The sequence below is a fragment of the Panthera onca genome, chromosome C2, assembly GCF_046562875.1.
Source record: "Panthera onca isolate mPanOnc1 chromosome C2, mPanOnc1 haplotype 2, whole genome shotgun sequence".
NCBI lineage: Eukaryota > Metazoa > Chordata > Mammalia > Carnivora > Felidae > Panthera > Panthera onca.
The window spans coordinates 71,747,521-71,799,692 of record NC_138347.1 but is presented as its reverse complement, the minus strand read 5'-3'; the positions used below and the strand labels follow the sequence as shown (position 1 = coordinate 71,799,692).

Sequence of the window (52,172 nt, the reverse complement as noted above, 5' to 3'; positions counted from 1 at the left end):
CTCGGAGTGACCTTTCAATATACAAGCTTCAAGAGCTAATAGTGTCACCCACAGAGGCAATGTACCCAGTTACAGAGTTTTAAACTCTATCCTGTTTATTATAAAACCTAAAATACCTTCTCCAGGCAAGATCCAAAATAATTGCATCCTAGTCCATAATTCTCCTTCATTCCTATAGTCAAATGTAATCTGCCAGCTTGTGCTGATGATGGAATCCATCCCCATTTGGTCAAGGTTGAGGGATAGTGAGGAAATCTTGTGCCCGTTTAATATGTACAGGCTCATTGTCCAAACTGTCCACCTCAGGCTTTGAAGTCAAATCCAGGTCTGGGGAAGGGAAAGGCTCATATCCAACCTTGTTATCTTTCCTTCGGTAGTACATGCGTGTCAGCACAGTCATTACAAAAGTCTCCAGTATGAGAAGGTGGCAATTCATCACTGCAGTGTAGAGTGAAATATAATGTAGGTTATGCTAAATGGTACAGGTGGTATCCCACTAGCAGCCCTGGCATATGAGTTCAGCAACACTTTCTCCAGTTTATCCTCAAACCCAGCCTAGAGATATTAAGTTGTCGTAAATAACGTACCAGATGAATGGTAGAGCCAGAACCAGAACTTGGCTCTCTACCTTCTGCAGTCTGAGGCTAACATTAAACCCTTTTTTGTGTGTGTTTTATCAGTATGACCTTCTGCTTCCAAACCACAGCCATTCCTCTCCCAGGAGCTAACAATTGAGCGCATGGCTTCCTGGGTCGGCCACCAGGGCTGGCCTCAAGCTTTGGGATTATAGCTCTCCTCTGTGTGGTCAGAGAAGTCACTCTCTCTTGAAAGCCTCACTAGGATTTCTGGGAGATCCATTTCTGAGTATTCTGCATAGAAACCAGGATGGCCCAACCTCTGTTCTAAGGTCCGCTCTTCCCTGGCCCTCCCTTCTCGCCCATCCCGGAATGGGAGAGGAATCCCTGTGTGCTCACCTTGAGACCTGACTTTAGAGGAAAAGGGAGGTGAACAAGCAATCTGCCCGCTGTTGGCCAAGACTGAGAAGATGGATGGCTGCAGGGCGGTCAGGATGAGGAGCACCTGTGGACCAGAGGAGAGACAAGGGCAGGCTGGGCCCGGCGGCGGTGGCACTGCGGCCAGCTGGCCCACCGCTGTGCTTGCTCTTCCACTGCACGCTCAGCTGACCTTTAGATCTGTGCAGTTGCAGAGGGTTGAAACTCACCCGAGTAAAATTTTGTGGCGTTTTGATCTTTAGGCAAATTACAATCTTGTCTTCTATCCAATATTTTATGAACGTTTGAGACAAGAAACAAGAACTGATTGGGGGTTCGTGTTTATTTCCCCATTTCAGCCACGGATACTAACAAGCACTGGATGGATGAAAAGGATGGATGGTTAGAGGAGACTGTTTCCATCTGGCTCAAGTATCTGAGATCCCTGCTCCTAGAATGATGGACAATTAGCCATGAAGGTGCCCTTTGAAAAATCTCTGCCATGCCTGGGGCTGGGTAGCACGGAAAATGGGGAATTAATGTTCAGTGGGTACAGAGTTTCTGTGTGGAAGATGAAAAAGTTCTGGAAATGGATGGTGCTAATAATGATTGCACCACAATGTGAACATAATTAATGCCACTGAACTGTACACTTAAAAATGGTTAAAATGCCAAATTGTATGTTATGTATATTTTAATACAATAAGAGAAAAAAGAAAAAGAAAAAGAAAAAGAAAATCTCTGTCCAGAGGCTCCAGCAACACCATTTGCCTTAGTACTTGCCCTCCATGACTGCACTTTTATGAAACATCATCCTTTTAAAGACAGACTCAGCATGTCCCACAATAATCACAGGCAGGCTCGGCAATCATAGGGCCTTGACCCTGTGGCATGACCCTAAGTGCTTCTGGGGCCCAGATCCTTTCTGCCCTTTCAGTCCCTGACTCCATTTCAGGCTCTTCTGGCCTGTCCTTCAATTCTACCTCTTATGTGCCTGGAAATTCACATTTTGGAGGCATCTGCTTAGATCAAATGAGAATTTATGTGAAATCACTCTGTTGACTACAAAGCAGTCACTATGCCTTGGGAGTAGAAGAAGGGCCTAGCAAGGAGACAGAAAGAATGGGGAGAGAAGGAAAACAAGATTGAATTAAAAGTCATTGTATTTATGGGCGCCTGGGTGGCTCAGTCAGTTAAGTGTCCGACTTTGGCTCAGGTCATGATCTCACAGTTTGTGAGTTTGAGCCCCTCGTCTGGCTCTGTCCTGACAGCTCAGAGCCTGAGCCTGCTACAGATTCTGTGTTTCCCTCTCTCTCTGCCCCCTCCCCCGCTTGTACTCTGTCTCTCTCAAAAAAAAAAAAAAAACATTAAAAAAATTTAAAGTCATTGTATTTGGTGGAAGTTATCTGGGCTTAAGAGAATGGAAAGTGTAAAAAGTGAACAAATGTGCTTTGCAGAGAATTTTCAGAAGAGGTGTGAAGGTGAAGAGACAATGTAATGAGAAGGAGGGTAGATTTGGGAGTCAGATCTAAGTTTAAATTTTAGCCCCATACATATGTGCCTTGGAGGAAGCCCAATAATATCTCTGGGTCGCAGTTTCCTCCTTCGTAAAATAGAAATAATAATGACTCCAAAGATTGTTGTGCAAATTCAAATGTAACGTATGAAAAGTGCCTAGCATGTGGTGTAGGTAGTTCATAACTATGATAATGCTGAAGCTAGTGGTGGTGGTGGGATACAGAGTTTTAGGAAGTATTGGGTAGAAAAGAAAAGAAAAAAAAAAGTAGAAGAATTCAAGGTTGGTAATACATCTGTTACAAGTTGAAATGGGTCCCCTAAAATATGTTGAAGTCCTAACCCCCAGGGCCTCAGAATATGATCTTATTTGGAAAGAGCATCATTGTTCTGGTGTAGTTAGATGTAATCAGTTAAGATGAGGACGTGCTGGAGTAGGGTGGGTCCTTATTCCAATATACTGTTGTCTTTCGAAGAAGAGGAAAAGAGACACAAGACCCTGACACATGCCATGTCATAACGGAGGCAAAATCAGTGATGCAGCTGCAAGCCGGGGATTGCTGGCAAAGCACCAGAAGTTAGGAGGCGTCAAGGAAGAATTCTCCCTTGTAGATTTCAGAGGGAACGTGGCCTGGCTGACACCTTGATTTTGGACTTCTAGCATCCAGAACTATGAGACAATACATTTCTGTTGTTTTAAGCCACTCAGTTTGTGATATTTTGTTAGGGCAGCGCTAGGAAACTATTACAGCACAGGAAAAGCAAAAACTGCGAAGGGGCAGGGATCCTTTTCCAGGTCTCACCGGAAACCTAGGCTTAACAAGATTCCCGGACCCGCTCTTTGCCTTTATTAGTCTCACCTCCTAACCCCAATTCTAGTTACCTGGAACAGAACAAATTTGCCTCCTATATTCTGCTCGCCCAAGTGCAGCTTGGCTTGACGGAAAAGGATGGCCAGGGACCAGAGGGCCAGCAGGGTGGACACACCGAGGAGAGTGTTGATCCACAGAGCTATGCTCTCCTCAGAAATCTGGTGGCAGATCAGAAAGTAGTCAGTGAGGAAGGCAAGTCCTTTTCTCCTTCTATTTCTCCTCTTCCATGGTGGGAAAGGTAATAAAAACTAAATAAAAAGCCCCAAAGCCTTGGCCTATTCCACTCTCCTCTCCCCACCAGAGTCCAAGCCTCTACCTTTTCTATGGCCACACTGTTGCCGGGACTACCCTGTCTGTGGAGCCCTGGATCGGGATGTTGGCTCCAACTATTCCTTTTAGAGCTCAGAGGAACTGAGTCTTAGAGTTTGCTGCCCCTTACTCCTGGCTTACATCTGCTGGGTCATAGATGCCATCAGGGATGAGAAACAGGCCCGCCAGGCTCAGTGTTATCTTGAAGAAGGCATACTGGAATGGGCCCAACATCAGCAGCTGAAGCTTCTTCCTAAAGGAAGAAGAGGGTTGGGAACATGAACCCATAAAGTGTCCACCTCAAGAAGACCTTCCAGCTCCCTCACTGGGATCCTGGGCTGAAGCTTGTCTGTCATAATAGACACCAAAATGGCTAAATGGACGGGGACGTAGGAAGAAGCCAGAATGTTGAGAGCATTGGGAACCTTCTTCTTGCCTCCCACTCATCTGACCAGAATGCTGCCCTTTGAGCAAGGACTATCAGAAAGTTGACCCCAACCTATTTAACCAAAATGGGCATAAGAGACAAGTAGCCCAAAGTCCAGTGTGGTAAAGTGTGTAGGCAGCAGTGAGCCTAAGTGATGGAAATTGGAGTTCTCCTTCCTCTGCTCCCCTCACCCCTGGGTAGGTGCCTAATGTGTGGGTGCTGGCTGCGGGATGCCCGCCCTTTTGCCACTGGCTCTGTCCCATACAAACCTGATTCCAAGAGGCTTGAAGCAAGGCTGAGGGAGCCACAGAGACTCTTGTGAGAGTGGAGAGAGAGGCTAACCTGTTCCTCAGTTCTGCCCTCTCCCTCCCACCTTACCTGGTGAGCATGAGTGGGGGGCAGCAGGGGCAGCAGCAGCAGCAGGGGCCAGTGTGGACCATCATCGGAGTGTCCTTCAGTGTCCTTATTACTGCCTCCTTCCCACCAAAGCCTTCCACCATGACCAGCATCAGCAGGTAAAAGCATACTGAGTAAAACCTGGAGTGGGAGTAGAGGTGAGCTTCACAGAGGGGGAGGTGGCCAGGTAAGGGGATACCTCTTTGTTGCCAAAGACATATACACTACAAAGGGTGAAGGAGAGGTGGGGCTCACTGAGGGGGTCCAGTAGGGACCAGGCATTTGGAATGTGTGAGCCAGCAAGAGGAAGAGGACAGGGTCCAGGGGCTGAGGAAGAGGGGAATTTGAACCTATGTGAACAAAATGGTGACTGAAGATGAAGAAAACCAGAAGTTCAAGAGACCCGGATTAGCACAAGTTGAAAGGGGCTAGACTCATGATCAGTTGATTTGCAGGGATTTATGGAAGGGATAGGGGATAAAAGAAGATGCAGACTCTGGAGTCCTGGGTGAGTGGGGAGCAAAAGGGTACCCACCTCAGAGCTGGGGGTGGGGCAGGACACTCACGAAGTTATGGCCATTTCTACAAGCATGAGGGAACGAGGGATCCAGAGACCAAAACAGCAGAACACAGACACGACCTGCTTGAAGACAAGCAAGAAGCTGGTTGGGGCAAGAAGGGAGTCTTTGTGCTCACCCTCTCAAATTTTTGTGGCAAAAGCTCAAGGAAGCAAAACCCGAACACATGAGGCAGCATTACTTAAAAGTGGCCATCTGGAAGAACAATCAAATCAACTAATTTTTCTTTTTAATTTAGTAGTCAGTTCCTTCTGTATCTAGGGTTAGAGACAGCTGGTCACTGTAAGTCAAAATGTCATTTTGAAGACTGTCTCATCCCATATCCCCGGAGTAGGAGTAGGTGAGTTCATCCTTGGGAGGAACTGGATCAAGATCCAGCCCTTCCTTTTCAATGCCACATGTTACTAGAGCATCTCTGATGGCTTGAGATGGCCCAGGCAGGTGTCATCTGCTAGAAAAGGACCTCAAGGGCTCCATTCTCCGCTCCAGACACACACACAGACCTTACCACAAGGAAACGGAAGTCTAATCTTATGGCCTAGGAACAAGTCAGAGACCTACACAATGGCTATCAGAGTGGGTTATAAAGGTCTATAATGCAAGGATAGAGTTGAGTTGTCCCCATGGGAAAGAAAATTCTTTGCCTCCCTCCCGTCTGAGGAACCACTGCTTGCCTGTGTAGGAAGGAAGCTTGCTTTTAACAATGATACTGTGGTGGGGAGGTAGTGAGTGGGGCTGCTGGTGGGGTGAGCAGTTTCTCTAGCTGTCTCTGAGAATTCAAAGAACTCAAGAATTCAAGCTGTGTCCCACTGCCTGTTGACCCAGGCGGGGTGTCCTGACCACAAATGGAGATTGCATTACAAACCCCCATCCTAAGTGGGTAGAGGCAGGCAACCCTTTGCTGGCTTGAAATGCTGAGTTTAGAGGAATTCCCAGAACGGTTCCTGTCTCTTGTTTAGTCCCTCCCAAAGGGCAGCTACAAGGCCCTCACCGTGGGTGCAGAGCTGCTCCAGAGCAAAGTCCTCCTCTTGATGGGGCAACGGGTGTTCTTGTACAGGTAGACAGCATCCTCCACGAAGATGGTGACCGAGCCCAGGGCAAGCAGAGTCATAATGACTGTGAGGGCAATTTCTGCAGGGCCCAAGGCTAAAGTAGAAAGAGAAGGCAGACTCTTGTTAACTAAAGACCAGGGATGAGGGGCAGAAGGTGTGGGCTTTCTCACTTGGATCTAAATTGCTTTACCATATCTGGAATTATCTGGTCTAGGCTTCGGCCCATGCAGAAGAATGGCATTTTCTTAGACCTGAGCATGTAGCTAAAAAGTAGTCATTCTTCTGAATGGATGGGAGACCAGACCAGATGATTCTAGGTATGGTAAGGCTTACCTCAACCAGGATATAGACACCAAACAAGTTTTTACATAAAGAGCAAAAATTTTGAATTAGGAGGTTGGCAGGGCCTATTCAACTTTACTACTTCCAGTAAACGGTGTCATGTTAGCAAACATGGACCAATTAACATTATAATTAAAGCAGAATGTAATGAATGGTATATACTTTAGAGCCGTTTAAATTTGACTTCAAAATTATGTCACGAAACTGGGACGTTAGGATGGGAATTTAACAAAAGAGAAACGGATACAAGTAAAGACTCCAAGGACATTTGGCTCGTGTTGGCCTCATAATTAGTCTTCAATGTGGTCCAGTAGCTCTCTTTAATGTTTCTTGCAGTCATTTGAGGCGTTGTTAAAAATTAGATGTCTGGGTCCCACCCTCAGAGATGCTGCTTTAATAGATCTGGGATGGACCCAGAAATCTGCATTTTCAACAAACTCACCTGGTAATGGTCAGAGGATAACAAACATTTTGAAAAATACTGGTGAAACTCCTCCGGCTTCACTTTTGCTAACAGGAAAAACCATTATCAGCACGATACGTGCTTCTGACTACGTGATTCATCTGTGCAACAATTAGTTTTAAAAAAAGGGTTCTGTGTTTTGGTGACTAAGCCTTGACCCTCATTTATCTTAAGTCTCTTCCCTAGTTGGTTGACCCTCTTTCCCACCACCTGTCTTGATGAGAGGAAGAAGGGGGAAAAGAAGACTGCCAGAGCCCAGTCTGTTGTCCCAGTGCATTGGGAGTAAAGTAGGAGGAAGACATTGGCTGGTCCACCCTACGTTTTGATGACTGAGGTCAGCTCAGAGAGATGAAACCAAAGCAGGGAGCAAGGAGGCCACACCACAGTAAAAGCTTGAGTCGTCATCTGGATCAGCCATGCCTGGTGCCACCACAAGGAGCAACCAGGACAAGGATGAATCTGTCAAAAAATACCACGCTGATCCTGGTTGCTCTTATTTTAGGGCACACATTTTTCTCTCTGTTGCTTTATCCAGAAGAGGCCCTTCACCTCTGACCACAGTTAGGTCGAATGACCAATCCAGAGGACCTGCATGGGGGAGGTGGCCCTTAGACTCTAGCTCCCAAGCTGGACTTGTAAAGTCAGTAGTAAACTTTTTCTATCACAGGCCATAAAAGACAGGGTTTTGCTATTTTTCTGTCCTCCTACCCAGCCCTTCCTCCACCCACCTCCGCTTAGTCAGGATACTAAGTGACTCAACTACTGGCTTGACTTTGCTGTTACTGTTTAGCTCTGCTGCCTCTTCCTCAGTTATCTCTCTGGATACTGTTCCAGAAGGCCCTGCAAGGTTTGGACATTAAAAAACTCGTTGCAGTCCTTTACTAAAAAGACTTTACCTTCTCCTCTTCAAAACTTTTAAAATATAAACATCAGAGGATTTTTAAATATGATTTTACCCTTTACAACAAAAACGAGTACTTCAAACACTCATGGAGATACCCATTAAGTCTGTCATATATCATGATAATTCTAGATAGATTAAAGGGATGTCTTTAAAAATCAAACAGGATTAGGAATGCAAGCTGGTGCAACCACTCTGGAAAACAGTGTGGAGGTTCCTCAAAAAACTAAAAATGGAAATACCCTGTGACCCAGCAATTGCACTACTAGGCATTTATCCATGGGATACAGGTGTGCTGTTTCGAAGGGACACATGCCCCCCCCCCCATGTTTAGAGCAGCACTAGCAACAATAGCCAAAGTATGGAAAGAGCCCAAATGTCCATCGATGGATGAATGGATAAAGAAGATGTGCTATATATATATATATATATATATATATATATATATATATATATATAGTGGAGTATTACTCGGCAATGAAAAAGAATGAAATCTTGCCATTTGCAACGACGTGGGTGGAACTGAAGGGTATTATGCTAAGTGAAATTAGTCAGTCAGAGAAAGACAAAAATCATATAACTTCACTCATATAAGGACTTTAAGAGACAAAACAGATGAACATAAGGGAAGGGAAACAAAAATAGTATAAAAACAGGGAGGGGGACAAAACATAAGAGACTCTTAAATATGGAGAATAAACTGAGGGTTACTGGAGGGGTAGTGGGAGGGGAGATGGGCTAAATGGGTAAGGGGCACTAAGGAATCTACTCCTGAAATCATTGTTGCACTATATGCTAACTAATTTGAATGTAAGTTAAAAAAAAAAGAAAGAAAGAAAAAAAATCAAACTGGAAAAATTGAGAGAAAAAAAAGAGAGAGAATTGTATTTTCATGAAGACTTTGGAGAGGAAAAACCTTCTTAAGCTTAGGAGTAATCTGAGAAATCACAAAGAGAATGATGGTCAAATTTAATATAAAGTGTGTAAACTTCTTTCTAAGTGTTTAAAAGAAATAGACAGCAAATGGACTGAGGGAAAAAGCTTTTTAATAAATGTGTACTCAAGTTTAAGATCTTTATTAGATAAAGAGAACTGATAACAAAAACAGGACACTTGCAAATAAATGGAAAAAGATATTAACACAGTTCAGGGCATGTGGGAAAAGAGTCAATCTGCTTAGTCGTCAGATAAGAGCAAAATAACTGTGATATATTATTTTTGTTCCATTAAAAGATAATGTTTATAATATATTGACTAATAGCCCCAAGTTATAAACAACTCAAGTGCCCAACAATACTGGAATTATTAAATAAAGTACCTAAATGAATATTAATTATCGAGATCTGAAAAATTTGTGCCATAAAAAAAATCTTTGTAAAGAATATGTAATAATTCTTGAGAAGAGTAATAACTTACTAACACTCAAAAAAACAAAAAAAAATGCATTAACAGACCCCACATATATGGTTATCTGATTTACGACAAAATTTCCACTACAATTCATGGGGAAAAGAGTGGTTTTTTTTTGAGAAAGAGTTCTGGGTTATCTGGATATCCTTTGGGGGATAAAAAAGAACATTGGCTGCTCCCTCATATCATACAAAAACACCTAAATGTGATAGTTAAAACAATAAATTTTTTAGAGGAAAACAGAGACGTATATCTTCATGACTTTGAGCTAGGCAAAGATCTTTTAAAATAGGACCCAAAAGCACTACCCATAAGTTTAAAAATCGATAAATTGGACTTTCTTAAAATTAAAAATTTTCATTTGTCGAAAGAAACCATTAAGAGAATGAAAAGACAATCTCAGACTGAGAGAAGTTACTTGCAATACAGATATCCAACAAAAGACTTGTATCTGTAATATATAAAGAATTCCTATCAGTAAGAACAAGACAACACAATGTTTTTAAATGAAGAAAAAAAAAAAAGACCTAAACAGTTACTTCACGAAAAAAAAGTACCTCAACGTTTGAGAAGCATAAAATGTGCTAAATGTCAACAGTTATCAGGGTAATACAAATGCGAGATGCCATTATATACCCACCAACAAGGCTAAAATTAAAAGGACTCATGATTCCAAGTGCTGATGAGGATAAGGAAAAAATGGAACTCTCATATATTTCAGCTGGGAGTGGCACAATGACTTTGGAAAGCAGTTGGTAGTATGCCTTTAAGCTAAACCTACCCTATGACACAGAAATTCCACTTCTGGACACCTATTCAATAGAAATGAGTGCTTAAAATCACCAGAAGAATGCTCAGAGCAGCATTATTCATAATGGCCCAAACTGGAAATAGCTCATATTGATTCAACAAGAATACAAATAAATACAGTTGATCCTTGAACAATGCACAGTTGAAAATCTGCGTATAATTTTTGTCTTCCCCAAAACTTAACTACTAATAGCCTACAGTTGACCAGAAGCCTTACTGATAACATAGTTAATTAACACTTATTTTGTATGTTATGTGTATTATATTCTGTATTCTTACAATAAAGTAACCTAGAGAAAAGAAAATGTTATGAAGAAAATCATAAGGAAGAAAAAATATATATGCACTACTATACATATATTTATTGAAAAAAATCCTCATAAGGGCGCCCGGGTGGCTCAGTTGGTTAAGCATCCTACTCTTGGTTTCGGCTCAGGTCATGATCTCATGGTTCTTAAGTTTGAGCCCCACATCGGGCCCTGTCCTGACAGTGCAGGGCCTCCTTGGGATTCTCTCTCTCTCTTTCTCTCTCTCCCTCCCTCCCTCTTTACCCCTCCCTGGCTCTCTATCTCTCTCTCTCTCTCAAAATAAATAAACTGAAAAAAAAATCCTTGTGTTAAGTGCACCCATGCAGTTCAAACTCATGTTGTTCAAAGGTCAATTGCAAATTGTGATACATTCCCATAATAGAATATCACACAGCAATTAAAAAGAATAAACTACTGATACAGGCAACAGAATGGATCAATCTTATTTTTTTTTTTTAACGTTTATTTATTTTTGAGATAGAGAGAAACAGAGCATGAATGGGGGAGGGTCAGAGAGAGGGAGACACAGAATCCGAAACAGGCTCTAGGCTCCAGGCTCCGAGCTGTCAGCACAGAGCCCGACGCGGGGCTCAAACTCACGGACCGTGAGATCATGACCTGAGCCGAAGTCTGCCGCCCAAACGACTGAGCCACCCAGGCGCCCCCAGAATGGATCAATCTTAAAAACATAATGGTGAGGGAAGGAAGACAGACACAAGAGTACATACTGTTTGGTAAACTGTTTATATAAATTGAGGAATAGGGAAAAATGATCCACAGAGGAGGTAGAGTTTAGAATAGTGGTCTCAGGCGGGCGCCTGGGTGGCTCAGTCGGTTGTGTCCAACTTCAGCTCAGGTCATGATCTCGCCGTTCCTGAGTTCTAACCCTGCATTGGGCTCTGTGCTGACAGCTCAGACCCTGAGCCTGCTTTGGATTCTGTGTCTCCCTCTCTCTCTGCCCCTCCCCAACTAGTGCTCTCTCTCTCTCAAAGATAAAAACATTTTTAAAAAATTAAAAAAAAAAAAAAAAAAAAAGAATAGTGGTATTAGAAGGCATATGAACTAAGGAGGGAGCACGAAAGACCCTACTGGATGCTGGAAGGTTCCATTTTCTTGACCGAGATGCTGGTTTCACAGATTTACACATAAGTAAAAATGCATCATATTACATACTTGAGATCATTATCCTTTACTATATGTAACTTATACCTAAAAAAATCTTATGTCAGCAAAGAAGATTGCAAAATTAGCCCAGTAAAATTATAACCATGTTTGGGGAGAGAAAGGTAGAAAAGAGTTGGAAGAAAGAGTGGGGCACTAATATCTTTATCTCACAAAATGGAAAATCAAGAAATACTGCCCTGGTTGGCAGAATAAGAAATAAACTAAATGGATAGTAAATCTAGAAAGATAACCAACCAAAAATATTAAGATAATTGTATGGAGAGAATGGGAGAAGGTCCGTGCTGTGTGTGCTAAAGCCTTATGTATCGTAGAGGCAGCCACAGTTGATGCCCAAAATTGATCCTCCGGGAAACAATGGTGTGCACGTATGGGTGATCGGCAGGTAACTATCAGAAGAACCATTAGCTGAAAAAGGAGGAAGACTAGAAATGAGAATGGATAGAGCAGAGGACTGATTGATTTGCATTAGTAGCGCTTGTGTATTATTAGAAATTTTAACCATGTTCACATACTACATTGATAAAATAAAAACATTAAAAAATCATTTCACAGAAAAATGCCTAGAAATATTAAAAGAAAATATTAAATATGCTGTCTTTGGGTGACAAGAATAGGTGAATTTTCCCTTCTTTTCTATCGTTTTCAATTATTCAATAACAAATCTGTATTTTATAACAAAACTATGTTTTTTTAAAAGGGCACATTTTGTCAAATATATAATAATGTGAAAAAACTCATATGATGTCATGCTTCTAAAAACAGGACATAAGATTGGAGGTATGGCATGATTTCAACTAATGCTAAATAAAAGCATGGAAAAAGGAACTAACACTGGGGGGGCCTGGGTGGTGCAGCTGGTTAAGCGGCCAACCTTGGCTCAGGTCATGACCTCACTGTTCCTCCAGCCCCATGTGGGGCTCCGTGCTGACAGCTGCAACAGAGCCTGGAGCCTGCTTTGGATTCTGTGTCTCCCTCTCTCTCTTTCCTTCCCCCGCTTGTGATCTCTCTCTCTATCTCTTTCACAAAAATAAATAAAACATTAAAAAAAAAAAGGGGGGGGGGAACTAACACCAAGGTATTTGCAGTGCCTGTCTCTTGAGTGGCGGGAGTATAGATGGCTCTTCCTCCTTCTACTTTTCTGGATTTTCAGATTTACTGAATCTGAATTATTTTTTACAACGGAAATATTTATGTTAAAAAAAAAATACTCACAAAAGATAAAGTCCAGATAGGCAGATACCAAAATTAATTCAGTAGATTTCTAAAAACTCAGGTCCGTTGTTGGAAAGGTAAGTCACTTCTGGAGGTCGCTCAGGGCCTGACTTCCCCACCCCTCCTTGACCTTGTCCTCACCAGCTCAGGGAGAGCCCTTTCAAAAGCCATTCAAGGCCAAAGCCCTTCCCAGTCTTCACTGTCTTCTTCTTCTTCTTCTTTTTTTTTTTTTGTTTATTTATTTTTGAGAGACAGACAGAGACAGAGACAGATAATAAACTAGGGAGGTGCAGAGAGAAGGGGAGACACAAATTCCAAAGCAGGCTCCAGGCTCTGAACTGTCAGCACAGACCCTGAAGCAGAGCTCAAACTCAGGAATCTGGTCACGAACCATGGTCATAAATGAGACCATGACCTGAGCCGAAGTCAGCCCTTAACCACTTGAGCCACCCTGATGCACCGCCCGCCCCCCCACCACTTTTTTTTTTTTTTAATTTTCCCAGTCTTAACTGTCTTGACTGCTCCCTCCTCCTTGAAAATCTGCCCCACCTTGACGCCCAGAACCACGGTCCCCTTCCTGACCTCTGTCCCTAGGTCTCGGGCACTGATCCCTCATCCTCTCCCACACCCTGTGTTTTCCAATCTCAAACATCAGCTCAACTCTTCTCTGTTTATTGAGGTTTGGGATTTCCCTACCCCTCCTTCAGCCTCCCAATAGCCATAGAAGCTGTGCCCACCTCCAGAACTTGGTAGCACTTGGTTTCTGCCCATTCAGCTTTTCTCCCTGTATTGCCAGTGGCTGGCTTCTCCTCCATGAGCTCTCCGCTCAAATGCCCCTTCTCAGCCAGCCTTCTCTGAGTGTGCTATTGTCCTCATTTGCCTCTCACGGTGAAGTTATTTACATATTTATTTACTTGCCTATTTTCTGCTGCCTTCTCCTGCGCCCCTCCCCCAACTGTGTAAACTCCAAGAAGGCAGGGACTTTGTCAAGCTTGTTTGTTCTCTGTTCCATCTCTAAGTGCCTGGAAAAGCAACTGTGGCTATTTGTTGAATGAAAGAAATAACCCCGTGAGAATTCCTATGGATCATCCCCTTTTTATAGCCTTTTCTAGGAAACCAGGCTTAGAGAGTCAAGCACCTTGGCCATGGTCACACAACCTGGAAGTTATGGGGCTGGGATTTCAATCCAGGGGTTTCTGGCTAGGCCCACATTGACTCTTGGTGTGTGTTCACATGACTATGGAAAGGAATGTGGAGTGCTATAAATGATCCAATGCAACCCTAAAAAGTTGTTTCAGTTTATGAAGGTGGGTTGGGGGCATATTCTGACTGTTCAGTACCCAAATGCTTTTGCAATCTCTTCTAACTGCTGGCTTCGGCACTTTATATTCTTTCTCATACTTGTGCCATCTGCAGGCTCTTGTATCCACTGCCGCAGCACAAAAGCTAAGAAAGAGAGCTCCTGCTCTCCATGAAACTCATATATCTTCTTTGAAGATCGTCCCCGATCTTATTTTTTCGCATCTTAACAGATATTATGGGACAAAAGTGTTCTATGGCCAAAGGATTTGTGGAAATGCCTTAAACAAAATTAAACCTGTTTCTTCCCATACTCAACTTTTTAATCTGATTTACACTGTTAATTTCCTACTGGAGGTTATAGAATACAGATTTTACAAAACTTATTTTTGTAGATTCTGTGTTCATGAAGCACTACTTGAGATTAGTACTCCAAGGGACACACTGTGGGAAATGCTTGTCTAACTGGCCATTTTGAATACAATTATACCTTTAGCAACTAGCAAATGTCCCACTGTCTCTGAAATAGTGAAGATTACTTTTTTTTTTTTTAATAATGAAAACAATATAAGGACATTAAAATTTTGGAAGAGTATGATCCATAATTCCAGCTAGTTCCTAACCAAAAGTTATTTTCATTTTTGCATTTTGTTTTCATGGAAGTTAAGAACACAGTCTCTGGAATCAGAGTCCAGAGAAAAATTCCACTTACTACTTGCTCTTGACCTTGGACAGGTTATTCATTCTCTCATTAACCTCTTAGCACAGCACCTGGCATGTAGTATTTGTTCAATAAAAAGTAGCTTTAAAAAACACCCTGGTTAAAGTGCATACATATTATATTACTACAATAGTATAATTTTATAGTATAATAAAATTTTATACTTTTAAAACGAACATCTCATCACAGCCTGTCAAAAATGATTTTTTATAAATTAAAATAATTTATTAAATTACAAAAATTTCAAAAATAAAGAGAATAGAGCAAACATGAATATACCCATAACCCATTTTAAAGAGTGTTACAATATTGCCAATTTTGCCTCAAAAGTTATTTTTAGAAAAAAAAAAAAACATTACAGATGTATCTGAAGGCCCCTGTACACACCCCCTGGATCATTTTCCCTTCTGCACCTCACCTCTCAGAGCTAACTACTGTTCTGAAATTAGTGTATATCTTTTTCATTTACGTTTTAGTTTTTCACAACGTATGTGCATATTCAACATACTATATTGCTTTGTATTTAAAAAAATCTGTATGGTGGTGCCTGCGTGGTTCAGTTGGTTAAGCTTCCCACTCTTGATCTCAGCTCAGGTCTTGATCTCAGAGTTGTGAGTTCAAGCTCTGTGTTGGGCTCCACACTGGGTGTGAAACCCACTTAATAAATAAATAAATTAATTAATTAATTAATAAAAAATCTATATAAATGGCATCATCCTGCAAAATGCTTTTTTCCACACAACATTATTTTCATGATATTATTCTCATATGATAAACAAATGCTTCAATATGTACTCTTGGACATGTCTCCTTAGCACATATAGGAGAGTTCCCTTATTTTATTTATTTATTTATTTATTTATTTATTTATTCATTCATTTTGAGAGAGAGAGAGAGAGAGTGAGCCAGGGAGAGGGGCAAAGGGAGATAGAATTCCAAACAGGCTCCATACTCAAGGCAGAGCCCAATGCAGGGCTTGATCCCAAGACCCTGGGATCATGACCTGAGCTGAAATCAAGAGTGGGATGCTCAACAGACTGAGCTATGCAGGTGCCCCTAGGACAGTTCCTTTATGCATACACCTAAAATCAGAATTTCTGGGCTGGAGGAGATGAGCATCTTCAGTGCTGTAGAGAGCTAATCAGTCTCCACAGTGGTTGTCCCCATTATACTCCCACCAGCAGCCCACAAGTGCTCACTGTTACCTCAAATTCATTGTAGTCAAATGACGTGCTATTGTTTAATTCAGGGCTCCTTAAATCCTAACAAAATAGAATATCTTTTTGTATATTTATTGGTCATTAGTGTTTCTTCTGCTATGAGCTATCCGTTCACATATTTTACACAACTTTTATTGGGTAATTTTTCTTATACTGACTACTTATCCCTTGTTGGTTAGGGCTTGAAAATATCTTCTCCCAGTCTATGGTTTGGCTTTTAGCATTGTTTATAGTGTTTATAGTTATATAGAAGTTTGTTTGTTTGTTTATGTAGCCAATCTCCATGATCATTTGTGCTTTTTTGTGTTTTATTTAAGAAATTCTCTACTTCCAATCATAAAGATACCTTTCTGTGTTTTCTTTTGTAAAAAAGTTTGCATTTTATATTTAGGTATTTAAGCTGTGTGGATTGAAGATACTTTGGAGCTATATTGCAATAGGGACAGATACATAGTCCAGGTGACTTCTTGAAGAGTCCATTCTGTCCGCTGAGGTGTGTAATGTCCTGTCATAGAGCACATTCCCCAGTGGGCTCTCTTTCTGGGCATTCTGTTCTGTTCCATTTTCCACTTGTTTGGACCCTTGCACTTACTGCCTCATGGCTTAGTCTTCTTGTAAGCCTTAATCCCTGGGAGGGCAGGTACGCTCCTTGCATTTTTTCAAAATTGTCTTGCTTTTCTTGGCCCTTCACTCTTTCACATAAATGTTTGGATCAGCCCATTAAAAAAAAAATCCTGTAGGGATTACAATTGCAGTCATATCACAGGCATTTCAAAAACAGATTATTGGGGGCACCTGGGTGGCTCATTGGGTTAAGCGTCCAACTTCGTCTCAGGTCATGATCTTACAGCTCATGAGTTTGTGCCCCCCATCAGGCTCTGTGCTGACAGCTCGGAGCCTGGAGCCTGCTTCAGATTCTGTGTCCCCCGCCTCCTCACCTGCTTGTGTTCTCTCTCTCTCTCTCTCTCAAAAATAAATGAATAAACATTAAAAAAACCCAGATTACTGAAAGTTTCCACAGTTCTTCCAAAATAGCTTTTTCTTAAATGGCATCGAATTTAAGGAGCAACGGTTTACTAACAGAGGAGGAAGGGTTCTTGCCACATCCTCAGTGGGTGCCTCTTCCTGGCTTCCTGACTCTTAGTGTCATGTCATTACCCTGCCCAGCTCCCCAGGTCTTTTTTTCCTTCGCTTCCGTCACGGTCTCTTTTTCCTTCGCTCACCTTGTATCGGTATTGACCAGATTGCCTGCTCTTTCTTTAGATAACCTTTGTCTTCCAAACTTCCCTTCCTTTCCCTGACACCGTTCTGGCTCAGACTCTCATTCCTCATGCTGGGCTGGGGCAATAACCTCCAATTTACGCCCCTGCTTCTCAAGGCTCTTCTTCCCTGAAGTCCATCCTGATTACTGATTAATTACCTTGAAGCACTCTCTAGCCCCTCCCAGTCTAGAGCCCTCACTGGCTCCTTCTCTCCACAGGATAAAGTACAACTTCTCTGCCTGCCGCTCATCAGGCCCCACCTCACCTGTCCAGCCCTCTCAGTTGTCCTCTGCCTCCTCACCAGCGACCTGGAATCCTGCCAGATCAAGCTCCTCAGTGTGTGGAGAATCTGCCTGCTCATTCTGCCTCCACCACCACCTCAGCAGTGCCCACTGCCTGCTCTCCACTCTCCAGTTTGCTTACCCGTTCCGACATTCCACGCCCTCCCCCCCGCAAACAGGCAGCTCGCAAGACTACCGGACCCAGTATGGTCTCCCTACTTTGAACATCTTTGGTGCTCCCATTCGCACATTCCGCGGCAAAGCCATGTGAGATCGATTTTTACTGTGTGAGGCAGGGTTTCTCAACCTCAGCGCTATTGACACTTTGGCCAAGACAACTCCTTGCTGTGGGGGGCTTTCCTTTGTATTCAGGGCAGCATCCTTGGCCTCTCCCCACCAGGTGCCAATAGCACCCTCTAGCTGTGGCAAATGAACTGTCTCTAGACATTGCCAGAAGTTCCCTGGGGGACAAAATTGCCTCTGGTTGACAACTGCTCATCTAAGGGAAGAGCCGCACTCTGAACAAGAGGTTCCTGGAGCCGGACGCGGCAGCTACGTACTGGCACAAACCCCACAGCAGCTGCAAAGCCTCTCTGGACACCCCGGCAGTTGTCATTTGCTCTGAAACAAGGCTGAGCTTTGTCCAAGCACATGCCCGTGTCTGCCTTCTAATCCACACTGACCACATCCTGTTGTTCGGAAAGTCTGTGCACTGAGGTGACGACATCAAGAAGGAGGCTGGGGAAAAAACAGTAAGGATTCCATAGAGACACAGACTCCTATTCATGAAAGTCTGAGAGGTGGTTAATCATGCCGTAGGAAGACAAAATACAATATGGGCGGGAGCCACATTTGCTATAACGGTGCTGGGGTCATCTGGTTGTCATATTTTAGGTGGCCAGGAAATAAATGGCTTTTCACGTTCAAAAGCGATTCAGTATAAGATCTAGTTGTCCAACACTGTCAGAGTATTTGTACAGGTTCCCCTAAGTGTTAAGAACATTATTCATAATAACCACCCCTCTAGAATGATGCAGACCCTTTCCCAAAGCAGCTCTTATACAGTCCCCTAGGGGATTTGTTGGGTCTTGCATCATTTCGGCACCATCTCGATTCCCTGGATGGCTCTGGGATTTGAAAAATGCTCCAAGCCAGCGTCCCCAACTTGAATGAGCTTTGAGATTGGGGTTTGTGGGAGGCCCAACATGCAGCTGTGTCTCCCTGGCTAGGTGGTCATGCCCTTCTTTTGGCCTATTGGCTCCTTAAGGGGTTGTTCTTCCCCAAGGCCTTAACCATGATATATAGATACTCTCCAGGCTGGCCAGCTCAGGACCACCTGTCTTCAGCTTCCCTCAGCTGTCCCAGCTTCCTGCCGGGGTGCTCATGTCCTCCTTTTGGTTCTCTCTGGGGAGGGGCCTTGACTTACCTCTCAGAAGCTGGGCAGCAGTGGGAGCGAGAGAGAAGCAGGCAGAGGGGATGCTGAAATTAGTTTTCAGCACCTCCAGAAGATCTGCTGTGTACCTGTAGAGACACCAACCTACATTCAGAATATGAGGATTGGGGAGGCGGGGAGGGACCAGAAGGAACATCAGTTATTTGACACTCCCGCAAACACTCCTGAGTTTGGGCTGCTTGTACATTTCCCCTTGGCGCCTGATTCTTAGAGGAAATTGGCCCAGGCTAGTGTGTAAGGCAGGTGCCGCCTAGGCCAGGGGCAGGATTGGCCTAGGTGCCCAAAGGGCCCACAGTTCACTCTCTCCACTTCCACTGGGGCAGCAGTCCAGTGGCTGACAATAGAGAAAGAACAGAGCCTCACAGAAAGAGTGGACCCTTAGCACCAGGGGTGAGTCCACAGCTGGATGGGGCTCTGTGCATGCCCTTCACAGCCCCTACCTCTGAGACTTTTCTCTTCCCAGTTGAGGGACAAAACCAAGGCTCTTAAAGATCACACACTGGCCCAAACCCACAGGACCTTGGGGACAGCCAAACCATTATTAGTCTGCCTCATTCTGTGTCCTGGGAGCCAAAGGACCTAAGAGGGAGGGAGGGACAGTCCAATGAGATAGGGGCCTCCACGGCTTAGCAACTGGCTCCTGGCTCTGGGCCTGCTACCCTCACTCACCTGGGGTCAAGTTTTATCTGAGTCCTGTCTGGCTCCATCGTCTTCTCCCCCTGTCTGGCTTTCCAGCAGGCACTGAGGGGCAAGAAGGGGCAGGAAGGTGGGGGCCCTGAAGGAGGCGGCTCCCGCTGGTTCTGCTGCCTGCTGGACTCTCTCAGAGGACCTGGGCCATGTGTAGGTGGAGTGACAGAGTCTTCGTCTCTGACTCCCTTTTCTCGGGCTTTCTGTGCCGCAAATCCCTAGAACCTATCTCAGAGTTCACCCTGGAGGAATTTGATCCTTTTGACTGGCTAATTCCCCCCCCCCCCCCCCCCCCCGCCCCTTGCTGACTCCTCCCTCTCTCTAGGTGTGGTCCTTCCTTCCTCCCTCCCACAGATCCCTTTAGCCACCCTTTGCTGCTACCAACCCTCATCCTACACCTCCTCTAAGGAGTCTTCTAGGGTGATGATAGGAGTAAAGTTCTGTATCCTCCTTGCAATACTACTGGTCAGCAGCCCCCTTTCTCCCAGGACCTGTCTGGAACTCAGTCTCTGGTCCCCTAGAGATGGGAGAGTCAGGGCCAATTCCAAGACTGTGCTGTGCTGGCACTGTTGGCCTGGCAGGCAGAAGGAAGGACGAGCTGGAAAAGCCAGGCGAGGCCCATGTGGGTTTCCCAAAGCTCAGCCCAGCTCATGTTGATGATGGGTGTATTCGGCCAAACAGCAGCCCAAGATGCAGCAAAGGTACAGAGGCAGAGTTGCTGAGTTAGATTTCTGAGAAATTTTATAGATTCTGAAAAGTTGTGCCAAATGATATGTTTTCTGAACTATTGTGTTGATTAGAGAACTATGTTCTCTTCCCTCTCCAAGTAGATTTAAAAGTATTTGAATCCAAGCATAGTACCCTTAGGTTCCCGGAATAGGGTCTAATACATCCTAAGTGCTCTTTAGAGCTGCTTACACGACTGGGGAGCCTGGGTGGCTCAGTGGTTAAGCGTCTGACTTCAGCTCAGGTCATGATCTCATGGTTTGTGAGTTCGAGCCCCGCGTCGGGCTCTGTGCTGACAGCTCTGAGCCTAGAGCCTGTGTGTGTGTCTCTCTCTCTGCCCCTCCCCTGCTTGCTGTCCCTCAAAAATAAATAAACATTAAAAAAAAAAAAAAAGAACCGCTTACATGACTGACGAAATAATAAAAGCACAACAACAGCAGCAGCAAACGTTTACTGAGAATTTGGGGTGCACCAGGCGCTGTAGAAAATGCAGTATGTTCCTTATCTCACTGCAACTTTGCAACCAGTCTTGTAAAGTAAGTACTGTCTTTATTCACATTTTACAGGTGAAGAAACGGAGGCTCAGAGAAGTTATGACATCAGGTTGGATGGAGAGCCATGGGAGTGTAGAGAGAGGCAGAAGGGACCTAGACTAGGAGCTCCGTTGAGGTTCAGGTAAGAAAAGGGCCCATGAGAGGGTCAAGAGAGTTGATTCCGGGATGGGGAGGAGATACAATCAGAGGAAGCAGTCAGTGATGTGGTGTGAAGAGGACACCCACTCCTGTCCCCACACACCTAAAAATATCCCCCAAGGGTCAAGCGCAGTTCTCTCCCTCTTTCGCTCTCCTCCTAAAGTACAACTCTTGGGACAGGACAGTGTAGTCTCAGGGACTCGGTTGCCTTCTGAGGTGGAGGCAAGGGCACAGCAAGGAAAACAAAGGCATTGACCTGGAGAGGGTCACTTGCCTTGGTTCCACCCTGACAAAGCCAAGAGACAGGGCTGACTCAGCTTCCTCAGCAGTTGCCACAGGAATGCTCCCTGGGTCATTCCTCTCTAGCCTGGTGAGAGGCCTTGAGCTTAATTGCCCAAAGCCCTGAACTTTAGACTTCCTTAGAGCAGATAGCAGGGTGTTGAAGATGTTCTCTGAAATTCCTTCAGGACAGAATGGTGGGAGGGGGAGGCAGGGGGAGGGGGACGAAGAACCAGAGGGGGTCAGGAAGGGATGGCAGCCAAGACTGACACCGCGTTTATGCAGCTAAGCAGCAGGGACTGGGAGGCTCAGGGGAGACTGGTTAATTCTTAGGTCCGATGACGAGGGAGGGAGGAATGGCAGGGTGTTGGTGAGAGGGAGGGCTTTCACTCTGAGTGGGTACTTCTGCCCCACCCAGAATCCCTAGGTGGCTGTCTATGCAGTGTGACCCACGGATAGTCCAGGGCAATGACGTCCTGACTCAAGGCCAGCCCACCCCTAGCTAAGATATGGCAAGAGGAGAGCTGGACCTGCCAGTCACGTTCTTCCCTTGCTAATTTCGGACCGCTGGCTGTCACACCCTGAATTTTAGACCCAAGAAGAATGACTCACTCTTCTTCTTCTTCTTTTTTTTTTTTTTTTGCTTAAATAGTCTCACAAAATTGCATGATTATATGATGGGACACACCTATCACTTCAATGTTGGTTCTCTTGGTGTAAGGATCATTTTTGAAAAATCATAGTATAAAAACCCCATAAATTTCATCAGTTTTCTTCAGGGGTCCTCAATCATTTGATATTTAAAGGCCATTGTCTCTTTTTAAAAAAAAATTTCTTGAGGTAAAATTCACATAACATAAAATTCACCAGTTTAGTCATTATAAAGTATAAAATTCAGTGTTTTTTAAAAGAATTTTTAACATTTATATATTTTTGAGAGAAAGAGAGAGACAGAGTGTGAGCAGGGGAGGGGCAGAGAGACGGAAACACAGAATCTGAAGCAGGCTCCAGGCTCTGAGCAAGTGTTCAGCACAGAGCCTGACTTGAGGCTTGAACTCATGAACACGAGATCATGACCTGAGCTGAAGTCAGATGCTTAACCAACTGACCCACCCAGGTGCCCCTAATTCAGTGGTTTTTTAGTGTATTTATAATGTTGTGCAACTATCACCATTACTCTAATTGCAGAAAATTTCCATCAGCCCAAAAAGAAACCTCCTACTTCCCAATTCTTCCTTCTTCCCATCCCCTGGCAACCACTAATCTACTTCCTCTCTCTATGGATTTGCCTATTCTGGCAAATAGGCAATTCTGGCAAATGATTCTACTAAATAGAATCATATGGGGGCTCCTGGGTGGCTCAGTTGGTTGAGCGTCTGACTCTTGATTTTGGCTTGAGTCATAATTCCAGGATTGTGGGATCGAACCCCATGTTGGACACTGAGCATGGAGCCTGCTTGAGACTCTCTCTCTCTCTCTCTCTCTCTCTCTTCTCTCTGCCCCTTTCTCCCACTCATGCTCTGTCTCTCTAAAAATAAAAGATATAATCATACAATTTGGCGTTTTATGCCTGACTTTTTTCATGGGACATGTTTTCAAGGTTCATCCATGTTGCAGCAGGTACCAGTTCTCTGCTCCTTCTTATGGTTGAATAATATTCCATTGGGTGGACATACCTTATTTAGTTTACCCATTCATCAGTGAATGGGCATTTGGGTTATTTCCATTTTTTGGCTATGAATAATGCTGCTACTTTCCTGAACTCATTTATTAGCTCTGATATTGTGTATGTGTGTGCGTGCATGTGTGTGTGTGTGTGTGTGTTCTTTAAGGTTTCCTATATACAAAATTGTGTTTGCAAATAGAGATTTTGGAGATTTGCAGTGTAGATGCCCTTTCTTTCTTTCTTTCTTTCTTTCTTTCTTTCCCTCCCTCTCTCCCTCTCTTCCTTCCTTCCTTCCTTCCTTCCCTCCCTAGTTGCTCTAACTACAAATTCCAGTACAATGTTAAATAAAAGTGGCAAAAACAAGCATCCCTGTCTTGTTCCTGATCTTATAAGGAAAGCTTTCAGTCTTTCATCATTAAGTGTAATGTTAGCTGTGGGTTTTTCATAAATGCCTTTTTTTGGGAAACATCCTTTCTATTCCTAGGCTGTGGAGTGTTTTAATCATGGAATGGTATTGGATTTTGCCAAATGCCTTTTCTTCATTAAGATGACCATATATATTTTTTCCTTCATTCTGTTAATGTGGTGTAGTACGCTGATTTATGTGTGTTGGACCGCTCTTGGGTTCCTGGAATAAATCCCACTTGGTCATGGTGTATAATCTTTTAATATGCTTCTGGATTCAGTTTGCTAGTATTTCACCAAAGATTTTTGCATCCATATTGATAAAGGATATTAGTCTGTAGGGGATTTTTTGTGATGTCTTCAGCTGGCTTTGGTGTCATGGTAATATTGACATCACAGAATGAGGTAGGAAGGTGTTCCTTTCTCTTCTGTTTCTTGGAAGAGTTTGAGGAGGATTGGTGTTCATTTTTTAATGTCATATAGAATTTACTAGTGAAGCTATCAGCCATTCTTTTTTTTGAAGAGCCTACTAGGCTGTCAACCTTGTTGATTTTCCCTTTCTGAACTTTTAGCTGTTTTAGACTAGCTCCTTATTGATTGATGACCTTTTGGGTGATTTAAATGATGTTCCAATATCACTTATATCAGTATAAAACTCTGCTTTTTTTTTTTGCAAGATTTTAAGTGTTACTTGGTAGTAAATTGTCATTGTACTTGCATTGTTTTGCATTACAGTTGGAAAAGGAAGATGTTATTTTTTAAGTTTATTTATTTTGAGAGAGAGACAAAGCAAAGGAAGGGGCAGAGAGAAAGGGAGAGAGAGAATCCCAAGCAGGCTCTGCACTGCCAGTATAGAGCCCGACATGGGGTTAGAATCCATGAACTGTGAGATCACAACCTGAGCTGAAGTCAAGAGCTGGACGCTTAACCAACTGAGCCACGCAGGCACCCCAGAAGATGCTAGTTTTAATGAAAGGTGATGTTTGAGGGAGGCCTCATTTCTTATTCATCATTTAATACTTTTGCATTTATTTGTTGTTTACTACATAGCATCATAAATTTAGGGATTCAGATAATGACAACTAAGTATGCAAGAAGCAGGGGCACCTGGGTGACTCAGTTGGTTAAGCGACTGACTCTTGGTTTCAGCTCAGGTCATGATCTCAGGGTTCCTGAGCTTGAGCCCTGCGTCAGGCTCCATGCTGGGCACCTGCTTGGGATTCTCTCTCTCCCTCCTTCTCTGTCCCTCCCTGTTCAAACTCTCTCTCTCAAAATAAATAAATTTTTAAAAAATGCAAACCCCCCCCCCCAAACCCTGGATTCTAAAACTACAAACATCAAAATATATGGTGCTAAATTCAATAAATAGATAAAACAAAAAATTTGCAAATGGACTTTAGAGATTAGCATGCACGATGTTCATTAGGGAATAATTTTAGGATCAATGCCTGTAAAAACAAAGGAAAGGAAACAGGACTGAGCAGAGGAGAAGTCAGCCTGTGCTAAGAGCCCAACAATATCCTTAGCCAAGGTATAGGTCACACAGGGGCTGGATGGCCCTTCAGAATGGTTGTACACGGAGAGTAGTTGTGCACTGAGAAAAGTGTGTGGGCCTTTATACTGTATATTGCTCACTCCTTGGATGCAAACTGCTATGGAAGGAGGCGGAACCTTGGGTGAGGTCACTTTCTCTAGGGGAGGCACTCCCCAAAGCTGAGTCTGTCTTCTAGCAGCTGGGGGATAAGTTCTTCATTCCTGAGGGTGTCTGGAAGGCACCTCCCAGTGCTGCCCACAGATCATAGTATATATGAAAAATTTAGAATCTGATGTAAGAGAGAAAAGAAAGCTTACTCAAAACTACTGCTGGAATAATCGATTATAATGATATGAGAAAAATACACTTCAAGCCTTTACCTTCTATTTTATCCTTACATTAGTTTCAGATTAAAGAATTAAATGGAAGAGAACACAAGAAATACAGCTAAATATTCATCAGACAGGAGAGGGGAAAAGTAAGGTAAAATAATGCTAAGGAAATGATAAATAGATTTGATTACATAAAAACAACACAAGGGGGTACGTGGGTGGCTCAGTCAGACTCTTGATCTCAGCTCAGGTCTTGATCTCAGGGTCGTGAGTTCAAGCCCTGCATTGGGCTCCACGCTAGGCATGAAGCCTACCTAAAAAAAAAGAGAGAGAGAGAAACCACAAAAACTTTACGTGAAAAATTACACACACAATTAAAAGGCAAACAACAAACTGGGAATATATTTGCAATAAATACAGTCAAATTTTTTTTATGTGAAAGAGCTCCTGTAAATCAGGAAGAAAAAGCCAATGCTTCCACCAAAGACAAAATGAACACCTGTTAGGATGGATATTATTTAAAAAAAACAAAAAACAAAAAAATGTTAGCAAGGACGTGGAGAAATTGGAACCTTGTGCATTGTTGGTGAGAATGTAAAATAGTACAGCTGCTGTGGAAAATCCTCTGGCAGCCCCTCAAAATATGAAACATACGACTACATATGATCCAGAAATTCTGCTTCTGGATATGTACTCAAAAGGATGGGAAACAGGGACTTGAGTAGATATTTGCACCCCCACGTTCATAGCAGCATTATTCACAACAGCTCAGAGGTGGAAACAACCTAAATGCCATCAACAGGTGAACAAGACAAACCAAATGTGGCAAATACATACAATGAAATATTATTCAGCCTGGAAAAGGAAGGGAATTCTGACACCTGCTGCAACATACCAACTTTCAGGACGGCTAAAGGCCAATGATGAACCTTGAGGACACGATGCTGAGTGGAAAAAGCCAGACATAAGAGGACAGGTATTGTGTGATTCCACTTATATGAGGGACCAACAATAGTCAAATACAGAGACAGAAAGCAGAGCAGTGGTTACCGGATGGGGCAGGGGCGATTGAGGAGTCACTGCGTAGTGGGTACGGAGTTTCTGTTCAGGATGATGGAAGAAGACTGAAATGGGTGATGGTGAAGGCTGTACAACATTGTGAATATACTTAACTGGATACTAGAAAGTGGTTAAAATGATCAATTTTATGTTATGTACATTTATCACCCATGAAAAAAGAGAAAAATAGCCCAACATTTCTACACTGAGATAAAGCAAAAGATGGAAAAGGGCAATTCACAAGACGACTACAATAAGATGACCTCTGGGTGTATAAGAATACTTAACTTCATAAGCAGCTTAAGGAGATATAAATGAAATGATCAAGGTAACATTTGTCATCTATAAAATTTGAGAAATTATTTTATGTTGTATTTGATTATAGTGTTAGTATTATCATATGCTTATGCTCATAACAGCAGTGTGAACATGCACAAACCTTCTGGCAAGTATCTTGCAAATTATGCCAAAGGTGTTTTAAATATTCATATCTGTTGACCCAAAGTGCACCTGTGAGGGGTGTACACTGAGGAAACAGCCGGAGAGGCAGGCAGAGTCACCACTTGAGCAAAAGAACAGAGGAAGCGAGATCTTCACTTATCACGTTTGTGGCAAAGAATTCCAGGGAAACGGGAGAGCAAGTGTAAAGGACCCAGGACTGGAGAATGCCGGGTGTGTTTGAGGAACAGCAAGGAGGCTAGTGTGCCTGGCTGATGTGGAGTGAGCAAGGGGCTGAGTGTTAGGAAATGAGGACAGAAAGTTAGAGGAGCCAGGTCAGGGAGGGCCTTGAAGGCCACGGTAAGGACTTTGGATTTTCCTCTGAGTGACCTATGAAGCAGTTGGAAGGTTCCAACCAGAGGCCATGAGCTAAGTTCTAAAAGGAGCACTGGCTGCTATTTGGAACAGAGTCCATTAAAGGCCAAGGACAGAAGAGGCACGGGGCAGTTACAAGGTTATCAGAATATCCAGGCAAGAGAGGGTGATGGCTTGGACTTGAGAGATTCTATTTTGATGGCAGAGCTGGTGGATTGGATGAGATAAGGACAGGAGTCAGGTGACTCCACGGGTTTGATCTGAACAACAGGGTGAATGATGGTCCTGATGACTGGGATGAACAGCACTGGGGGAGAAGGAGGTTTTTGGAGGATGGAATCCAGGGATTGACCGACAGTGAGGTGTCTGCTCCGTGGTCACATCAGCTTATTCTACGGAAGTCTGTAATCGTGTGTCTATTCCCTGTATCCCTTTATGTCCTTCGATGTTTCTTCCAGAAGACCCCATCTCTGGTCTGCAGCTTCACACAAAACGGAAAGGAGCAGAGAAACCATATGTTGATGACAAGGCACATTAACTTGTTCCAGGAGCTAACGTTATCAGAATGGAGGAGAATGGAATCTCTACTGGGGTGAGGTATATAAGTGATGGGTCCCCATAATTATTCCATGAAGACTTGACTGGTAATTAACCTGAGGAGGAAAAATGAATTAATGGACAGTGAAAAACACTGACGAATCTGTTACCTAAAGTGTGTGCCAAAATTGCTGCCAATTGACATACGTGTTTTAAACTAAGGAATTAAATATTCTTAGAAGCCAATTTGTTGACAGTATGTATTGGGCTTTGCCCTGGAATTCAAATGTATTTTTACCCACTCTGCAAGAGTATCAAAAGTACTGAAAAATTTATTCATATTGATAACCTTGTACCTATACGGGTATTAGATTTAATCCTCTTTTTTATTTATCAGCTTACCCCACAATGTGGGCCCAATAAATAGGGCAGCTCTTACAATATTGTTGAGCACATAAGAAAATACGGAGCATGTTAATTATATCTGTGCGTTAACGTCCTTCTACGCGTGGTAGTGCCATGTCACAGGTCATGAGGGGGCAGAGCAGGTCTTTGGTGTCACCTACCAGTCAAAAAGACACAAAGTCAATTTTATTCTTCTGAATTTGGGCCCCAGCTTCAGCAAATAGCAACATCAAGAGGCACCTGAGTGGCTCAGCCGGTTAAATGGTTAAGCGTCCATGCTGAGCATGCAGCCTGCTTGGGATTCTCTCGCTCTCTGTCCCTCCCCCACTCTCTCTGTCTAGCACACCAGTGCGCTCGCTCTTTCTCTCTCTCAAAATAAACATTAAGAAAAAAAACAAAACAAAACAAAGTAGGACTCTTAGAATTACATATTTTATCCATGTTGAAGAACAGCACAATCACTGTTGAAATTAAGGTGACATTCAAAATGGCTATCACACTTCTACATGCGGGAGCTCTGAAAATATGTGCAGCTCCTGTATCTCAGAAGACTCCCACACTCGGTTGGTGGTAGCAGTTCTGAAGCTAATTGGTGGTGGCTGGGTCACAGGGCTATGCGCTAGCTGCAGGAGAGGCTTTGAATGCGATTATCTGGCAGTTTTAGCTCCAACTGGTATGGGGACCAGTCTTTGCCCTTCGTGATAAGGTACAGTGCAGGGAATCCTCCAAAAACAGAGGGGTTCAGATGCTTAATGGCCAAAACAAATGACCAATGTCAGCCACATGTAACAGAAAATCCAGCTATCTTCTCATATAATAAGCAGCTTAGAGGGAGGCAGTTTAAGTCTGGGGCAGTGACTCAACAATGTCATTCTTTGTAGCCTGTTGACATACTGCCTAATGGGTCCAAGGTGGTACCTTCAGCCAGCACTTCTAGGTTCAAGACCAGAAGAAGAGGACAAGGCAAATCTTTTCTGAGAATCCTCAGCAGACATCCCCTTTGTCTCATTGACCAGACTTGTGTCATGAAGCCAGCCCTGGAAATGAGGGAAGTTAGAAAATTATCTAGCTGCCCCTCCACTCCCCAAAGTGGAATTTTGTAATAATAAAAGAGGGGAAAAAAATAGAGTGAACAACAAGCACTGTTTGCTTCGATTAGCACTGAGCCTGAAAAGATGACTAGAATTGCCCACCTTCTCCCCATGTGTCTCTCTAATCTCATGTAGTCTCAAAACCAACCTCATAGGGCAGGACCGCTCAGTCCCTGGCACAAGTGTGTGTGTGGGGGGGATGGGGAAGGGGTTGCTGTTGGAAGTTCTGGTCACTGGCTGCAGACAGTTCTGCTGAAGAGCCCCTAGCCTCCATTCTCCTCAACCTCTATGATGTCACATTGGAGCTTCTTTCCTTCCACCCTGGGCTGTGGCTTCCGAGGCTGCTGTGGCCATGGGGCTCCTGGAGCCAGCTGGGGCGAGGGAGCCTGGTGATTCTGATCTCCCCTGGGGGTGCAGGAGGTCCAGCCATGCCAGTCTTGAAGGACGCCATGCCCCTCATGAAGGAGCCCCATCCCCTGCCTCAGGCCCCGCTTCCCTGGATCCTCCCAAGCCTGTTTGCTGCCTTCAATGTGGTGCTGCTGGTAGTTTTCAGTGGCCTTTTCTTTGCGTTCCCGTGAGTCTCCCTCCCACACAAGCTACAGGTTTCCTACAGAGACAGAAAGGAAGACAGACAATGACAGTGCAGAGGAAGGGGAAGTGTGGAAGAGGGGCAAGAGAAGGGAGGGTACTCTAGGCAGAGGGAATCGAATGTGCAAAGGCACGGGTATATAGTGCTTGGTGCCTCTGGGAGCTGCAGGTGGCCCGTAACACTGGGTGACATTTGGTGGAGTCTCTATGGATCTGTCACCAGCCTGGATATTTAGAGCAGACTTCAAGGTATGTGGGTTCTGACCAAGTGGACCAGGTTCAGGGAGAACTTCACCTCCCCACCCCTACCCCAGATCAGGGCTGAGCCCTGCTCTGGTCTCAGTTGCAGGTGGCTGGCCCAGAATGGGGAGTGGGCTTTTCCTCTTGTCACAGGCCTCCTCTGTGTCCTCACCTTCTTCAGTCTCGTTTCACTCAATTTTTCAGACCCGGGCATCTTGCATCAAGGTGAGGCATTGGTCCCTGGGAGAAGGATGTAACCTCTCCTGAAGGGCTCCTTCCATCTCCCCTCCTCAGGCCTCAGGACCCTTTCAATGCACATCCTCATTTTCCTAGGCCCTGCCTCTGGCACTTCATCATCTAAGCCATGGAGATGTGGAAAACCAGATTTCTGGAGTTTTCCAGTTGCTTTGGGTGGGGGGAGAAGCCAGCCCTTTGAAACCACTCAGTTCTCCCTTCATCCTTCCCACTGCACAAACTCCTTAAAGCATCAGTCACAGTTTCAAAGGGCTGAGTCCTCACAGAACACTTCTGGCTGGAAACTTACCTTCCCTTTGAATGCCAGTCTCTCTGTGCTTGGGCAGATTGCTCAGTGGGGACTAGGGATGCCCCTGCCCAACTCTTCCCCACACTTCCTGGAGCCCAGTAATGATAGGGAGCTGGCCTCCCTACCCCCAGAGCAGCAGACTGATGGAAGGCCCTCTTACTGCTGCCCAATCCTCTTCCTGTGACAGGCTCCAATGAACAGGGCCCCATGATGGTGCATGTGGTGTGGGTGAACCAGAGGGCCTTCCGTCTGCAATGGTGCCAAAAGTGCTGCTTCCACCGCCCACCCCGGACCTACCACTGTCCCTGGTGCAACATCTGTGTGGAAGTGAGTGCCCTTCTTGACTGCCCACCTGCCCCCACCCTGCCCCTGCCCAGGAGGCCCACCCACACCAGCTCCTGTAGCAGGTGTGAAACCACTTCCGGGATCGCTAAAGGCCAAGGGTGGCAGTAACTCCCAGCCACTCTTGGTCACTCATGCAGGTCACTACCTGTCACCTGTCCTGGGAGGTTGGCCCTTGCCTGTGCAGGTGCTGACACGCAGAGGCATCCACACCTATGCTGGACCTGGTCAGGCCAGGGGGAGAAAGACACTCGTGTCTTCCCCCAGGCTTGCTGACACTAGGTGCCCAAGGCCCTCAGGCTGGCTGTAGGCCTGGCCAGGGAAGCTTCGCCTGTCTTCTTTGCATGTCCAGGTCAGAGGGTCTCCTGGGGTCCAAGTGCTGAGCTGTCTCATGTGCACAGGCTACACAGGTTTACAAATGTGCTGTCTTATCTGGTCCTTACAATCCGGGGAGGCCGCCTGAGTAAGGGTATTATTATCCTTATTCAATGGATGAGAAAACAGAGTCCCAGAAATATTCTGTGTCCTGCCCAAAGTTAAACCAGGATGTGTCCCACAGAAGACCAGGAAGGCCTTGTCTCTAAAGGCCTCTTGATATATGACCTTGTGAGCCATGGAGACTTAACAGTGCTCTAGCCATAGAAATGCCAGCATTAAGGACTTTGTGGCTGGGTTTCTCCCTAGGGATGGGAGCCAGTTTGAGGGGCCAAGGGTAGGCGGCCTTTGGGAAAGGGGGTAAAACCTCTGATTAGGGGTGCTCCAAGCCTGCCCCCTCCCTCTTGCCCAGGACTTTGACCACCACTGCAAATGGGTTAATAACTGCATCGGTCACCGCAACTTCCGCTTCTTCATGCTGCTCGTCCTGTCCTTGTGCCTCTACTCGGGTGCCCTGCTGGTGACCTGCCTGATCTTCCTGGTGCGCACAATCCACCTGCCCTTCTCCATGGACAAGGCCATGGCGTATCCGCCGTGGGACCCACGTAGGGAGCACTGGGGAGAGCGCGGGGTGGGGATGAGGGGCAGGATTAGCGGGGGTGGGGTGGGGGGGGAGGCGGGGTCGTCCTCCTTCCGCCCCCCAATGGTGTACGGGGAGAACCCCCAGGGACTAGGTGGGGGTGGGCAGGACCAGGGAGATGGGCGGGGCTAGAAGGGACGGGGAAGAGTTGAGAATCTACCAGGGTCATGATGGGGAATGCTAAAGGTGGCACGGGGCCTGGGGACGGTAGTGGGGTGAGGTGTACTGGGCGGAGCGCGGGGAGCGGATGGAAGGTCCCGGTTGGGGGCGGGGCTGTTGGGGCGGAGTCGGACGAGGGGCGGGGCCAGGGAGGAGGGTCCCGAGGCTCTGCTCCTTAGCTGGTGCGCAGCATCCTGGTGAGCGTACCCGCCGCCGGCTTCCTGGTGCCACTCTTCCTGCTGCTGCTGATCCAGGCCATGTCTGTGAGCGCGGCCCAGCGCTCCTGCGAGGGTAAGGTACGCGAGGCCGAGCGGGACGCGGGGATACCGGGCTGTGGGTGGTCACCTTGCGCCTCCGGGACCTCTGCCCTTTCCGCTTTGTGCACCGCCCTGGTGCCTGACGGCCTGACCCGCCTCGAAGGCGCCTCATTAGCCCTTCTGGACCTAGACGCACCTCAAATCCACCTGCTCCTAGAGTTCGGTGGTCACTCTCCTTCCTGGGTGCATTGCATCGAGGGCCTACTGTGTGCTAGGCCATGTGTGCTTAATTTTGAGCGTTGGGCGGAGAGATGAGTAAGGCTTCATCCTGCGCTTGTGTTGATAGGGTAACTGAAATCAGAATAACACCCGCCGGACGCCGGTGAACGCTACGAGAAAGGGCCTCTCCCACTTTGAGTAGCGCAGACTCAGAGAGGAACTTGAGTTCTGGGAGGACCGCTGTGTGGCGTGGGGCGTGCCGCTTAGTGGTTTGGGACCATCAGAAAACGGAGAGAGCAAATGTGAGGGGCGCAGCCTGCAGAAAGGCAGGGAAGCCTGCCAGTCTGTGGAATGTGGGTAGGATGGTGAGGAAACGGTGGTAATTGGAGCAGAAGATGGCATGGGAAATCAAGTGGACTGCTCGGGATTGGCCGGAATGAAAGGGCTCAGAAAGTCAGGTAGAGAATTTGGTCTTGGTCCAGTGGAAACCTGGCAGCCACGATAGGATTTTTTTTTTTTTTTTTTTAACGTTAGACTTCACCTTGTTTCGGTGCACAGTTATATGAGTTTTGACGTGCAGTCCTGTCCTGTAACCACCACCATAATCAAGAGTTACAACAGCTCCATCACCCCACAGAAAACTCCCTCACGGCCTTCTGTAGCCAGTTTCCCTGTCCACAGCCTCTCGCAGCCACTGTTCTGCTTTCTATCCCTATAGTTTTCCCTCTTCCAGTGGCTCATATAAATGGAATCATAGCCTTTTGAGTCTGGCTTCTTCCACTTAGCATACTGCATTTGAAATGCATCTGTGTTGCTGCCCATATCAGTAGTTTCTTCCTTTTTATTGCCACGCAGTATTGCAACTTGTGGATATACCACCACTTGTTTATCCATTTGCTGATGGAAGCGTATCCGGGTTGTTTCCGGTTTTCGGCGATTATAAACATTGGTGTACAGGCACGTGAACATACATTTTCATTTCTTTTTGGGTAAATGCTTAGGCGTGGTATTGCTGGGTCATATGGTAACTGTACATTTAACTTTATGAGGCCGTCAAATTGTTTCCCCAAATGGCTGCATTCCCACTGTGCATTTCCACAGTCAATGTGTGAGAATTTCAGTTGCTCTACATCTTCACTAACATTTGGTATTGTCAGTTTTTTCGTTTTTAATATTTTTTAATGTTTATTTATTTTTGAGACAGAGAGAGAGAGAGAGACACAGAGTGCAAGTGGGGGAGGGGCAGAGAGCAAAGGAGACACAGGATCTGAAACAGGCTGCAGGCTCTGAGCTGTCAGCACAGAGCCCGATGCAGGGCTTGAACCCACGAACAGTGAGATCATGACCTGAGTTGAAGTCCGATGCTTAACCAACTGAGCCACCCAGGCGCCGCCCCCCCCCCCCCATTTTTTTCTTTGTGAAATTATTGAGTCCTAAGACTTCTTTATGTACTCTGGATTCAGATATGTGTTTTGTAAATATTTTCTCCCAGTCTGTATGTCATCTCAATTTTTTTTAACAGTGCCTTCCAAAGATCAGAAGTTTTAAATTCTGCTGAGGTACACTATTGGTTTTTCCCTTTTATAGACCGTGTTTTTGGTGTTGTAATTAAGAAAATTTTGCCTAACTCAAGGTCACAAAGATTTTCTTATATTTTCTTCTGGAAGTTTTATAAGTTTTGGATTTTATATTTAGGACTATGACTCATTTTGCATTAAATTTTGTATATGATGCAAGGTAGGGTCAAGATGTATTATTTTTGCGAATGGGCTGTTCCAGCACCATTTGTTGAAAAGACTGTCCTCTTGCATTGAGTTACCTTTGCACATGTGTCAAGAATCAGTTAACTATGTAGTTGTGGGTGTATTTCTGGACTCTGTTCTTTTGCCAATACCACACTGTCTGGATTAGTAGGTTTACATTACATCTTGAAATTGCACAATGTAAGTTCTCCAACTTTGTTCTTTTGGGGAGTTTTTTTGGTTATCCTAGTTCCTTTGATTTTCCACATAACTTTTAGAATCAGCTTAATTTCCACAAAAACGTTTGCTGAGATTTTTATGTGGATTACATTGAACCTATAGGTCAATTTGGAAAATTGATGTTTTACCAATATTGAGCTTTTGAAGCCACAAACCTCTTTCCATGTACTTCTTCAATTTCTTTCATTAGTGTTTTGTAGTTTTCAGTATATAGATCTTGCCTACATTGTGTTAAATCTTTTCTAAGTATTTTTTTTTAATGTCTATTTATTTTTGAGAGAGAGACAGAGGGCAAGCAGGGAGGGACAGAGAGAGAGGGAGACATAGAATCCGAAGCAGTCTCCAGGCTCTGAGCTGTCAGCACAGAGCCCGACGCGGGGCTTGAACTCATGACTGTGAGATCATGACCTGAGCTGAAGTCAGCCACTTAACTGACTGAGCCACCCAGGCTCCCTGATCTTTTCTAAGTATTTTGCTTTTCGTGTTATTATAAATGTGCTACTTTTATTTATTTTATTTTTTAATTTTTAAATATTTTTTAAATTAATTAAATAGTTTATTTTTGAATTTACGTCCAAGTTAGTTGGCATATAGTGCAACAATAATTTCAGGAGCAGATTCCTTAATGCCCCTTACCCATTTAGCCCATCCCCCTCCCACAACCCCTCCAGTAGCCCTCTGTTTGTTCTCTATATTTAAGAGTCTCTTGTGTTTTGTCCCCCTCCCTGTTTTTATTTTATTTTTGCTTCCTTTATTTTTTTTATTTTTAAAGAGGGAGAGAATGGCAGAGGGGGAGAGAAAGAGAGAGAGAGAGACAGACAGACAGACAGAGTCTTAAGGAGGCTCCCTGCTCAGCATGGATCCTGATGCAGGGCTCAATCCCACAACCCTGGGATCATAACCTGAGCTGAAATCAAGAGTCAGATGTTCAAGTGACTCAGCCACCCAGACTCCCCATAAATGTGTTTTTAAATTTCATTTCTGTTCGATTATTATTATAAGGAAATACAATGGATTTTTTGCTTATCGGTCTTGAATCTTGCAATTTTGCTAGACTCACTTATTCTAATAGTTTTTTTTGTTGATTCTACATAGAAAATCATGTCATCTGGGAATAAGGACAGTTTCATTTCTTCCTTCCTAACATGTATGGCTTTATTTCTTTTTCTTTTCTTACTGTACTGACTGTCTTGGATCTCCAGTGCAATGTTGAGTAGAAGTGATTAAAGTGAACATCCTTGCCGTGGGATTCCTTTAGCAGGACGATGACTTGGCTAAAGATTGTTGTTATTATTATTTTTAAGTCAGCTCTATGACCAATGTGGGGCTTGCACTCAATACCCTGAGATTAGGAGCTGCTGAAATCAAAAGCCACATGCTCTACCCAGACTGAGCCAGCCAGGCACCCTAACTGAAGGTTGTTTTAGGAAGATTGTAGTTGCCTACATTGATGAGGGAGAGCTGGAGATACTGAGACAACTGACAGGACAGAGGAACCCTATTTGCCCACCACTTGCTGTCCTTACAGTCACTACTCAACCACTCGAGCCCACCGGTAGCTCCTCTTGCTCAGTACCCATTATCCCTTACTCATTACCTTCTGTGGTCTGCGTGTCTTCTGTCTCCAGCCTCAGTCCATCATTTCAGCCTCCCTTGGGTAGCATTCCCCTTCCCACATCCCATGGTTCTTCTAGCCCCACGTCAGGCCCTTGGCCTGCCCTTGCTCCACTGCTCAGAATGGGGCTCTCCCAGTCTGTGATCTCCAGTCTTCAGAAATCTAAATGGGGTTTGCACTCTGTGATTTGCTGCACTCTGTGATGAGTGTGACTCATTCTTTCAGGGCTCTGTCCCCTCACCAGCAGAACCTGTTTCAGGCATTCTTTTTTTTTCTTTTTTAATGTTTATTTGTTAGAGATGGAGACAGAGCGTGAGTGGGGGAGGGTCAGAGATAGAGGGAGACACAGAATCCAGGGCAGGCTCCAGGCTCCGAGCTGTCAGCACAGAGCCCGATGTGGGTCTGGAACCCACAAACCATGAGATCATGACCTGAGCCGAAGTTGGACACTTAACCAACTGAGCCACCCAGACGCCCCCCATTTCAGTCATTCTTTACACACTTCAACTTCATTCCCTTCCTACCTCCATCCCCGAACCACGTCTTTTGGGGCCACTTACCCCAGTGGTTGATACCAAGGGCACTGGAGCCAGTCTACATAAATTCCAACCGCAGCTTCATATCAGCAGGGAAATACTGGATTTGTTACTTAGCTACCTGGTGCTTTGGTTTCCCCATCTGTGAAACGGGGCCGCACGGCTTAATATGTGGAAGACATGGAGAGCAGCAGCCAGTATGAGCAGAAGCCCTATATATTGTTGTTGCTCTTATTACCGTTCCTTCCCATCATCATTTACACGTGTTCGCGTCTCTCCCATCTTAGGAACAAAGAGAACACTCCTAACAACACAAGCCTCTTCTCCACCTGTTGCCTTCTCCCCTCCAGCAGGGCCATATTTCTTGAACGAGCTGGCTATGCTTGCCGGTATCATTCTTTGCCTTCCTCAGCCAGCTTCCAGCCCGGCCTCTCCTCACTGTCACATTGGCGCTGTGCTCTCCAAGGGGCCAGTAGGCAGCACTAAGACTTAATTTTTCCAGGCTGCACACAGTATCAGGGAAGCTGAATGCCCCTGCCGTGGCCACTCAGGGCCCCACTGTCTGCTTTCCAGGGCTGCTGCACCTTGGAGTCTTGGCCCCGGCTGCCTGCTCTTCTGTGCACTGCCCTGCCCACTCCCCAGCTGCCTGAAAGTTAAGGCAGGCTTTGGTGGTGGTGGTTGTGTCCTCAGCCCCCAGTGCTGTGCCTAGGACATTGTTGAGGCCCCCAGATATTTCCGAGCGAATGAGTGAGTCTTTACACAAAGGAATTGATAATGCCTGGGGAGAGAAGGAGGGAGAGAAAGAGAGAGAAAAATGCCTGATGCCCTGATCCCTGGGGAAAAAGGGCAGAGAGCAGAGGCAGCAGAGAGCCTGGGAAGGAGGAGTTGGGAAGAGAAGATGCCCGCTTTGATTTTTGTCCCGTGGAGTGTGGGAGCATTTGAGACACGGAATTGGAGCTGTTGGATTCCATTCACATCCGAGAAGCTCTCATGTGGGGAGAGGAAGGTGCTGTCGTTTACTAGTGAGTTCTAATGAGTTCATCAGACAATTATCATGCCTTTAAGTGTTGGACAGTTGTTTTTGTATACTTCATATACATCTAATCAATCAAAATTTATTTCTCTAAATTTAAAATTCTAATTGTAAATATAATCAAACTCTTCTAACCATTTAATTAAAATTTCAAATAGAATGGCAGTTTCCCTTAATGCTTTAAACGTTAGAACTCAAAGTGTCTTGATGGTCGATGTCACTTTTTGTCAACAATGGGACATTGTGGAGCCGTCTTGACTTTTTCTCCCCTAGGTGTCAGCTGCCCTGCATGGAGTCCTGAGACCTTGTGATGGAGAATAGTGTTGAAGGTCAAAATCTTTGTGACAGGGGCATGGGACACAGGGGAGCTCCCCGTGGTGGGCAGAGGTGCCCTTGGGCCACTTTTGATCATTACAGACATTTTGTAGCTAAGGCTCTTGACGTCAGGGTGAGAATCTGCTCGTGCTGGGGAAGGGGAGGAGGGCGGGGCTGATGGGAGGGAGGGGAGGGGAAGAACTTGGTTAAGAGTATTCACGGGAGGACTTCACCTTTGGGCTTGACCTTCACTGCATGGGTGTTCAGGAACTTCAGTCCAGATTTCCAGGGCCAAGTTATTTTGCTAGGGAAATATGGTTGGGCCCCATGCAATTGGCCTTCTAGATAGTGAAATTCAGTGAAAGCACAAGTTTGGAAAAAATGAGAACTGGGAAGGTAGGGAAATTGGGGGAGGGGTATGGAACTGTATTTGGACCAGTTTAGCCACAAAAAGATCTGAAAGTGTATCTAGAAGGAGATAGCAGGAGGATGTGGTGTGGCCAAAAGAAACAGAGAAGGAGAGGATGCTGCAAAAGAGAGTACGGGTGATGGGGGAGGATCCCTGAGAAGGCAGGAGAGGTGGGGGCAGGGCCAGGGGTTGCCTGGAGAGAGCTACTCAGAGGTGAGTCAGGGGAGGCCTTGGCTCACTGGCCCTGCTTCTCTGCCCTTGGAGTCTTGCCATGGGCCTGTGTTGAGCTGATGGTTCAGGGAGGACCATCAGAGGGTAGGCTGCCCGGTCATGCTGAACCTGAGTTCCTCTTTTGGCCCTCACCTCCCTCCAGTGCCGATACCTGCAGGGATACAACCCCTTCGACCACGGCTGTGCCAGCAACTGGTATTTAACAATTTGTGCACCGCTGGGACCCAAGTGAGTTTGCAGATCAGAGGACCCAGTGATGGGGTGTGGTGGGGGGGAGGGGGAGTTGGGATAAAGCCGGGTCGTCGCCCCTGACCTCTTAGCCCCAGCTCCCAGGCCTTTATACTCACTGTTCTTCTTTCGGGGTTTCCTTCAGGGCATTGTGAGAGCCTCTGGAACCCTCACTTCCTTGCCTTTGTGGATTCTTACCCTAAGAATGTGGTAGAGGGGCACTAGAGCCTGAATGAGACTGGCCGCAGCTCTCTGCAGGGCCAAGCCTTGGGCTGTGTGCTCCCCAAGCTGAGGGGGAGCAGGGCAGGAGGGCCATGACCCCTTCCATCTGGCTTATTGCTCCCCAGGTACATGGCTGAAGCTGTCTGGCTGCAGAGAGTGGCGGGGTCTGACTGGGTGCCCATCCAGAACCTGCACTTCCCAGTGTGCCCCTCGGTGCTCAGTCCCCCAGCCCTCTCAGACCCTGGCTCTGGCCCCCAGCCCCAACCTCTGAGTCTCCACAAACCAGGGAAGGGTCCCTCAGGGAGAGGCTCTAGTTTTCCAGGAGGTAAGAAGAGAGAGAGAGAGAGAGAGAGTACTTGTGTGTGTTGGGAGAGGGATTCTGTGGATATTACAAGTGTTGGGGGGAACCCCCTCACCCCATGTTTGGCTGACCCTGAGACTGGAGCACTCAGAGCTTGAGGGAGGGGGATCATAGACCTGAGGAGTGCTGGAAGTAAAGTCACAGTCCTCAGAATACAGCAGGGGTCCCTGGAGACATAAAGAGAAAAGACCACTTGCTGGTTGGCCTGAGGCCACTTACCCTTTCTGGGTGTCTGTTTCCTCAGCTATTAGTGACTGAGACTAGGCCAGTGGTTCATAATTCTGAGATTGGAGCCCTTTATTTAAAGGCAACTTTTACTCTGAAGCCCAACATATGAAATGCCTGGAAGTGGACCATTAGGAATGAAGTGGGGGTGTGTAATCCACAGCCTCCTCCTCCCCCAGGGCCCCTGCAGTGACATTCTGTGGGACCAGCCCACTCCCTTTGCTCTCTCTGTGGGGCTGGTGGCTTGGACAGTTTCTTGCTCCCCGACTGGAGGGTCATGAGCTGTGGGGCAGGGGCTTGGGGAGAGCCCCCATCCCTCCACTCTGTGTTTAGCTCCACGCAGGCCCAGTGTTTTTTCCCCTGCTGCAGGAGTGCCCCAGACGAGGCTCTGCCCACCTCTCGCCCCTTCACACCCGGCGATGCCAGGAGCCCCTGCATCTGAACCTCATCTCCTGAGCCCTGTGTGGAGGCCTGTCTGTGCCCCACCCTTGCCCACTTCCCTGGTGGGAGTGTCAAGATCCTCCACCAAAGCCTATTAAATACCCACTGCCTGCCTCCTACAAGGTCCTGTCTGTCCTATGGGTGAGGGAGCTTGGAGGTGAGGGGGGCTCTGGGGGGCTGGGACAAAGACTCCGGGAGGGAGGAGCCAGGGTCCCATATTGGCTGGCTCTGCGATTTTGGGCAAGACACTCAACACTTCTCTCATCCTTAAAATGGGGCAACCATAAGGACCACAGTGAGGCCCGGAGACGATGTCAGAGAAAACCTAGCCGCCAGAGAAAACCTAGCTGTCCCAGGGAGGTCAGCCCTGGGAACGTCCAGGCCTCTGCCTGCCACTCCCCTGTCTGGCTGCAGGGGGCGCCCGCCGCCTGGGAATTGGCCAAGCCAGCCAGGTCCAGCCTTGCCACTCTGGAGCCTCCCTGGTGACTTGGCGGCCCTCAGGCTGGGAGTGGGCCCTTTTGCGGCCTCATCCCTGGGAAGTGGAGGGGTGGGGGTATTCTCCATTACAGTACAATTCTACATCTTTCTTACTAACTGGTGTCACCTTGGTCACTCCTTCCTGTTGGGGAGTCACATGCTGGTTCTGGTCCTGTCCCTGGGGTGGGTCCCAGACCCTGTGAGTCTGCAGGCCCCTGGGGGACGGGAAGGGGGTGGGGAGAGAGGGAACTACCTCAAATTGCGGTTTCTCTAGTGGGCAGTGTGTGACCTTGGGAATAGAAATGATGGCACCTTTCCCGGAAGGGTGTCAAAGGACAGAATAAGGTGGTTCATGCCAAACGTCAGGTGCACAGTAGGCACACGATGAATGCAGCAGTTATATTTATGGTTGTTTTCTCCACCGAACACCTAGCAGACCACCCAGCATTTCTCCAAGGACCACCCTCTCAGAATTACCTGGGTCCTCAGACCACTGATTCAGAATCTTGAGGAGAAGGGAGGGCAGGAATCTGAATCTGAATTTTTGTCAAGTGCCCCATGTGCTCCTGCCACCCTGAAGGTTCAGAACTGCTACATTAGGAGGTGATGATGGGCACTAACCACGCTGCTTCCTGCCACCCTCGTTGCCAGGCGAGCTCAGGATGTGGTGAAGGTGAGAGGAAGGCATGTCAGCAGAGGACCAGGTGAACACCTCAGGGTCCCATGGAGGTTTGTGTGCCTGTATGTGTATTGTGGGGGTGGCAGGAGCTCATCCTTTGGGGGTGCCAGCCCAGCCTGGAGAGGTGGGTGACCCACAATGCAGGACATAACTTCAGTTCTCTATATGCTGAGTGCCTCTCGCTGCTGCCCTTCCTTCTTCCTCCTCCCTGGAATGTCCATGGCGGCTTTGGGCCCTTCCCTGTCCAGCCCCAGCTTTACCCTTGGCTCTGGCTCTGGCTCTGGCTCTCTGGGCCCCTGAACAGTCTTGCTCAACCCCAAGGACTACAGCTCTTTCTTGCCCCCTTTGCCCTGGTCTCATGGACTCCCCATGCCAAGCGCTCTCGGTGTTCAAGCCTTTTCTCAGCTCTCACCCCTGCTTAACTCAGAGTTAACCTTGGGTTCTGGGAGGGGTGCAGGGTACTCACTGGCATACAGAAAGGCAGCCTAGTTTTGGCCTTGTTGCAAATAGCTTCGGTGGCCACATTTAAAAGTCTTAGGGCCAGCATTTACAAATAAAGGTGAAGCAGTCATATCTGTCTGGGAAGCCTGTAGTCCAGGGGTGCCTGGGGAGGGGAAGAGGGCATGAGGCCTTTTGAGCCCCCAACCCCAGGGGTGTATGTGGTGTATGTGTTCATCACCTGTCTGGGTGGTTTCAGAGGGCACAGCTCAGCCCTGGCTGCCCAGCAGTGAGGAGAGTTGCAGGCCTGCTCCAGATTGGAGTCCTCTGAGCCTGAGCCAGAGAAGAAGAGAGCCCAGGAATCCTGAGCCAAGGCCTGGATATTCAGGGAACTGGCTGAGTACCCAGGTGGTGCCTGCCTGGAGCCCCAGCTCTGCCGGGGCCTGAGAAAGCCAGGCCCCAGGGTCTGGAAGGCCTAGTCCTGCTCTGCCACATGGCCTGTTTCTCTGCTGCCCTGCCTGGTTCAGAGCCTGGCAACTGGTCATTAGGACTGAACCTCCTGGGTCACTGCGCCCAGCTGTACAGGGGACTCACTCCCTCTCCAACAGGGCTTTCCAAGTCTTTATAAGAATTTTTTAAATGTTTATTTTAGAGAGAGACAGAGAGAGACAGAGCATGAGTTGGGGAGGGACAGAGAGAGAGAAGGACACAGAATCTGAAGCAGGCTTCAGGCTCTGAGCTGTCAGCCCAGAGCCAGATGCAGGGCCCGAATTCATAGGCTGTAAGATCATGACCTGAGCTGAAGTTGGATGCTTAACCAACTGAGCCACCCAGGCGCCCCAGAGCCTTCCAAGTCTTAAGCTAGGTGTGAGTCATCTCCCCAAAAGCCTGGGCCTCAGTTTCCCCATTAGGCAAGGGCATAACTTTTCTTAGGTTCTCAAAGGCAGCCATGACTCCTCTGCTCTGGGGCATAGATTTTGGGTCTTTCTCATCCATCCCAAACTGAGGTTTTTAGGATTTCTTTAGAAAGCCCTTTGGATCAGGTTCCTCTGCTCCTCAAAGGGTAAGTGGACCTAGCTTGCCCCTTCCTGTGACTCCGCCCACACCCATCCCCTAAGCCTTAGACCCACCCTCAGAGATTCTTTCCTTCCAGACTAAAAGCTTCAGCTGAGCTGCGCTCACCTTGCCTCTGTGCTCCCTCCCCACTTCTGCTGAACCTGCCCTCGATTCTCAGATATACCCCTTGGAGCCCTTGGCCCACTGATAAGAGCAGCGGTATTATCCGAGTCCAGTTATGGGGCCAGCTCTCCCCACACCCAGAAAGCCCTGCCATCGTTGCCTTCCCTGGACAGAAGCCAAGGAGTGACCTCTCACTCCGTAGAGCTGCCAGGTATCCACGGGCCTGGAGCTCTTCTGAGGTCCCCAGCCCATACCTGGAACCTCGTGGAGGGGTTTGGACCTGGGATGGGGAGCCCAGAAGTAGCTGTGCTTTTGTCATTTCTAGACTTTTCCTCCATGGGCCTGCTAGAAGGTCAGGGCATGTGGTGTGGGAAGAGCACTGGCTTGGGTGTCCTTCAGCTCTGCCACCGACTAGTATGCTATGGGAATGAGTCTCTTCCCTCTGCTCGGCCTCAGGTGCCTTGTCTGTAAATAGGACAATCAGCATGGCTACCTCACAGCTGGTCACAGGATCCCAACTCTTTCAAGCTGCGAGGGACTCAGGGGTCACCTTCTCCAGCTGCCCCTCCACCCCCAGTTTCACAGATGGAGATTAGAGAGGGAAGGGATTGCCTAAGATGACACGGTATCCAAGCCAGGTGGAGTTCTGTTTGCCAGGCTGCCTCTTCCATTCTTGCTCCGGGGACCATTCTAGAGGAGCAAGGACTTGGGCAGCCACTACAGGGCCCCGCCTTCCAGCCCCCAAGCTTCAGAGCCAGGCAGTGCCTTTCAGCATAGTGCTTGGGGAGCCGATAAGAAGGCCTGGCTTAACTCTGTCTCCAGCCCTGAGCTGGGAGTGATAATCATGCCTAGCCCTGCCCTGCCCTGCCTGCCCCACCCAGGAGGGCACTGCCGGTGGCTGAGGGTGGGGTAGGGACTGATGGGGCAGAGGAGGTTTGCCGCAGTGAGGGATCAGGGCCCAGAATCCTACTGTGTCGCAGAGCCCAGGCCCCTGGTCGAATGACCCTCCTGGGCCCCTGGCCCAGTGCCTCGTACCCAGGTGATGCTCCCCCAGTGCCCACATCCTACTCTTTAGTTCCTGTGTGCAGAGTGTGCAGGGCTGAAGGTTTGGCAGGCCCTGTAATGGGTGATGAAACCTTCACTGAGCACCACTGGGGCCTGCCCAGGGACAGGGGTTCGTATGCACTTTTTTAATCCTCACAATCCTCTGAAGTTGTCACGTTTTAGAGATGAGGGAATCAGCACTAAGCAAACAGGCCTCTTCCCCAGGGTCACACTTCTAAGAGGCACAGCCACATCCCTTTTAGCCTTCACCATTGCACTGTACTTCTATAGGCAGTTATATATATATTTTTAATTTTTTTAATGTTTACTTATTTTTGAGAGAGAGAGAGACAGAGTGCAAGTTGGGGAGGGGCAGAGAGAGAGGGAGACACGGAATCCAAAGCAGGCTCCAGGCTCTGAGCTGTCAGCACAGAGCCCGATGCGGGGCTCGAACTCGTGGACTTCGAGAACATGACCTGACCTGAAGTCGGACGCTCGACCGATTGAACCACCCAGGTGCTCCAGCAGTTATATTTTATTTCAGTTTGTTACAGTAGTTCCCCTTATCCACGGGGGTATGCTCCAAGACCCCCAATGGATGCCTGAGACCGGGGTACTACTGAGCCCTATATATCCGATAATAAAGTTTCATTTATACAATAGGCACAATAAGATTCACAACAACAACTAAAAGTAAGCTGGAACGATGATAACAAAACACTATAATAAAAATTATGTGAATGTGGTCTTTCTCTCAAAAGCTCTTGCTGGACTGTGCTCACCATTGTGGTGGTGATGTGAGATGATTAGATGCCTACCAGTCGAGCTGTAGTGAGGACAACGGCATCAGCACCTTGACACAGTGTTAGGCTAGTGTGGGCCTTTTGATGACATCTCAGAAGGAGGCTTGTCTGATTCGAGACCACAGATGACCCTGTGTGAGTAACTGAAACCGTGGATCAGGGCAGACTGCTGTTGTGGTTGAGACCTGGGCTCGGCAGCCAGACTGCTGGCTTCCCCTGTTGTGAAAGGAGATACACTGTTGCCCCTCGTAGCGCTGTTCCGAGGGTACATCATGCAGGGCGTGCAAAGAACTGGGCTCAGCACTGGCACCCTGGAGGTGCTTGATTGATGGCGGTGATCATGGCCTCCATGTGATAGAGGTGTTGCCCAGAGATGAGACTTGGTGATCTCCTGTGGCCTCAGGATGCTGGTCACCATGGCAACAGCAGCCTGCCTCTGCCCGGTTTGCTGTGGGTTCCCTAATGGCCAGGCTGCAAAGGTGAAGGGTGCTGCTTCAGAGGGGAGATTTTGTGGTCATGTTTTAGAGAAAAGCAACCAATGTCAGTGTCTCTGGGCCAAAGGAGAATGGAGGGGTGGCCTGAGAGTCTTCAAGGGAACAGCAGGATGACCACCCAAAGGCTCTGCCCTCCCGCATGGTGACAGAGTTTCCTGTTAAGAAAACACACTGTTGCTTCTATTTTGGGGCCGGATAGTGTCCTAGGCTGAAGGAGGTCAAAGCTGTGGTCGTCTGAACCCTGTGTTTGAGCTGTGCTCGGAGCTCCTGCCTGCTCTCCCCTCTCCCTGTGGCCAGTCCTTCCCTCACCTCAGTCTTTGCTCCCCACTTCTCACCTCCCCCACCCAGCCTCGCTTCACCATTCCCAACCCCCAGCTGTTCCTGGACTACAGCTTCCAGGAACTCAAAGTTAACTGTCTGGCAACTTTCAAGTAATACCTTTTAACTGTGATTCTTGGAAGGCCCTGGGCTTGGGTGTGGAAACCCACAGAGCTCTGGGCCAGGCCAGAGGCAGGGCCTGCACAGGGCGCCTTTGTCTGTCTCCAACGGGGCTTCCTCCTCCCAGCCAGGCACACGCTTTCACAGCTTTCTGGTCAGGGCAGTTTTGCTGCTGAAATTGGAGATTCCCAAGCTGGAAGGGTCCCTCCTGAATATCTAGTTTCCTTCTCAGTGAGAAGAAAACCAAGGCACTAGTGGGGGAGGTTCAGTAGGGCCTCCCCCAGGTCACACACCTAAGTAGAGGCCAGGCGAGACTGGGTTCCAGAACTCCTGCTTCTGAGTCTTTCCATCACGCCACCGTGAGCAACCAGGTGGGTCAGAGGCCTGGACTGTAAACCGGGAGGCACTCTTTCTTCTCCTGGAGGCCTAGTAGCTTGGGTCTGGTAGGCAAAATCACAATGACGACAAAAATAGTATCTGTTTGAGTGCTAACTGTGGGGTGAGTGCTTTGCGTTCTTTGCATTATCTCATTTAATCCTCATAATGACTTGTGGGGAAGGTGCTGCTGTTACTTTTGTGGATGGGATCCTGGGCAGGCCTTGGCCTCCATCTCCCTGTCTGCAAGGACAGAATTTTCTGGAGGCTCCCTGGGACTACTCTTACCCTGACCTGCTGGAAGTCCATGACTCAGTGACCAGGAAGGAGGGCCCCTAGTCTGGGGACAAGCCCTGAAGTGGACAGGACTTTGTCAGGGCTTATTGAATGACCCATTAGGGTCCTTTACCTGAACCTCATCTGTCCCCTGGTAGCAGGCGATGCATTAGGTCACCAAGCAAGGGTACTAATCCCTGGGCAGGACCCTTGGCCATCTGTGCTGGAAAAGTCCTTTGCCCAGTGCTCACTACAAATCTGTCTGTTCCTCAGCCACTGACAGAAATGGAAAGACTGCCCTATCTGCCCTTTTCCTGGCCAGGACGGTGGGACTGTGTGGAGAGAGCACAGACTGGGCATCAGGAGAGCTGTGTTGGAAAGCAGCCCTTGCTGCTTCTGGTCGTGTGGCCCGGGAAAGCCCCTATCATCTCAGAGCCACTGTTCCTACATCTGTGAAAGGGACACTAAAGGTCGTGCAGAGCTTCCTCAGCGCTGTGGGGTCACGCAGTGCACCATGGGAAGACACTGACATTCACTTCTTTGCACAGGCCACAGCTGAGTAGGTGTGGGGTTGCTGTGAAAGGAGCAGTAGGAGGGCCATACTTGGTTTCAAGTCTTTGTCTCCATTTCCCCTTCTTGGGCCTTCTTTTCTGGCTCTGGATTTGGATCATTTGGAAATGGTCAAAGCCAAGAATGGGCCACCTCTTTTCTTTTTTGTTTTAATTTTTTTTAACGTTTATTCAGTTTTGAGAGAGAGAGAGAGAGAGAGAGCGTGCGCGCATGAGAAGGGGAGGGGCAAAGAGAGAGAGGGAGACACAGAATCTGAAGCAGGCTCCAGGCTCTGAGCTGTCAGCGCAGAGCCCGACATGGGCCTCGAGCCCACCAACCGTGAGATCGTGACCTGAGCCGAAGTTGGACGCTTAACCAGCTGAGCCACCCAGGCGCCCCAGGCCACCTCTTTTTAAATCCCAGACAAAGACTGGTCACCTTCCTTGGGTGACTTCTCAGCTCCCTCTCTTCCCCACCAAGTATCTGTCCCTAGGGGGATAGCTGGCCGGCCTTAGGTTTGGGGCAGAGATGTGACCCTCTCTGCTCCCAACTGGTACTACCACCTTGTCAGTTCCTCTGGATCCCTGGCTTCAGGGTGCCCTGGAGTGGAAGCCTCTGGAAGGTCTCAAGGTCTGGCTGGGCCAGGCTCACTCTGAACCTGCAGCGGAGACTTGGGCTGCGCCCATCTTGGCCGAGAGGCTCACTCTGCCTTGGACACAATTCAGACCAAAGAGTAAAGGAGGTTTGTTCCTAAAGCAGAGACCAGAAGTAGGCACACAGAGGGCTCTTTGCTTTGGAGTTGAAGCTTTTAAAGATTTGTTTTCTTTAAATATCCTGCTGCAGGAAAAAGAAGCCAAAAATCAAACATTGCTGAGACATAAATTTCAGGTGACTTTAAAGGCACAATTTGTTTAGTTTCCGTCCCACCCTGTTTCTGCTCAGTAGGGTCTCGGGACGTGTCCCTGGGGTTTCGGGGTGGGTCCACACCCACCTAGCTCATCTATCCAGCTTCACCAGGAGGTCTCCTCAGTACCCGATCCAGCCAGTGGGCCTCCTGGCACATCCTGACCCCAAACTTGGTCCCAGGGAGGGTCTGTGCACATCCAGCTCAGGAAGTGGATGTGACTTTCCTCCATCCTCAGCTGCTTTGGCACTGTTGATTATACCCTCTTTCCTGAAAACTCTCTTTTCATCCTTGACCTCAGGGATCAGACGTACTTGCTTCTCCTCCTAACTCCTGCCCTATGACTCTCCCTCTCACCACCTACCAGGAAAACTTCCAGGCTCTGTCCTGTTGCAGAACTCTTGCAGAACTCATGCCCTTGCCTTCAGCAGTGCTGGGCCCTGCCAGTGCCCCAGGCTCTGGCCTTAGGTTTTTTCTTTTTTTCCAGCTTTACCAGGTTATAATCGACAGATAAAATCATAAGGTACGTAAAGTGTACAACATGATAATTCGCTATCTCTATACATTGTGGAAGGATTCTCCCCATTGAATTGGCCTTAATTTTCTGATTGAATGATTTCCTTGGAGTCCTACCGGAGGCTCAGGGGTCCTTCCATATCCTAGCACAGTGGGGAAAGGAGTGAAAGCAAAGACAAAACCAGCCATTGAGTGAAAGGAGCGCTTGGGTAGCATGAGGAAGCAGCTGAGCAGGGTGCCAGGGCCTGGATCCGTGGGAGAGGGTGTCTGGGTGTCCCAGCCTGTTCCCAAGCCTAATCCAAAGGGTGTCCCAAAAGAGGGGCCTTGACCAACGAGGAGCAGGGTGGGAGGAAACCTCTGGGCAGCCTCATTTGCCCTCTTGGTCCCCAGGGTCCCTGCTGTGGTAGGGACCACATGGTAAGCCCCGGTAGGGATGGGGAGGGAGGGCACCGGGTGGAGGAACTTGCAGAGGAGAAACCAATCAAGAGCTTAGTGATGTCATCTAGGGAGGAGCCTGAACTGGGATAGTGGGGCTAAAAGTTCATTCATTCAACCAATACCGAATAACTACAATGTATCCAGGAGGTAATGAAATTGGATTTAAAAAATAATGTGTTCATGGATGGCATATCGTTAATTTTCAATCTTATATATGTATTTCTGTTTTTGTTTTTTTATTTTTTAACATTAAAACACATTTTTTTTTTAATGTTTAATTTTGAGAGAGAGAGGGAGACACAGAATCCCAAGTAGGCTCCGGGCTCTGAGCTGTCAGCACAGAGCCCGATGCGGGGCTCAAACCCAAGAACCATGAGATCATGTCCTGAGCCCAAATCAAGAGTCAGACGCTCAACCAACTGAGCCACCCATGTGCCCCTATATATGTATTTTTAAAAGACTGGAAGCAAGCTCATCAGATGCTTATGGTGGATGAGCAAGTGCTTCCTAGCTGGAGGTGGGGGGAGGGGGGATTCTGACTGTCAGCCTGGGTGTTTGGACACCTGATTTCTAGGCCCAGCACTTCCTCTGTGGGTTTGTGTGACTGCAAAAAGCCCTTCCCCTCTCTGGACCTGTTCCCTTATCTGTGGAATGATGATATGGAACCAAAAGATCTGTGACTCCTTCCAGTGCCGATGTTACCTGAGAACAGGGGGGTTATGGGCACTTTCGCTGGCTTGGCTGGGGCTGCTCTGCTCTGTAGCCACTGCAGGCCCCTCTCCTGGAGGGTTCCACAAAGGGGAGGTAGTGGCCCACAGCCTGCTATGCTGTCAGGCTCTGATCTCAAGTTAGAATCATGTCTCTCATCTGTTCACACCTAGTTTGAACCATGAAAGCGTCCCCACCCTCCACTCACCTCCCAGCCCTTCAGTTCTGGCCGTCTCATAACTTGGCACAGAGGGGACTATGACAAAGCTGCCGCCTTCACAGCCTTGATGGCCCTGAAGCTTCAGTCAGGAAGTGAGGGCACCAGCCAGACCAGGGGGTAACGTATCGTTTATGTGTCCCCAGTGTGCAAGACACTGTCTGACTCACTCATTCTCCACAGTGGCCCTGGATGGGAGGTTTGAGTGTCACCTTTGTCTCATGGAGGAGGAGGTGAGAGGTAAAACTGTGGGTCCAGTCACACAGCTGTGAGCTGCTGTCCCGGCATCAGAGCAAAAAGCAGCCAGAGTCTCAGGCTGCTCTTCCAAGGGTAGTGGAGAGTCTCCAGCTGCCGTCAGACCCTGACTCCTGACCCCCTGCCAGAATTCGGTATGTGGTGGCAGGGGGTGAATCCATTACTGATTAGACCCACTGGAAACCCAATTGTCTTCCCTAGAAAATCCCATTGACAGCATTGCTTTTCCTCTCTTTGTTCTCCGGGCTCTGAGTCTCCCAGACTCCCCAGCAGTCAGCGGATCTGGTACCTTCTGGCATCTTTCTGTGATGAAAACAAGCTCCTGAATAGGAGAGAAGTTAAGGTCCCCAGCCATCCTGCTGTCCCCCTCGTGTTGAGCTGGCCTCAGGGACCTGCTTCTTGCTTTCACAACTTCCTTATTTGACCTTATTTGGTCAACTGTCTTTTTTCCCCAGCCTGCTCCCCCGCCCCCCATACCACTGGTTTTTCTTCTTTAAATTCTAAAATAGGAGGGCAGGGTAAATTATGTCCTTTCTTCTATCTGGGCCTCAGATTTTAGGCAGGCTTTGAGATAAGTAAAAAGTACTGTCTTATCAAATGCTTTCACTGTTTCATGTTGACTGCTGGCATTATAGTAATAGTTTTTGAATATTCATTGCACATATCCAGGAATGTGGAGTATTCTGGGTTAATTGGCCCTCCTTGGATTAGCCTGAGTACCTGAATACCATGATAACCCTGTTTCAGTGGCCAAGTGTCTTTAGACCACATCTTGGAATATAATCTAGTTGGAAATTGGGGGCTGCCTGTAATTCGTAACAAATTCAAATCTGCTGCATCTTGGGTGGGATTCCTAACCTTGCTTATTTGGCTAATAGTCCATACGTCATAGGACTGTTTTAAGTATTACATGAGGTAAGGTATGGGAACATGCCAGCACATAATGAGTGCTTGATAAATATCCCACGCTGTTTACCACTGCACACTGCCCTGGGGGCTCGTGTCTTAGCCTCTCTGAACCCCAGTGTTTTCATCTATGAACTGGGGCCACAGCCCTGGACTTGCTCTGACTACCTTGTAGGTTGGCAGTGAAGTACCAAGCAGAGAGTGTGAAAGCACCTTCTATGCTGAAGGCGCAGAGCACAATTAAGAGATTGTTACATGCAAGCCCCATGGCACCGCTTAATTGACTTGTTTTTAAAGAGCTAAAGCTCCAGTCCCCAAACTCTTAAGTCCCGGTGAGACTAGGCCACACCGAGCTCGGGAGTCACGGAGTCGGGCTGTGCCTGCCCACATAGCTGTAGAGACCTGACCTGTAATGAAGGGCATATCTGTCCTCACCCTTCTGCGGGTGTCTGCCTTCGGTCCCCAGCCCTGGGTTTTCAGGCACCAACTGGCAGGAGGTATGTGCTCTGACAGTGTGGCCTGGATGCCCAGATGAGCTGGCCTCTCAGTTCACAGTTGGGCCCTAGGGCTCCTTGTCCTCTGTGTCCCTCTCTCCTGGCAGGGCAGTGGCGGTCTTGGTCCTTGTCCTCCAAGAGGGCCAGTGACTCCTCCAGGCAGAAGTCCCCACACCCACAGCTGCTACACACCTGCCCGGGGAGGGGTGGGTTCAAGCTGCCCATCTCTTACCTCAGGGTCTTCCAAATCATGTTACAACAGCTTTCATGTCCCTTCCCCAGAGGACTTTGGATTTGATAGTTAAGTATTTATTGTGATGACTATTGGAAAAGCCTGTAGCTGGCTCAAAAGAGGCCTGGCCTACCAAGAAGGGAAGAATTTGGAGACAGGAGTTTTTATTTATTTTTATTTATTTATTTAAAAAAAAATTTTTTTTTTAAGGTTTATTTATTTTTGAGACAGGGAGAGACAGAGCATGAATGGGGGAGGGACAGAGAGAGAGGGAGACACAGAATCGGAAGCAGGCTCCAGGCTCTGATCCATCAGCCCAGAGCCCGACGCGGGGCTCGAACTCACAGACCGTGAGATCGTGACCTGAGCTGAAGTCGGACACTTAACCAACTGAGCCACCCAGGCGCTCCGCGACAGGAGTTTTTAAAATGCATCATTTAAAAGGAACAGAAGAGGCTGCATATATTAATCTATTGCATGGGCCCTGTGTTCTTTAGCAAAGCATATTTTTTACAAAGTGAGACGATTTGAAGCTGACTTGATGAGAAACACGA

The 52,172-nt window shown here is 47.1% G+C and overlaps 2 protein-coding genes and 1 long non-coding RNA gene across 12 annotated transcripts; 1 reads left to right on the top strand and 2 right to left on the bottom strand.

Moving 5' to 3' along the window:
- Positions 1-229: 229 nt before the first annotated feature.
- On the bottom strand, positions 230-19,953 carry SLC51A (solute carrier family 51 member A). The gene is made up of 9 exons (XM_060639645.3): positions 19,678-19,953; positions 18,982-19,076; positions 6,081-6,235; positions 5,078-5,151; positions 4,494-4,652; positions 3,830-3,941; positions 3,391-3,537; positions 975-1,080; positions 230-438 (listed from the first exon to the last, which is right to left on the bottom strand). The coding sequence occupies exons 1-9, from the start codon at positions 19,713-19,715 to the stop codon at positions 230-232; spliced, it is 1,095 nt and encodes a 364-aa protein (XP_060495628.1). The 5' UTR covers positions 19,716-19,953.
- Positions 19,954-26,808: 6,855 nt separating this feature from the next.
- LOC132683580 (uncharacterized) lies at positions 26,809-29,489 on the bottom strand. Of its 2 annotated transcripts, XR_009612293.3 has the most exons (4): positions 29,383-29,489; positions 29,062-29,180; positions 28,141-28,300; positions 26,809-27,854 (listed from the first exon to the last, which is right to left on the bottom strand). It is a non-coding gene; the product is annotated as an uncharacterized LOC132683580 (long non-coding RNA). The 2 variants fall into 2 exon arrangements; XR_009612292.1 differs by lacking the exon at positions 26,809-27,854 and having other exon boundaries at positions 28,056-28,300; positions 29,383-29,487.
- Positions 29,490-29,495: 6 nt separating this feature from the next.
- ZDHHC19 (zDHHC palmitoyltransferase 19) lies at positions 29,496-51,773 on the top strand. Of its 9 annotated transcripts, none has more exons than XM_078453096.2 (8): positions 29,496-29,776; positions 30,216-30,287; positions 30,794-30,933; positions 31,736-31,908; positions 32,313-32,418; positions 38,862-38,947; positions 39,295-39,494; positions 40,089-40,318. In XM_078453096.2, the coding sequence occupies exons 1-8, from the start codon at positions 29,587-29,589 to the stop codon at positions 40,292-40,294; spliced, it is 1,173 nt and encodes a 390-aa protein (XP_078309222.1). In that variant the 5' UTR covers positions 29,496-29,586; the 3' UTR covers positions 40,295-40,318. The 9 variants fall into 9 exon arrangements, with proteins under 9 accessions (XP_078309222.1, XP_060495640.1, XP_060495637.1 ...); XM_060639657.3 differs by lacking the exon at positions 40,089-40,318 and adding an exon at positions 41,254-51,773 and having other exon boundaries at positions 29,571-29,808; positions 30,166-30,287; XM_060639654.1 differs by having other exon boundaries at positions 29,571-29,808; positions 30,172-30,287.
- Positions 51,774-52,172: the final 399 nt, after the last annotated feature.

Excerpts from the sequence above, each read along its gene's own strand:
- ZDHHC19 (XM_060639653.1), top strand. The coding sequence starts at position 29,663 with ATGCCAGTCTTGAAGGACGCCATGCCCCTCATGAAGGAGCCCCATCCC. Across the intron at positions 30,288-30,793 it reads CCCGGGCATCTTGCATCAAG|GCTCCAATGAACAGGGCCCC; the intron begins GTGAGGCATTGG and ends TTCCTGTGACAG. Across the intron at positions 30,934-31,735 it reads GGTGCAACATCTGTGTGGAA|GACTTTGACCACCACTGCAA; the intron begins GTGAGTGCCCTT and ends CCTCTTGCCCAG.
- SLC51A (XM_060639645.3), bottom strand. The coding sequence starts at position 19,715 with ATGGAGCCAGACAGGACTCAGATAAAACTTGACCCCAG. Across the intron at positions 1,081-3,390 it reads GCAAATTTGTTCTGTTCCAG|GTGCTCCTCATCCTGACCGC; the intron begins GTAACTAGAATT and ends TCTGGTCCACAG. Across the intron at positions 439-974 it reads CTCTAAAGTCAGGTCTCAAG|TGATGAATTGCCACCTTCTC; the intron begins GTGAGCACACAG and ends TCTACACTGCAG.